Below are 71303 nucleotides of genomic sequence, written 5' to 3' on the forward strand. Positions count from 1 at the left end.
TAGCCAGCCCAAGCCAGGCCCACGCTAGAGCCCAGCAGCCTTCATCTCTCCAGGTCGTACGGACCCAGCCTCACCATTTCAGCCTCACCATTTCAGCCGTGGGTGCCCTTCTCCCAGCCGAAGTCAACACCTGCCATCCTCCTTGCCACGCACGCCACCTGTCCCAACATTCAGCATCAGCCTCATCACTTCACCAGCCCACTAACCCCCTCGGCCCAAGCCTAACCACGTGAAGCATTGAACTCCAGGCCCGCCAGCAAGCTTTCAGCCCCAAGTCTCACTGCCCCAGCCGCCTGGTGTACCTTACACCACCTCTTGAGCCCATAAATTTGCTCATTGTCCCCTTGTCTAAAATGCCACCTTTTTACCCACTTGTCTACACACTTTTACCCCAAAATCATCATCACTCCTACAATTTACCTCTATTTACCATATTATTATTAATTTAATCAATTTACTTAATTTAAATTGATTATTTTAATAATCTCATTTTTGCTATAAATAAGAGTTTTGAAGACCATTTTGGGGTGCTTAATGTTTTGGTTACCATCTTTTTCTCCCATTTTCTCTCTACCATTCTCTCTTCCATTTGGGTTTTTCAAGAGCATTTTGCAAGTATGTATGTCATTTATTTTGTAATTTCTACTCTAGTTATGTGCTTCTAATCTTTTTCATAAGATTATTAAGATCATGATGAAGCAACTTGTAACTAGGTAATATTTATGTTGTATGTTGATTTCCCTTGTAATACAACAAAGTTTATGGATTTTTCTTCTACATATATTTCTTTCATCTTAAATATCTTGTATTTTAGATTGTTAGAGCATATTTACACTTTATTCTTCATTAGTGCATAAACATAATATTATTTGTGTAAGATGTGTCATTAAATTGTACACATCCATGCTTAGAACAAAAATATTATGTTTTGCCTCATAAATAATGTTCATTGATTTATTTGTTATTTCATTAGATTGATTTACACTGAACGCTTTGAAATTATAATTTTGAAAAGTGAAGAAAAATCCTATCTTTTTATAAGAAATTTGTGCTTAAAATTATAAATATTTTTGGAAAATGATAGTTTGAATTATTTTAACTATCACTAAAACTTGGGAATCAATATACTAATAAATATTATTAAACTTACACTTTGTGGATTCTAGTATCTTAATAATATTTTCTTTTAACACTTATTTTCAACCCATTATTGCTTTATTTTTATTCTCTTAAATAGCTTTATTTTTTTTATCTTTTATTTTATGTTCATAATATTAAAACTCATCAATCTTTGGAACTAGGTTAGAATTTATTACTTTTGATTTAAAATAGTTTTCTCTTTTCAATTTTAGACAACTCCTTTGGGTTCGACATCCTTACTTACACGATCACTATTCTATATGAACGATTCGTGCGCTTGCGATTTATAAATTTTTAAACATACCCGTTTTGGGTCCATCATATATGGTTAGGCTCGATGGGGTCTATGGTTAGACTCAACAAGATCAATAGGATATCGATATAAGCTCTATAGAACATGAATTGGTTAGGCTCGATAAGCTCAATAGGAGCTCGATGGTTTTGATTAAGGCAGAGTATGATTTTTCTCAAAGTGAGCTCGAGATCTTAACAAAACCTACACCACCTGCCTATTCTCGAGCCCCTATCAAGCTCCCATTGAGCACATATCGAGAAACAACTAAACTAATAGTCAAGGGTCCAATCAAACCCCTATCGAGCACCATCGAGAAATAAATGATATACCTATCGAGCTATCATCGAGTAGCATCGAGCTCACAACTTAATCATCTTCTACGTAGTATCGAGCCCCTATCGAGTTGTTATTGAGCAAAACTGTTGCAGAAAACTTAGAAAAATACAGATCGCCATATCTCTCTAACAAACCCAAAAAATACACCAATATAGGCTCAGATCTGTTCGAAATAGCCAAAAAAAAAAAAGCAAACAGTACCCAACACAAAAAAATGAATAATCTTCTTACCCATGGTATTTCTCCTCCAAAATCCTTCAAAATGGATGTTGCCTGTGATATTTAAATATTTACAGAGACAATTGAGATGACTAATAATGATTTCAACCTAAAATTTAGAACTCACTGTGAGTTCTGGTGAGAGTTTCATGAGAGAGAGAGGGGGTTTTGGTCTTCTTGATATAATGGGAGATGTACTTTAAGTAGATGGAAAATGTTTAGCATCAAAATGACAGAGTTAATAATAGTGGTATTTTTTTGTAATAGTAGAGTGAAATTTTCCAACTAAAATGTAGCTTTTAAAAGCCAATAATAACATAAAAAAATACGCCCTCCAAACTTTCTCCCTTGTTTTGTGTACTGAGTTGGCAAATGCCAACATTTCGTGGGATTCAGCCCTACAGTTTGTAGGATTTGTTATGGGAAGGGAAATTTTACTTGAAAAAGTTCAGTTTGGCATGGTGATGAAAAAATCCCCTTTTTTTGTAAATAACGTGTACAAAATACAGTTATAGGTCGATATTATGTAAATAATATTTACAGAACTAATTTCTAGCCAGACATATTTTTGTAACTAATATTTATAGTGATTAAAAATAATTATTGTAGCTAATTAAATAATTTCGTAACTAAAAAAATACATTTATTGTAACTAGCATTTATAAGAACTAATTTGTGAATTTAGTTAAATACTTCTTGAACACTATTGTTTACAGAAACATTACCAAAAAAAAAAAACAAATACATATGTAACTGATATTCACAAAAACACCCAAATTTCAACACAAAACTCATTTTTCTTGCAGATCAAGTGTCGTGAAACAATACGCTTAAGTAGCTGAACTTTGTTCTTGTCAACGATCTTAAATTAATTGTGCAAAGAATTTGTTGTTTTGATGCCAAGGTTGGCCAGAATGAAGGTTGAAGGTGGTCGTGTCGTCAGCTTCAATCGGTCACCCATGGCAGCCGACGACTATTGAGACGACAAAACTTGTGGCTGTGGGTTTCAGCAATCAAGGCTCGGCAGCATGTGTCTATTGGTAGTGGTCGACCATAGAATTGGTTGAAGAATAAGAATAAAGAGAAGTAATTTGTAAAGGGTATGCAAAGTCCAAATATGAATAGCTAAAAAAAAGACTACTAATATGAGACAGAGTTGCCCTAAAAAATTTAAACAATTTTTTTTTGAAAAAACACCTAAAAGAGTCATTCGAGAAACTTGCTATGTCCAGAAAGTTCCCACCTGAAAAAGCACGAGCTTCCTAAAGTCTAACTTAAACTTATAGATCACCTGAAAAGACAATTAAGATTGATAACTAAAACTTACTCAAAAATAAAAATTAATATAATTAAAATTATAGACTTCCCATTTGATTTTCCGAGCAAATCAATGATGGTTGCGACCTAGCACCAGTTACAGGTTTCAGCACGGTTGCAGATTAACAATGGAAAATAACTCGAGAGGACTGCACTGCATTCATTTTGCTGAAGGATCGAGTGGCAAAAATAACCAAAACAAACCCACGCCAAAACTGATATTGTACAAAAACAAGCCAGTTCTGAGAACGGGACATAACTAGGCCATGTTACTGGCACTTAACTAGGCCAAACAAAATCTGGCATTTAAAACAAATATGATTTGGCACAGTACTAGGCCATAGAACTGGTACTTAACAAAGCCAAACAAATTCTAGCATATAATCAATCCAAGTCTGGGATTGGAATATACACTTGATAATGTGTTTAAAAACTAGTAAACTTCCATGCAATGAGGAACTTAATAGGGTTGACCTGAACATGTCACTGAGTATGAAAGCATCACAACTTTTTAAAACAAGAACAATTCTCTTGCAAAAAAACATCTCCTATATTTTATGTAATCTAATCATGAAAGGGAGAGTCGGTGAGAATAAAATCCCACAAAAGGCTGCTTATCAAACTAGGTTTAAAAACTTAGACAAAATATCCAAAAAATAATATTCAATGAACATGAATAAAAATAATAAAATCCCTCATATATTTATTTAACTTAATAAGACACAATCAGGACACTAGAAACATGAATACACACTTACCCACATGCTTCAAAAGACAACAGCGCAAGGCTTTGATGGAAAACATGTCAAGTGTAAAGATTTTGCTAAGTTTAATAGAAAAGGCAATGAAACCAATGATACAACCTCAAAAATTCTGAACCTAACCCTTTTACTTTAACCACATCCACATTAAAATATCACTTGCAGTATCGAAGAAAGGTAAGAACATACAATAGCTTGATAATACCAAAGAATGAAGAAGAAAAAGACAAGAAGAGTAATAGCTAGCATTAAAGACTAAAATATCTATGGCCCTTTGTAGAATGATTATAACTAATATATCCATGCAAAACCAAATCAAATTGAAAAATGTTGCAGAGAACTCAGCCAATATATGATCATCATCCCAAAACAACGATCTCATAACCAATGGCATAAACATAGGCCAAAACTGTTTGTGTGCATATATAAATTGAGCTCTAAAGCAAAAAGTTCTTTAGAAAATGTAATGTTCAGAAATTTCAGCAAATGTATTATCAACCTCCAAAATCTAAAATCTAAGAATTTAAAATATAAACATTGGCAAAGAATATATGCATAAATATAAATATACACACACAAGATTGAGTTCTTAAGCAAAAGAATTTGGGCAAAGAAGCTTCTAACCTTGCTCGAAGTGAAACAAAATTCTTAGCTAATTTCTTAAACTTCTGGGGCCTAAGCTAGGTTAAAAAGCACATTCCCTCAAAACAAATTACAGGCAATAATCTTAACCTTTTATCAGATCCAAAGGAGATTAACCAAAAATAAAAACAGATTCCCAAATAAACAAAAAAAGATTGTGTGGTATTAACTAAATTGCGTGGTATTAAAGCTAATAGAGACTGAGATACGATACAAAAAAAAGATTTGATAAACAAACAAGGAAAAGAATAATACAAGGCATTATAATTATTATGATATGAGTCCTTGAAAATCAATCAAGGCCATTGTCTCAAGATGCAAATGATTCAAAGTTAGGAAAGCCGTAACATGTATGAAATGAATAAAGGGGGTTCATAGTTGGGAATAGTATCACACAAAATCTACCATCCGCGGGAGCTAAGATGATGAATCGCAGGTCCAAATGCCTGGTCTACACCCTTGTTCCACATGCGCGCGAGCTCTGAGCGAGTTTCCTTTCCAAATATGGGCTCTCCCACCTGAAATTGGGAGCTTAATTGGGGTTGAGTATCTGAAATCGACCTATAAATTTTTCTTCGCTGCTCGAATACCACTATTCCCGTCAGTATGCTTCCAAGTGTGGCCCCTAGCAGCCGCTCCTGAGCGAGAACGCTAATCATGTTGGGCTGCTGAGGAACGCAATTATTCGTCTAGCTTTGGGGAGAGCCGAGGAAGAACGAACTTTATACTTATTGTGCCTTTATTTTCTTACTAGTTACTACTGTTCAATATATGAAGGAATTTTTAGAAGGTGCTGTTTGGATTTTAATGATAATGATAATGGGATGGAATAAGAATGGTTATGGTAATTGATTATGATGTTTAGTTTGTTGTTGGAATAGATATGGGAAGGGAGATTTGACTTTTTATGCTTAATAGTGTGGTGTAATATAAAATAATGCTAGGCATTTTTAACATTACAAAATAATGCCAATTCATTTTTGGATACCCAAAATACCCCTAAAAACAACTATCTCATCTCTTCCCTCCTCCTCTCTTCCTTCTTCTTGTTTCTTCCTCACTCTCACTCACCTCATCTCACCTCACACCACCACTAAGAGCACCACGGTAGAACCCCATCGAGCAAGGAACCGCCACTAAGAAAGCCATTTGTAGAGGGGATCAAGACCAAAGTAAGGGTTGAGAAATCTTTGACAAAAAATTAATGGGTAAGCAATTTTTTCTTAAATACTTGGATTAGTGATGTTTCCTTTAAACTTTTTGAGCATTTCGAATAGATCTGAGCAATATTTGTACATTTTTTTTTGTTTTTTCTGGTTTTTTGTCGATCTGCGTTTTCTAGGAATTTTCTGGGTTTGTGTTGTGCTCGATGCAGGCTCGATGGCACATCAATTTTAGGGTTGCATGTTCTGCTCGATGGGTACTCGATACCTACTCGATGGTTACTCGATGGTAATGTGCATTCTCACTATTTCATGCATGCTCGATGGATGCTCGATGCCTGCTTGATGTAGGCTCGATGGCACATCAATTTTAGGGTTGCATGTGTCTGCTCGATGGGTACTCGATACCTACTCGATGGTAATGTGCATTCTCACTATTTCATGCATGCTCGATGGATGCTCGATGCCTGCTCGATGTAGGCTCGATGGCACATCAATTTTAGGGTTGCATGTTCTGCTCGATGGGTACTCGATACCTACTCGATGAGTACTCAATGGTAATGTGCATTCTCACTATTTCATGCATGCTCGATGCCTGCTCGATGCAAGCTCGATGGCACATCATTTTTTTACGTTGCATGTTGTACTCGATGGTTACTCAATACCTACTCGATGGGTACTCGATGGTAATGTGCATTATCACTATTTCATTCATGCTCGATGGATGTTCAATGCCTGCTCGATGCAAGCTCGATGGCACATCATTTTTTACGTTGCATGTTGTGCTCGATGGTTACTCGATACCTACTCGATGCAAGCTCGATGGTAATGTGCATTCTCACTATTTCGTGCATGCTCGATGAAGGCTCGATGGTCATGTTTTTCAGCATCGTTAAAAGACCATTTCCTACCATCTATTTTTCAGCTAACTGTATTTGTGTTTTTTTATTTCAGGTTCTACTGTTTTTGTATTTGTTTCTTACAACGGTGTTTGTTTTAAGGATGCTGAAGGTGAAGTGATACCAGTAGAGAATGATGTCACTTACTTGCAACTACTTGACATACTATACGAGACATTTCAAGTGGATAGAGAGGTGTATGAATTGAAACTCGAGGTGCAATACGTATGCGGCGAGCAACCATTTGCACCGGTTCAATTGAAGAATGATCGTCAAGTTCGTCTATTCTTAGGAATAAGCTTGAAAGAACGAGTAGTCTTATGTGTGACTCCAGTTAAGAAGAATGTCATATCAGATCCTTCTCCTAGTGTGAACAAAAAAGACACGACCAATGTCGATCCATCTCCTGCAGGTAGCAGTTACAAGCATCTTAGCGAGGTGGGCACTTTTGTTCCAGTTACTGATCTGATGGCTACTATTCAGCTTGATATACCACAAGGAGGTCCCACAGGTGTGCTTGCCATCCTACTTCACATGTTGCAGCAAAAGAATCCAGGTACAAATACTGATTTTGTCACTGAAGATGGTCGTTTCCTATATTGCTTCTTTGCCCTTGGAGTTTGTAGGAGAGGATTCAGATTTTGTCGTCCTGTGATATGTGTGGATGGCACGTTCTTGAAGAATAAGTACAGTGGCCACATGCTATGTGTCGTTGCTTTGGATGCGAATAGTCATTTATATCCAATTGCGTTCGGGTTGGTGGATAGTGAGAACCACAACTCGTGGAAATATTTCATGACGAAGTTGAAGGAAGCCATTGGGGACGTTGATGACTTGGCTTTCGTGTCAGATAGGCATGCTAGTATTATTCATGCTCTAGAGGCTGTCTTTCTTGATGCCTACCACGGCGCATGCTACCATCACATCAGTATGAATGTGAAAGCCAAGTTCAAGACTGATCACTGTCACAGTGAGATGTGGGCAGCAGCCTATGCATGGAAGAAGACCGAATTTCTAAAGCATTTTGAAAATATTAAGCAAATGGATCCTCCTATAGCTGCCTATTTGGAGGGAATTGGTTTCGATAAGTGGTCTCGTCCTTTCTTTCCTGGAAAACGATACAATATAATGACAAGCAACTACGTTGAAAGCTTCAACAACAAGACCAAGGATGCAAGAACCTTTCCAGTTACAATTTTTTTAGAATTCATTCGGTTCACACTACAGTCTTGGTTTCTGAATGACGTAGTGTGACAGAGAAGACTACCACCAAATTATCCACCCTGATGGAGGCAGATGTATCGAACAATGCTGACAAAGGAAGGTTCATGAATGTCTATGCCCTTGGTCAATTCGAGTTTCATGTAACTGGTGCAGACAGCGATGCTGAGGTGAATTTGATGACGAAATCATGCTCGTGTGGGGTATTCCAGCTCATAGGCACACCTTGTCCCCATGCAGCTGCAACAGCTATAGAGCGTGGAGTGAACCTTTACTCTTTGTGTTCACCGTTTTACACCATTGAGTCATGGAGGAATTTGTACAAAGAAACCATTTACCCAACTGGGAACGAGAATGACTGGATACTTCCAGATGACATTAAGAATATGGTAGTTGGTGTACCCATAGAGAAACAACAAGTTGGTCGACCAAAAAAGACAAAGCTAGGAAGACCAAGGACAAACCATTGGCCATCTGGCGGGGAAAAACCAGTTACAATGCGTAAGTGTAGTAGATGTGGTGGTCGTGGACACAACAAGTCCTCATGCAAAGCTCGGCTTTGAGTTTATTTTTTGTTGTATTTTATTTAAACTTGAAGTTGAAGGTTATTTTTCGTTTTCTTTTTTTATTGTCGTTAATGAATTTTGGTCGTTAATTGTCTTTAATAAAAAGATGCTCGACTCAAAAAAATTTCTTAATAATCTAGATTTTAAGCAAATAAATATAACAAGAGAATGTTCAATGTCTAACATTCTAATACCATAAGTCAACTGTCCATTTGTTTCTGACACAACTCCATGTTGTCATCGCAAATCGTGTCAAGTGGTAGCCTACCCAATAAGAGTTCGATGTGCTTGATGGCGTACACACCACAATCTCCACTGTAACCAAAACATAAATTGCATTAGTAACAAAATCAACATAGAATTTAATTTAAAAAACTTGAATAAAAACTAGACTTTTGATTACCTGACTTTGGTTTGGGGTACTGAATCAACTGGCATGCGGTGCACATTGAACTCTTTGCATCTTTTAGCTCCAGGTGGAATCGTCAACCGAGGGTCGTCCTTGAAAAGTTGTGACTGCAATAACAACGATGGGAACAAAGTAGACCATGACTTCATAAATGATTGCAGTTGTTTATCACTTATCACGGTCACGTCCGAATCATAAACATTCAGAGTCCAAGTAGAAATGGAGGCTTCAACTGCAAACCAATGCGCTTGAAGGTAGTTCTGGCACCAATATACAGTGTCTACTCCCTTCCACGATGCCAGAAATTAATTGTCAATTCCCGTAATCATTGATATCACATCTGAATCCCACAAAAACCTTTTCTTATCCGCTTCCTTGGCATTCTGATATGCATCATAATGGGCCGGTACCACTTGTGAGAACATAATATTCATCACAACAACATCTTGTCGATACGCCCCGGGATAGAACTGTCGACGCCTACGTAGCATATGCTTGGCCGCATCAATATGCTGCAAAAATGATAGGAAAGCAATTAATCAGCCTATCGAAACCCCTATCGAACCCATATCGAACCCCATGAACCCAAAACATCTGCCCATATAACCCCCATCGAACCACTATCCACCTGCCTATCGAACCCCTATCACTTGCCTATCGAACCCTTATCGAACCCCAAACCACCTGCCTATCAAACACCCAAACCACCTGCCTATCGAACCCCCATCGAACCCCTATCGAACCCCTATCACCTGCCTATCGAACCCCAAACCACCTGCCTATCGAACACCCAAACCACCTGCCTATCGAACCCACTGTTTATACTAGAAACAGATTTCTTAGGTTTGCGTCTTTTCCTCTTGGTCAATTCAAACTCTACACCAGCAACATCCCCAGGTTCTATAATAGCAACACCTGGGGTCTCAGGATTTGCTGTGAGTACTATCGAGGGAGGAGTGCCTATGTCATGTGAGACAAAATCATCTGGTAGGTCAAGAGAGTCGGAATCAGAATCATTTGGAAGATCTTGTACGAATGTCAAGATCTTATTGACAGCATCCATGATGACCGCCTGGTTCTTTAGGATGGTATCCTGACGACTCTCGACTCGCTCCAATCTCTCCAACACCTCTCGTAAATCAGGTTGATCAGGACTGGGGTGTACCGATGGGGCTGGGGCCGAGGGTGTGAGGCCGATGGGGACTGGGGTATCCTCATCATTAGGGCCATCAACAAAAATATTGGCTGCCTTCGCAACCTCAGCAGCTATCTCCGCCACCTTCTCAAAATCAGTGGGAGTTTCTACCTCTTCTTCTTAGCCCAACTCGGGATACAAATGAGCATCACCCTCCGTCAGAGCGCTATAATAATCTATCTCCGAAGGCCGGGGCTTTAACATGGACAACACAATCAACTGCATCAAATACAAAGCATTAAGTTAGTTTGAAACCACCAAAGAATACTCTATTTTGACATAATATAGCAAAACTTACACTCGTCTTCTTGAACATTGGTGCAAGGTTGGCCTTTGAAATAGGACGCTCCTTATTGCTCGACCAACTCAGCATCCTCGGAAACTGGTTTCCATGGTTAATACCATACTCTCGTGCAAACTGCTGGATGGCTTCGTATGCCCAATATTGCAATGCAGGGACATAACCATATAAACTGTATTTTGCTTCTTTCTGCTTCCCTTTAACTTCCTTCTTCTTCTCATAGTTCCTCTTCTGATGATGCACGTCTTTTTTACATGAATCCATAAGCTTGTTAAAAGACACCTTCCCCCATGGGTAAGTAAAGAAGTACTCAGTGTCCTCCACCATCTTCAGCGAATCTATCCACACATTTAACTTGCCCTATCGTGCAAGTAAAACCCCCTCAACAAAGAAACATAGGCCTAACTTGTAGGCATCTTCAACTACAGTGCAGTTTTTTTAAAGCAGCCTCCAAATGCATTATCTTCACTGTTTCTTCATCATTAAAGTACTCCTTAATTAAGCGGTCACTAGTCAAGTGTTTCTTCAAATCAGTCTCAGATGGCCCGGAACTGAAGTTCAACCCTGTAACCAAAGCAAACTCGCCTCTACCAAATCTGCAAGGTCTAGATCCCAAATGTAAATGCAACTCATCCTCTTTGATGCACTGGATCTTGCGCAACATTAATTGATATATGAGAGATGCAGAGAAGTCTAACTTCTCAGCCATGAAAAATTGTTTGAAAGGGGATTCCTTCACCCTTTCTATCAACCCGAGCTCCTCAAACTTGTCCTTGATTGTTTTAAAGTAACCATTGCCCCTATATGTGACTTGTCCAGGAAAGTGATTTGTCAAGGGTAAAAGAAACTTCGGCATCTGCAAAAAATAAAGATAAAAATAATACAGTTAAACAAAGTCGCGTGAAAAATCCATAAATAAACATACATGCAACCATCGAACCCATATCGAACACCCATAGAACCCCTATCGAGTACCCATCGAACCCCTATCGAGCCCCTAGAGCATGCATCGAACCACCATCAAACCCAACATAAGACCCAATCCATTGAGCATGCATCGAACCCCCATCAAGCATGCATCTAATTTCTTAGGTTTAAACCTGGAACCCATAATGGGCGTACCCCATCGAACCAACATCGAACCCCTAAGGCTTACCCTATCAAACCAACATCGACAACCATCGAACCCAACAAATACCCAACCCATCAAGCATGCATCGAACCCTCATCGAGCATCGAACCTAAACTTGGAACCCTTAACAACTTAACCTATCGAACCCCATCGAGCATGCATCGAACCCCCATCGAGCATCGAACCTAAACTTGGAACCCTTAACGGCTTAACCTATCGAACCCCCATCGAGCATGCATCGAACCCCCGTCGAGCATGCATCGAGCCCCCATCGAGCATCGAACCTAAACTTGGAACCCTTAACGGCTTAACCTATCGAACCCCTATCGAGCATGCATCGAACCACCGTCGAACACCCGTCGAACCACCATCGAGCAACCTTACCAGACCCACAAAAATCCCAGCCTTCACTCTCAACATACCCACACTAATCCATACCCAAAACAAACCAGATTCAAACACAAGTCTACAAACACACAAACAATCCCACACTAATCCATACATACAAACAATCCTAAAATATAACACTACAAACACAAATTCAATGTAATAAGCTTACCTTTGTTTTGGGTATGGAGAAACTCGAACCGTGGGTTTTGGATGACGGACAGCGAGAGGCCGTGGGTTTTGGATGACAGACAGACGGCGAGAGGCGAGAGGCGAGAGGGGAGACGACGAGCAGCAGCGTGGGGTTTCGACGGGGGCTGCGACGAGGGGCAGCGCGGCTTCGACGGGGACTTGAACCGAGAGTTTGAGAGAGAGAGCTTGAACGGTCAGGGGAGAGCTGGTTAGTTGAATGGTATGGGGAGAGCTTGAACCGAGAGTTTGAGAGAGAGAAGGAGAATCAAAAGGGGGATTAGGGGGAATTGTGACATGGGCATTTTGGGTACTAGCAAAACTTTTGGCATTATTTTGTAATGTTAAAAATGTCTAGCATTATTTTGTATTACACCACACTATTAAGCATAAAAAGTCAAATTTCCCTATTGGAATCAAAGATAAATTGACAAAAATAAACTTATTTTACTAAATCATAAACGTATTTAATATATATTAAATATTTCATGAATATTATATATATTTATATTAAATACTTATTAATCCTAATATATAATATTTAATATTATATATTATATATTATTTAATATATAATATATATTGTATATTATTTAATGGATATTACATATTAAATATATATTATATATACTTTTTAGTAAAATTTTAATTAAAATGGCTAAATATTTTGAGAGTCACTTTTAACTAAATACCTCTAATCACACTTTTTATTATAGATATTTACTGAATAATTGAATATTTTTTGTGGAACACACTTTGTTTTCATAAATATTCCTTTTTATTAAAATAATAATTATATAGTAATAAGAGCTCTCCCAATTGAGAAGTTAAAATATCTAATTTTTTATAATATAGAATAATTTTTCAATAGGTGATGTAAAGTTATATTTTTTTTAGCTAAATGAATAATATTTATTTATATGTAGTAAAATACTATTCATCAAGCTATAAATATTTTATTATTTTTTTATAAACTTTTGTATATATATATATATATATATGAGTGTGATACTATTATATTTAATTATTTTATTTCTTAAAATAAATAAAATATTTTTAAAAAATATAATATTTAAATGATGTAGAGAAAAAATAGAGAAGTTGATGTATAGTATAATGTAAAAGTTTGAGGTAAATTATAAAAAAATATGTTTTGGTGGTGTATTTTGTAATATACTTTCTTTATAATATTTAGCTAAAACTCACAAAAACATCTTCCATCAGCTTTTTTATACATATATTTATAATAGTTATGCACAAACTGCAATTAATCAATATCTACATTTACATATCATTTATATAATATTTTAATATTATTATTTTTCTTTATAAGTTTTATCTCTCTCATTTAGTATATATATTTATTATTTCTTTTTTTTTAATTATTTTATTTTACTTTAATTAATAAAATATGTTTAAAGATATAATATTTAAATAATATAGAGAAGCTGATGTATGGTATAATGTAAAACTTAACGGTAAAATAGAAAAATGTGTGTTTTGAAGATGTATTTTAAAGGATGGAGTAGAGCATCCATTGGGAATGCTCTAATAATAATAAAATATAGTTTAGCTAGCCATGAAGTCTCTCTATATTTGGAGAGCTAAAAAGATACCAGCTAAAATGACTAAAATATTGCTAGCTACTTGGATTGATAAAAAATACAAAATAAGTTACTTTTTAGCTAGAGTAATTGGCGGTGATCTAACTTTTGCTTAGTATTACACTTTACTCAGACTAATGCACTATGGAATAAGTTGCCCCAAATATAACAAAGTTAATTAACTTTGCCCCAAAAATTTTACGGGTTAACGGTGTATGGAGTTTATGATCATTTAGTTAAGGCTAATAATTTTGGCATACATTTTCTTTACAAGATTCATCTAATATGACAAGTCCTACAAAATAAGTTTCTAGAAGATATTTTACCCCTGGAATTATAAATTGGCTAGTGTCCAAAGACAGAGTAAACAATAATGTGCTGCAGCATCTAGAGATCTGTTGATGCCGTTTTTCGTCAACTTAAAAAGGAGAGTTGTAACGCCCTAGATAACCAAGACCGTTACACTGTGTGTTTAAAATTGTGCGAGACTTGCTAACCAAGTCATTTAAGTAAAAATGTGAATCTAAAGACATTAACAAGTTAGGTTTAAAAGATTTTGGTTATAAACGAATAATAATTTTTAAAAAAATAAATGTTTGTTACATGGGATCCCAAATCAGGGTTTAAATGACATAATTACAGAATTTCCAAATGTTATAAATAATCAAGCCATTATAATAGCAAAATACACATTTTAGGTTTCCGTCCTTGTACAAACCCTCGACCGTGGCGGCCGAGCAGCTGACAATGCACACCTTGCCCCCAGATCTCTCCAACTCATGGTCACAATTCATCTAACCCTTGCCTTTACCTGCACCACGTAGCACCCGTGGGTCGAGGCCCAGCAAGAAAACATAATATCATCGCATGATCAATATCAATAACCAAATGGTACACAAAGTATAACCAAGTGATTTACAAAACATTAATCAATTATCCAGCAAGCAATAGCATTCACCTAATCAAGGATATTAGTCAATAAGTCGATCACCTAACATCCGGATACTCAGCATATCATATATATCAAGTTAACAATAGTAGACAATTCATGCAATACCTAGGGTCAATGCCCTTAGGCTGCACCCTCTGTTTAATCCACTGTCTTTGGCTCACTCAGGCCAAGCCCAGTGTTCAACCCACTGACTCCAGTCCGCTTAAACCGAGCTCAGTGATTATTAAGCTGTCCTCGGCTACCAGTAGCCGAGCCGCGCCCTGTGCGCAAATATAGATTCTGGCACCCTTAGATCGTTTATCATATGTCCCCACAGCATAATACCATCTCATGACATCATATACAAGTATAGGGAACTCTTGGCATCATCATAATGACATGGTTTATCATCATCATATAATAATGCATACAAATATAGGGAACACTTAGTCCCAACCTAACCACATAATCGGGTGCAGCTTTCTTACCTTAAATTCTGAGTGCTTTAAGAAAGACGACCCCCGAGCACGATCTTGCCCCGAGCCCAAGTGTACACCTAGTCACAACCACGATACAGGATTCCATCAATAATTGTATAAAGGTTTCCAGATAAAGTTCTAACCTCCGGGACATCGAATTCCACCAAACATGGTAGTGGGATCGATCTTGAGCACCCTAGGTTAGGTTCCTGCGCTTACAAACTCCAAAAGGCCAAAAATCCCTTTAAGGATCGCGACCCTTTAGACCCATGCCGCGGCCTGCCTCAAAATCAGAGGCTTGGCTTCCCTGAAAAACCCAACACGCGCCGCGGCGCTCTCAGGGGAGCGTCGCGGCCCGCCCCTGCCTCCGAGCCCTCCTGGCTCCTCTTTGCTCCATAGGGCCGCAGCACACCAAGAACAGGGCCGCGGCCCAGCCCTTCGAACCCAGAAAAACCACCATTTTTATGTAATGACCCAACTTATTCTAAACTTTGGACCATTAATAAGTACTATACATAGATACTAATCTTAAGAAAACATACATGTGAAACATTCATAACTTTATAAAAAAAACTGTAAGGCAAAGGTTGAAATACATAAAATTTCGGTTAGGTTTATGGGATCCTATTGTTTTGAAAATAAAACATATCTTAAATTGTAAATAAATTCGTTACAAGATCATATGCGGAAAAATACATATAAAGCATAATTGAAATGAAAAAAAAACAACTTTGTCCTCGAATCATTCATGCAGTCCACCGAATCCATTCTCCCTCAATACACAATCCCAAGCTACCAAGAATCTTTCCGCCGCCAAATCTATTTTCCTGCACATATAAAACAAAGGAATGAGCCTAATGCCCAGCAAGGAAAATCTACTACAACCATGAAACATAAATATACACGTAAACTATAAACATATATCATAATTCTAACCCATGTACATTATAATTATTAGGGTTTGCTAACTAAGCAACTATAAGCCTCATACTACAATGAGGTTTGCTAGCTAAGCAACTATAAGCCCCAATAACATAAAAGTGTTGGGGTTTGCTATTTAAGCAACTATAAGCCCCAAAACATACATATATCATAGCACATATAAAACATACTATAGCATAGTCATATAAACATATAATAACTATCCTATTTTCCTTACCGAATACCAGGATGTGGAATAAGGTCGGGATTTTGGAACACTCCTAAAAACCATTAATGAGAAGGTAAGTATTCTAAAAGAAAGAGATGAAAAGAAATGAACTAAACCACCGAGAAGGTACTTGCCAACAAGAAACCTCAAGTTCAAAGAACTTAGATGCCTAACCACGAATGAAAACAGCGAGTTAGGAATTGAGTAAAGAAAAACTATAAAAACTAATGAAACATACAGAAATGAACTAGGAATAGGAATACCTTTGAAATTACTATACCCGAACTACACCTCGATAACGAAAAACACACTATTAACCTTACTTCCCGAGTGTTTAATAAGCTTAAGATGATAAAGCTTATAACCCCAACCCAAGTGTTTAACACTCTAAAGTAAACCTAGCAACTTAAAGGCTCTGAACTCAGCTTGAAAAATGAAATAAATGGCTAGGTACTAGGTCCTATTTATAGAGTTCAAGAATGAAAAAATCTTCTTTTAGCTTGAATAAAAATAATGACTTTTAATTGAAATTTTTTTGAATAATCGTTCACCAGAGGCTCAAGACTCGGTCAAAAAAATTATGAGCTTATCAAGAGGTTATGGAATAAAATGAGCTCGGTTTCAAAACCATTCAAAAATAATTCCCTAAAGCTGATATATCGCCTGGGCTTATGTTCCCGAGGCTCGTCGAAGTGTTTGTGCGAAGTTCACGTGTTTTCGTATTCCCCGTGTGGCGATATATCGTCCCCTAGAGCTGTGATATATCGGCATATGTTGAAATATTATACACGTAATTGCACATTTTCAACCTAATTTGAATTGAGTAAACAACTTTGACCGAGTCCTATAACGATTTCAAAGTTGTTGGTAGACTCTGGGATTTCAAATATTACTCTTAATAAACTATTCCTCAAAAATACTTAATTTCTTAATAAACATGCACACGACAAGTGTCATTCTCTTATTGGGTTTATCTAAACCTTATAGTATAATAATTATCATCTTCATAATCAGTTATATTAATCATACCTTATGTTATAATTAATATTCTTAAACTATAGGTTAAACTTATAAAATCTATAAGTGTTGCTACGAGTATTTAACTAAGTCCCGACTTGAACCAAAATCCACAGTATTAAACATACTATAACTATTACTAGCTATTACTACCACTACTACTATCTAACTAGCTAAGTAAAGTTCTTGGACTCTACATTTTAACACTCAAACCTCACCCTAAACCATCCCAATGACACAATTCAATTATCACAACTCTCTAACATGCTTCCTGTAGCAAAACCCAGCAGAAATCTAGTCTAGAAACTCATCAAAACAACATTTCAATCTTTGAACCCACAAGCTCAAGAACACTCAAACTAGTCAAAGAAAACATAGAATTTAATGACCAAGAATATAATTTGAAGCTTACCTCAACCCATGGCTGATTCCTTTAGCTATCATTGAGCTAACCCCAAATCCTTAGCCTCAAATTGATCTTCAATATCAAGACCCAAAAATCCTTAGAACCCAGCAAAGGCTACAAAATTTAGTCAGCTAAACCACAATTAAATGCTTACCTAAATTCCCTTTTGAACCTCCAAATTACCACTGAGATATCCCCCAAGATTCCAGCTCAATAATTCATCCTTGATCTCAGAGTAAGCTTGAGAAATGGAAAGTCTAGAGGAAGCTGAAGTGAGAGAGAGAAAAGAGTCTGTTTACTCAAGTTCTACTATTTTCCTTAGTTTGTTTTATCCACTCTTAGTTAATTAAGTCAATCCCAAAGCTCGGGGTACCAAAAACGTCTCTGAGGGAAAAATGGTAAAATCTCTCAGTATTCCCTCCTAAGCTTCCTAACCTCAAATATATCTCAAATTATTTATTTTCATAACTCAATAACCCAGATAAATATTTATTACCCAAAATACCCATTGGCTTGCCTCGAGTTGGGTATTGGGTCCCGTTGTGACTTTCCCGCTACTTGCTCCCTAGGATCGCCTCGTGCCGAATATTGCAAATATATAAATATATCCACATAATAATGTAGTCCAAACAATTTATCACATTTATGCCCTAACGGGCCAAAATTACAATTATTCCCTTACAAGCTAAACAGGGCCCACATGCTTATCTATTACTCATAAACATGCATTTCACATAATCATGTATTTTTACCATTAATTCACATAACTTCCAATTATGCCATCCTGCCACACTAATTAAGGCCCTTAAGCCTTATTAGTAATTTTGGGTCGTTACAAGAGCAATTAAACAATAAGAATATTAGAGGAAATAAATGAAGGTGAATACAAGAGATTTTTACGTGGTTCAGCAGTTAAATCTACCTAGTCCACGAGTCTTTGTTATTAGACTTGGGAGTTTTCTGGAAACTTTTCAGAGAATAGTTGCCCAAAGTTTTCTCTCAAGAAATCATAAATCGATCCCCTACAAATGAAGCTTCCTTCTCTATTTATAGAGAAGGTTGCATAATTCATTCCCAAATATCTCGGGAATATATTCTGTGAATCAATTAATATAATGCTATTTAATGCATTATTTCCTACATACACAGAAACGTCCCATAAAATGTGGGATCGGATAACAGATTAAATAATATCCCTTAAACATTGGGATTGTACAACAATAAATATGTTCTCATATAACTGATTAATCAGACACGAGATTCGTCAAATCTCCGAAACTAGGACTCGCCAAGAAAATCACTCGATCATGAGCTCGTCGCCTAACTTTGCCTATGCTCAAAACAAATAGACATTGATGATGTTGCCACATTCGAACTCACACATTCTGAGCTCAAACCAGTCTGGAAGGCAGGAGATGGTTTAGGGATATATACAAGTGTCACACCATGCTGTTTGCGAGCTTGGAGAATTTTCGAGGCTACATACCCCTTTGCACCTTCGAGGTCACCGTTTACAGAAATAGTTAAACGCGTGACAACCGCGTCCATTTCAAGCTTACACCTAACGAGCCTAGATTTCAGGATTATAATCTCATGCTCGAAATCTGCTCGAAATCTGGGTGTAACAAGATCAAAAGACAAAGAAAACAATTATTGGTAAGTAAAGTTACCTATATTGAAGTTTATGTCATAAATTTTCTTTTTTTTCTTCGTTTAACTTTTATGTTTGTCATTGTATGCCACAAAATAGTTGAATTGTATTTTCAACTATTGTAAATACTTGAAACATATACAAAAGTGTGATTGTTTTGTTTTTTGCTCTAAAATATATTTTCTTATTTAGTTAATGTGGTTTTAAAAATTAATAGGTACTATGTTGAATCAATCTGACCATGAAAGTGATGAGAGTGAATATATGGATATGAGTGATGGTGAGAATTAATATATGCAATGAGGAGATTTATTCTTCAGATCAATATGATGAATTAGCTAAAGATTTGGTTGGAGAAGATATTGAAAGTAAAATTGTAGAAATTTGTACAGAGAGAATGGTGAACAAGATGAAAGACAAAGGACAATTATTATAGAGTTGTCAATGTTAGATTGAAGGAAAATCATAAAAAAAAAAAAAGCTCCAAACTTTGTAGTATTTAACACGGAAATAGATATGAGAGATCAAACTTTTTGGGTTGGGTTGGTGTTTGAAACTATTGCAATATTCAAGAAATCCATTAGAGTATAGTATAAAAAATGGGAAATATCTCAACTTCACACGAAATGAAAAGGGTTGAGTTATAGTTAAGTGCAAAGAAAAATGTCTTTCAGAGATTTATGCTTCACAGTTTGAAAAAGATAATTCTACAATAATGGTGAAAATTTATAACAATAAACACGCATGTCCACATGTTTCCAAGAACAAGCATGCAAACTTTAGTTGCAAACAAAGAGATACTCAGATAATTTAAAACCTGGAAAGGCTTTTTCTGTGGGTGAATTCATGGCCAAAGTTAGAAAAGATTATGTGGTGCAAGCAAGCAAGGCTCAAATCTATAGAGCCAAACAAAAATGCATCTATATTGATCAAGGTACCTTAAGAGAGCAGTATGGAAAATTACGAGACTATGCTGAAGAGTTAAGAAGAACTAATTCAAGTTCCACGGTGATAATTGAAAATGATATGAGTGAGGATGAAACACCAATATTTAAGATGATTTATGTTTGTTTAGCTGCTTGTAAAAGACGATGGAAATCAAGTTGTAGAAATATTTCAGGACTTGATAGATGCCACATAAAAGGCATGCATAAGGCACAACTACTACTGCCTATTGGAATTGATGTAAATAATTCTTAATACTGAGTGGCATATGCTATAGTTGAAAAAGAATGTTATAAAACTTGGAAGTGGTTTTTGGAGTTTCTTCAAGTTGATCTAGAGTTGAACAATGGTTATGGCATAAATTTTATGATGATTAAACAAAAGGGAATGGAGATGGTCATTGGAGGAATTTGGGAGGATGTTGAGCATAGGAATTGTGTGAGGCATATCTATGCTAATTTTCAGAAAAAGTTCAAGGGTGATCTACTTAAATTTATGTTGGGGGAGAGTGAGATTACACCACTACTGTAACACCCCACGTTACTATGGCTGCTTCCTGGAATGACAATTGACCCTGCAAATCAATACGAGTCTTTCCAACGTGCTTTGTCCTCACTCGCACGCTTCTTGGGAAAACTTCCCATGAAGTCACCCAACATGAGACTATTCCAGGTCAAGCACGCTTAACTTTGGAGCTCTCAAGTGATGAGCTACCGAAAAAAAGATGCATCTTGTTGGCATAGGTAGCACCCATCAATCCATTTAAGCCTTATTCAATTGCGTAGTCCCATACCTACACAGTCTTAAAATCATCACACTTGACCTTCCCCAGGCGATGTGGGATTACATATCTTTTACCCGGTCTTTCCCCCTACGGATCACAGGATTCTGACTGTCACAACCACAATAAGTTGATTCTACACAAAATTATGATTAACATAGACCAAATAAATATTGAGAAAGATGATGCAAACCCTAGTGTTGGAACACAATTCTTCAACTGTGGATGCTTCAAAACCCCTGTTAAATCCACTACCTTGAACTTCTTCTTCTTCCGTGGAAAATACAACTAAAGGCTTATACATGATTTGTATCGATGTCCTAATTCTCTATTTCCTAGCCCAACATAGATGCTTGAGACTTTTTCTAAGAAGAAATGGGAATTGGGATTGAACAAGCATTAAACTCACAAAGTCAAGCACTTTCTTTATAAGTTTTTGGGAGAAAACTTGAGATTCTTGAAAGGTAGAGAGAGAGATTTGAGAGAGTGATCAAGTATAATTCTATTGGTTAAACATAATGACGGTGCCTACTCTATATAAGGGTCAAAAATAGTGTTTTGGGATACTTGATCACTCTCTCCAATCTCTCTCCACCCTCTCTCTCTAGCTCCAAGAATCTCTAAGTTTTCTCCAAGAACTCTCTAAGAAAGTGCTTGATTTTGAGAGTTGAAGGCTTGTTCAATCTCAATCCTCATTTCCTTAAGAGAAGGCCTTAAGCATCAATGGTGGCTGGGAAATAAAGTATTAAGAAAGCGTTTTGCAACGTGTATAAGCCTTGGCTTGTGTTTGGTTTGCTCAAGGATTGACTCAAAGTGGTGGTCTTGTCTTGGATTTTGAAGCTTCATCAAAGTTGAAGAACACTATTATTTTTCTTGGGTTTGCATATTCTTTCTCAATCTTTTTAAGTCTCTGTCAATCCAATTTTCGTGTAGATTCTATATCTTGTGGTGGTGTTATCTCACTTTCCCCCAACACATGCATCAGGTTCAATTGGAGATCTATGGACTTCTTGTCAAGTACTAGCTTTAGCCTTGAATTTGAAGCATACACCATGGAAGCTTTCTCATATGGTTGAGAAGTGTTTTAAGTTGTTTTTGTTTGAATCTGTATCGATCCAATGGATTTATAGTCTAATGGTAGTGCTAATAGTGGATTTCCAAGTGGGATAGAAATGAAACCAAGTTTAGGCAGATGTCACTTTAGGAGCTACCTCCAGTGTTGCTGGTAGGATTTGTTCTAATCTTTAATTAAATCATATATATTTTCCTTCAACAAAAAAAAATTCTAGGCGTCAATTATGTGGTTTACCACAACAATATATGCTATATATCTTTTACTCATGCTATAATGTCTAATATAATTGTAATTCCTTACCAACATTTTACTATTATAATTCGAGCATAATTGTCACATACATATGTACTGCATGTAATGGTGCTTTCAAAATTTGACACATATGTTAATAAAAATATAAGCATCTTATTTTTTTATTACATAAGGAAATTAGTATAATTTATTTTCAGTATATGTTTGGTATATTATAAGTTTATTTTTTATATACCTTAAACCACCACGTGTTACTCGAGTTGTAGCTCATCATCATGATTTATCTTCTCGAACTAGATTTTTATTACGTGTATATATTGAGTTGATTTTTTGTTTTAAATTTAATTAAACTGTATTTTTAATTAATCTATGTAATATTAGTAGTATATTGTTGCATGTTAAATAACACAATTATGAAAATTTATAATCTAAACAATTGTTAGTTCTAAGTAGTAGATTTATGTATAATTGTTTTCATGTTGTTTTTTAGTTGTTTAAGTTTATATATAGTTGTTTTGTTGGTGTTTAATTATTGTTTACTTGTGTTTCAGATATATTTTGATTTAAAAAAAAAACATGCTAGTATGCAATGGATTGACTTCTAGTTGTTGTCAAATTGTTGTTTTTTAATACATTAATATGTAGTGAGTTTATGTTTAGTTGTTTTCCTATTGTTGTTGTTGTTGTTTTTTTTTATAGTTTATTTTGGATAAATGTTTAGTTGTTTTGAGAAATATTTTGAGTTTATTTTTGACACATTTAAAAATGCAGGGAAAATTGTTTTGAGGTTGTTTTGTTATTTTTTAGTTTATTTCGAGTTAATACAATGAATTGATGTCTAATTATTTTTTCAACACTGTATTGTTGTGAGATTGTTATTATGTTGTATTTAAGTTACTTTTTTGATATTGTATTGTAGTGTGTTGCTCTTTTAAAATGTAAGAATGAATTTTTTGATGTTATTTTTGTGTTGTTTTTTGTAGTTGCAATAGGTTACACTGTGTTGTGGTGAGGTTGTTGTCGCGTTGCTTTCTTATTGTTTTTTTAACGTTATGTTTTGTGTAAATTGTATTTTTATAATTTTACAACATTAAAATTATATTTTTGAAAACTTGAGTTAGTAAAAAATGTAAAAAAAAAAAAAGACAGTAAAAATGTAAAAAAATCATAAAAAGTGGGCATTTATGAAATAAACCCAAAAAAGGGGAATTTGCATATAAACTGCAAGTTAACAAAAAAAATCTAAATATACGACAAGTGAAACTAATTACAAATATACGGCACCCAATTATAATGCCAACCAATGAATGATATATGGTTAAATATAGCACCTAAGCCCACATGGCAACACACTCTTTTCTTTTGTTAACATGTTTGTAACAATGATTTACATAATTAATTTTATAGCTAAAATATTCAATTTTTGTAACTAAAATTTACAAAAAATGCTAGATGTTAGAACAACTAAATTTTTAACAAATGCTATAGTTACAAAGTAAAAATATAAGTTACAAGATTGTAACAGGTAGTAACAAAACTATTACAATCAATAGCAAAATTGTTACCGACAGTAACTAAAAATCATTCAAAAGTAAAAAAATGAGTTACAAAATTGTGAATAGTAGTAACAAAACTATTACAATAAGTAAACAACTTTTACAAATTTGTAAACAACATTTACAAATAAATTCGTATAAAAAATTGATTTTTGTAACAAAAATTTACCTAACTAATTTACAAATAAAAATATATTTGTGTAACTAGTATTTGCATAAATAATTTATAAATTTAATTAACATAATTATAATAAAAATGTACCGAACTAGTTTTATAATTTTAATAGTTATTTATCCTTCCATTAGTATTTTTGGAACAATATTACTAATTTGTAACAACTTATTATTATTTTAATAATTATTTGTCTTTTAGTATTATTTAAAGAGTCTAATTTTAATCTCTATAGACTATATCTAGCTATATATTCACTCACAAATGGGTAAGTATATATTCATGTACTATAGTATGTGGTATGCATATTTAAATTACATACATGTCTTAAAACATCCCATATCAAAAGTAAACCGTATATTTGACATGCACCGTATATTTTTTAAATATACGGTGATGTGTTTAATTTTTCAAAAAAAAAGGGACATGGTGCAAAATGACTCTTAATGTTGTGTGAAAGTAAGTAAATGCCCATGTTTTTAATTTTGTATTAAATAGCATAATCATCTATTTAATATCACATATTACCAAATACACCATTTAACAAATTACTATTTTATTCTAAATATTTTAATATTATGGTATATGTATATTAGTTTTGTTTAATTAGTTTTTATTTTAAAGTTATTTTGATATTTTTTCATTTTTTATGGGTTGTTGAATGATATACCATATCACAAAATATATCTACTGAGTTGAAAAATAATATACCATCAAAACTTACAAAATTATTACACAAAAATGTATATACTATGCTAACAAAGTTATATACTACCATTAAAATGTATATACCATGATACAAAATTATATACTACAATTATATATAATAAAATAGAAATTAAATATCACAAAAAAAATTATATACCATAACACAGAAAACATATACACTAATTGGAAAATAATATACCAACAACCTATAAAAAACTTAAAAAATCAATATAACTTTAAAATAAAAACTAATTAAACAAAACTAATATACATATACCACTATATTAAAGTCATACAGTCTTAAATAAATAAATAAATTATAAAAAAGAACAATTTAGGTAATTAACAATGTAAAATAGTCATTTATCTACAATTTTAAAAATGAGGACATTAGCTTCTTGATGGCTTTATTTTGAGCAATTTTTTTATAATTTCTAAAAAAAAAAGAGGAATTTACATGAAATATGGGAAAATTTAATAAAATTTGATATATATGGCTTTTTTTTGTGTGTGCATTTTTTATGACTTTTTTTGTTGTTTTCCTTTTTTATGGGTTTTGTTTTCCCATATTTATCAAAATATTTGTTTTGTATCCCATATTTTTTTGTATAAGTTTATTTATTCTATATGGGCATTTTTGTGAGGGAATTTCTGTCTTTTTTCTTATTATTATTATTTTTATTATTTTGGTAAACATTTTTGTAAGAAAATTTTAATTCAGTAGTTTTTTATTATGCATTTATGTGAATTTTTGTGAGGGCTTTTCAGTCATTTTACGTATTATTATTATTATTATTATTTTTTTTGATATTTTTTTTTGTAAGAAAATCAATTCCCAGTATGCATGCAGGTACTTGAGTACATATACTCTCTATCACATTTTTATCTGCATCACGTTTTAATTAAACTTAAAGCCTAAAATGAAAATCAATTTGTGATTCCTTTTCCACGTTTCTTTCTTGTACGCCTTTTCCTCCTCTTCTTCTTCTTCTTTTTCTTCTTCTTGCATCGTCAATATTGCAGCAAGCTCCAAGGCAGATGTCGATCTCCGTCGCTCAGGCATGGTCATGGTATCGTGATGCTCGCGATGCAAAAATCTGGGGAGGTTGGCGAAGGGCAAGGCTAGATCTGGGGCTGGAGCTTATCATATACCCAGAAAGAAGAACTTCACTGAGTACTGGAGACATCTTCAGCTACTGGTTTTGGTTGTTAGTAACATCTAGCTAAGATTAGATTAAATCTATCTGTGGAAAAAATATATGTATATATATGTATATATTGAACTGAGTAAAAAGAAAGGAATTTTAATGGAGGTTTTGTGAAGAGGATGGGGGATGAATTAAACTACTGAAGAATGAGGAGAAGAAAAAATGGCTGAGAGGCTCAAAGCTTAGTAGGAAGATATGGTAACTGGTTACAGCGAGGTTTGAAAAAAAAAATCAAATCTAAAAAAAAACCAATTGCTATGGTACCTGGTTACTTAGTAAAGTGTAAAAACAAAATCAAATCTAAACAAAAGAATCTAAATTAATCGTTATCGTAATTTGTTACTCATAGGTCTAAAAAAAAATAGATATGAATAAAATGAATCAGGCGTCATGGTACCTGGTTACTTAAACAGATTTGGAAAAAAAAAAGCTGATATGAAAAAAAATAAACTAAATTGATCTTGAAGGTAACTGGTTACAACTAGGTCTGAAAAAAAAAATAGAGACAGTTGCAATGGTAAACGATTACTTAGCCAGTCTTGGAAAAAATATAAGATTCAAACAAAAAATCTAAACTAATCATAATCGTAACTAGTTACAGCGAGGTTTGAAAAAAAAATCAAATCTAAAAAAAATAACCAATTGCTATGGTACCTGGTTACTTAGTTAGGTGTGAAAACAAAATCAAATCTAAACAAAAAAATCTAAATTAATCGCTACTGTAACTGGTTACACCTAGGTCTAAAAAAAATCTGATATGAATAAAATGATTCAGGCGTCATGGTACCTGGTTACTTAAACAGATTTGGAAAAAAAAAACCCAGAAAAATCAAAAGTTTTGTTTGCTTGTTTTTTTATTTCTTGTACTTGTATTCTGAATAAATTTTGTAAACCTATCGATACATTTTTTGAGCAAACGTTCTAGTTCTATTTCTTTAAATAATCAATAAACACATAAATATTTATGTTATAACCTTATTTGATGAATGTTTGGCTGCTAAACCTATTGATCTAAACATCACAGAGAAGAACCTTTTGACAACTTTTGCCCTTTTCAACCAAAAAAACTAATGAGCTAACCTAAGCTTTCATATGTTAAAAGTACCCTAAAATATTCAACTACCTAGCTTCTTATACTACCCTAGTCTACACTAAATAATAGCAGTCAACTTTTCTTAAGTACATTTCTTAAATCAAATCAAATATGAAGTCAAGTACCTGGTTACTTAAAAAGATTTAGAAAAAAAAACCCAGAAAAATCAAATATGAAGTCAAGTACCTGGTTACTTAAACAGGTTTAGAAAAAAAAAACCTAGAAAAATCAAATATGAAGTCAAGTACCTGGTTACTTAAACAGGTTTAGAAAAAAAAAACCCAGAAAAATCAATTATGAAGTTCAAAATCAGATGTGAAAAAGAAGAAAACTAGATTTGAAGAAAGAAAAAGAAGAATAAGAAAGACCAAATAAGAAGAAGAATAAGAAGAAGAAAGAAAGAAGACGAAGAAAAAGAAGAAAGAAAGAAAGAAGAAGAAGAAGAAGAAAATCAGTTCTTCGTCGTCGTCGTCGGAGGTGGCAGTGGAGGTAGCAACGCCAGAAGAAATCTGAGATGACCATTGAATTGAGGAAGAGAAAGAAAGAAATGAGAAGAGAGAGAGAGATCGTGAGGAGAGAAGAGAAGAAAAAATAAGAAAATTAAGTTTATGGTAATTTATTTACCATATTTAAAATTTTTTTTCCAAAACTTACCATATTTTGTACAATTATTTTTTTTCCCATAAATTTAAAAACTTTATATAATTTTCCCATATTTACTTAAACTTCTAAAATAAAAAAAACATCTCTAATTGGTTTCACTGGGTACTGACCAGTGAGCCCAACAGAACAGAACCTGTGGGCTGGTCCAATTCAGCTAATTTCTTCTTTTCTTCTTTCCTTTCTATCCGAAAACCCAAAACTTTACTTGTCTTATTATTTTTAAAAGAAAATACACAATCGCGGCAAACACACTCAACTGAACTCTGTACGAAAAAGTTATTTTCTTCAGTGAAGAGAAAGAGTGTTAAACTTAAACCCACCACCCTCTCTAATTTCCTCGATTCATTCATTTTCCACTCTTTCTGTTCTCCTTTCCCTCTCTCTCTCTCCCTCCCTCCATTTTCTTTCTTTTTCAAACTCAATTTCTCTCATTTCTTTGCACTTCGATTCGACTAAACCCTAGATTTTCCCCCAGAAAATGCCGAGGGAGATTATCACTTTGCAGGTCGGACAATGCGGGAACCAGATTGGGATGGAATTCTGGAAGCAGCTTTGCCTTGAGCATGGGATCAACAAAGATGGCATTCTCGAAGATTTTGCCACTCAGGTCTCTACACGACCTATCTTTCTTTAGTACCTACTAATTTGCCTTTTTCGGTTCGAACTTGTTGTTTGAATTTGAAGTGTAAAATTGTGAATCTCTCTTGGTTTATCTATCTACGTTTACGCCTGTTTTTTTATTTATTTCTAAGGCTAGGGAGGTTTTGACTTGAATTGAAAAGCGACTTTAAGTTTTGAGGCTACGATTTATAGATTTGTTTTGCTCTCTTGTGCAGGGAGGAGATCGAAAAGACGTGTTCTTTTATCAAGCTGATGATCAACACTACATACCTCGAGCTTTGCTGATTGACTTGGAGCCCCGAGTCATTAATGGCATTCAAAATAGTGAGTACAGGAATCTGTATAATCACGAGAATATCTTTGTTTCAGACCATGGAGGTGGTGCTGGCAACAATTGGGCTAGTGGTTACCATCAGGTTCGTTGCTTGGATTTACTTCCGTTAGGTGTTTGGACATTCTCGGTAGTTACTATTTATAGTAACGTTATTTATGATCATAAAGTGTAATGATTAATGATGAAATTCATTTGATAAAAAAATAACTTCGAGTTTCTTTGTACTGATACTTGGAAATACTGACATTTTTTTATGGTAACGTAAGATTAATGTACTACTGAGCAACAAATCTAAAGTAATAATTATAGTTTGTCAAGAATCAGCTATATGAGTGGAATTTTATGAAAAAGCGATTGCAGTCTTTTCAATTATAACTGTACCGTGTTTTGAATGTTAACTTCGCAGGTTGACCGTACAGTACATAAAATTCTTATCATTCTATGAATTAAAATGGTAAACACATTATCAATGATGAAATCCTCTATATTATTCCCGACCAAGAATGTTGCATGACGTGTTCACTAGAAAGAACACCAAATGCGACACTTTGATACTCTTGCTTATAACTAATACAATGCTTTAGAAGGCATTGATAAGCTGACCTCACACATTATGTAAAATTTATTGTTCTATGGTTATGCCATGTGTGTTTTGGGTGTTGATTACCAGCTATTTACTTGTGGAAAATGATAGTCTTAAATTTCTGATCAGGGAAAAGGTGTTGAAGAGGATATAATGGACATGATTGATAGAGAAGCAGATGGAAGTGATAGTCTTGAAGGTTTTGTTTTGTGCCATTCGATTGCTGGAGGAACTGGCTCAGGTTTCTTCACCTCACTACAATTCAGTCATTACTATTTTTTCCTTTTTTAATTTTGTTCTGGATTTAATATAATGAAGCATTTCTGCATTTGTTTTAGATACCCTGTTTAAATACTGCATTCTCAACCTAATCGAGTAAAGTATGCCATTCTGTGTTTCCTCTATTTTGGAACAAGATCAAATTGAATTCATCATTTGATTTTATGGTACGATTAAGATTGATCCCTGTTAATCTTGCCCCTTTAGAATGAGATTCCTCTTAAAAATATTAATCAATCTGAATGAAAGCTTAGCTTTAGTGCTATGGTGTGCTTATAAACATTATTTGGCATTGCTTAAAAAGCTCAGCTTTAGTGTTATGGTGTTCTTATAAACATTATTCTGCATTGCTTACACTTGTTGGCTCTACTATGATGCAGGTATGGGTTCATATCTGTTGGAGACTCTGAATGATCGCTACAGCAAAAAACTGGTTCAGACATACAGTGTGTTCCCTAATCAGATGGAAACAAGTGATGTGGTGGTCCAGCCATATAACTCACTTTTGACACTTAAGCGATTAACACTTAATGCTGACTGTGTTGTTGTCCTTGATAACACTGCATTAAATAGGATAGCTGTTGAGCGCCTTCATCTATCAAATCCCACCTTTGCTCAAACGAATTCTTTAGTTTCTACTGTTATGTCAGCCAGTACAACTACTCTGAGATATCCCGGATACATGAACAATGACTTGGTTGGACTTCTTGCATCTTTAATTCCAACACCGAGATGCCATTTTCTAATGACCGGATATACACCTCTTACAGTGGAGCGTCAGGTAAGTTTATGCTTTATGTTCATAATTATATGTATTAAATATATGTCTATTTATATAAGGGCGAAGGCTGAAGAGTGAATTGGAAATGACCTTTTGGAATCACTTTGCTTTGTTTTAAGAGAATACTGACTGTTTAATGTGGATGTGTCTTTTCTGCAGGCAAATGTCATTCGTAAAACTACTGTATTGGACGTTATGAGACGACTTCTGCAGGCAAGAAAATTTTCTTTTAGGTTCTTATGGTAGAGTTACCACCAGTTAGGTATACAACTGATGAATCTTTTTTTTTTTTAGACAAAAAACATCATGGTTTCCTCTTATGCTAGAAATAAAGAAGCTAGTCAAGCAAAGTACATATCAATATTGAACATTATTCAAGGAGAAGTGGATCCTACTCAGGTATGACAATAGTTATAGAGTTGCAAGACTGATATAAATCTTTGTGATAAAATCATTGGGTTGTGTTGCTCTTTAATTTCAAATACGGCTTAATCCCAACATTTTAATTTTTTGCAAAATGTTTGGGAGTATTTTTTATATTCATTTTTTTCCAAATCAGGTTCATGAAAGCTTGCAGAGGATTCGGGAAAGGAAGCTTGTGAACTTCATTGAGTGGGGCCCTGCTAGCATTCAGGTTTTTCTTATCTGTAAAACTAATTTCTAAATTCACTCTTTGTTTTTATCTTTTTATCTAGAGTCATGCGATCTTTGTTTTTTGCTGTTTCAAGGTTGCATTGTCAAGAAAATCTCCATATGTTCAAACTGCACATAGGGTAAGTACTTGTTCCTTTGTTTGTCATAATTTTTTATTTTCTATTTATTGAATTGCTAAAGATTCATGGACATGTTATTGAGGATCTAGATCAAATCATAACTTCATTTAAAATTAGGAAGGAATGATGGAAACATTAGTAAAAGGAGCTATCTTTGTGTTACTCAAATGCGAAAAGATTATATGGAAACAGCACAGGAAAAAATGATATTAATATTAATAATTTGGTGGGAGAGTTTTGGGTTGACATTGATCTTCCATGTTTTGTTATTGAAGAGATTGCCAGTAAACTGAAATTATAGTGGGAACTGGGAATCGGGGAAAAATAAAAGAGTGCACTAAAGCATTTCCTTCTTGTTGTATCTTTTAGGTCAGTGGTCTTATGCTGGCAAGTCATACTAGTATCCGGCATCTTTTCAGCAAGTGTTTAAGCCAATACGAGAAGCTGAGAAAGAAGCAAGCTTTTCTTGACAACTACAGGAAGTTCCCAATGTTCGCTGTAAGTTGCCAGACAAAGAATTATTAAGAGTTTCAATTGAAATATATTTTGCCTATTGTTTGCCATGGCCAGTATGACAGATTCTCTTTTTACTCTAAACAGTTGGAATGATTGCTGAATTTTTTTGTTTTATTTTTATTTTATCCATGCTTGCTTGATTTTCAAGTTCTAATTAGTGAGGACAATTGGTGATGAATAAACCCTTCCAACGTAGTGGCCATAGTCTGTGTTATGTATTGTTTGCAACTTAGAGACTGATTTCATTGTATAATATACATGGACAGGACAATGACCTTTCAGAATTCGACGAATCAAGAGACATAATTGAGAGTTTAGTTGATGAATACAAGGCCTGTGAGTCCCCAGACTACATCAAATGGGGAATGGAGGTGATTGCTTAGCTTGTGTTTGCATGTATTTGTACATTTTCAACATTCAAATAGCTCATAAATGAATTTTATTTCTTTCTGCAGGATCCGAACCATGCTCTAACTGGGGAAGGCAATGCTTCTGGAACAGTTGACCCAAAATTAGCAGGGTAAACGAAAGTCAGTTACGATGAAGTGCTGCTAAGAAATAAAGGTTACAATGATGTACATACAGACATAAACATGCATGCTGATGATGAATCCATTGAATATAAAATCCTGGGTTGCAGGTTCAAACAGAGGTTCCAAAAGTAGGTTATATGAAGAAAATCTTTAGCAGTTGATTGCGTTGTGAGTTTTGGGTTTGGTGTTTTGGTGGAATATTCATTGGTTTGTGGTGTGATTCTGTAGTTGATCTTCCAACTTGTTAATTATCGTTGCTGTAATTAACTCTAGGGAATACAGAATCTCACTGTATCTTTTTTTTTGTCCGTTTGATCTTGCTTGTGGAGAATTTAGGGAATGTAGTCCACACATTTGAATTGCAGCTGGGTTATCAGATTCTCGGCCGGCCTACCTTGATGCCGAATAGTTTTTGCTTTGTTTTTTAATCAAGCACTCGGGAATGTGTGGTACCGGCCCATGTGATGGCCATAATTTCTAACACCATGTGATGCATATTGTGGCATGGTTAGAAGGATTGGCCCAATTTGTGTTGATTTCTAATGTTGGTACATAGTGATTATTATCTTTCTGCTTACCTTTTTATGGTCTCTGACTAAAGTGGTATAAGAGGAGTTCATTTAAATTATTTTTTATACTCAATTTAATAAATATTATAAGTTATTAGTGGAATACACATGCCAAAATAGTATTTTTGCTCACTGTTTTTTTTCCTATCAACTAATTAAAATAACTTAAATAAAATGCAATAAAAAGACACATATTTTGCGATTTATTAAATTTAGTCTATGAGTCTATTGTATTAAGATTTGGGGAAGCTTGAAGGTTTCAAGCTTTTGTGGGGTTCATGTAGCTTGTTGGGAGGGCTTTGAATACAAAAGTTAAGGATCATTTAAAATGAGTGTTCTAGTTCTATATATAATGGTTGGGGTTAATTAATTCTCTTAGCGGGGATTTATCACTAACATTTCCTATTAATTCGGGTCTAAATGCTAGTTAATACAATGTTGTAATAGAAACGGTGGTGGGCTTGTGTGTATCATACGAGACCCATTTATGAGGTTGCAGTCACAAACTTTTGGGGAGACGCCCCTGACAGTGTCAGTGGGTTGCTACACGTTTTTCCACGTTAGGTAACATATTGGAATATGTTGTTTGCTGTCTGTATGGACTTGGCACTGCAACTTGAAGGAACAATAACTTTGTAAGACGGTTGCTTGTGGACCAGGGTCGTTGTGCATCACACTTGACACTTCTCTCCAAGCCATGAGGACAATCCGTTCAGGCCAGGAGGACTAGAGGAACATGAGATCAGGATCTAATTACTGTCACTTGTTAATTGGTGAAAAGACGGACAACTTTAAAAAAAGAAATTATAATTATGAAACTTTGTTGTTGAAGTTGTATTCTTGCTATAATTAAAATTATTAAAGAAAAAAACCCTCTCTTATTGTGGGTTGTCTTAGACTGATTTTTGTAGTTTAAAAAGTCTTTAAAAGTCAATAATTTCAAAGTTGTTGAAAGGCTCATATATAAATAATGAGCCACCTATTATTAAAAATATCTATATCCATTAATAACTAATTTTTGGTCTGCTGTCTTGTCTATTGACATGGTCTGCTGTCTTTTTGTCTCAATTGGAGTGAATTTTTTTGATCTGATTACTGGAAGGGAGAGGATCGATTTCTTTAATGGCTTCATCAAGTGCTACCATAGAAGATTTGGACGCAAGATGGGGAGATTTTTCTATTGCAGAGGAAGATGGACATGGGGTAATCCTTGAGGGCGATACAGAAACAATAGAAGATGATCTCTTTGATGCGAGATGGTGCCTCGTAGGCAAACTGCTGGGAGGAAGAGTTGCCGATTTTGATGCTCTTAGAAACGTCCTGGCTTCATTATGGCGGCCTGTGAAGGGGATGTTTGTGAAACAGTTGGAGCCAAACAGGTTTTTATTTCAATTTTGCCACGAAATTGATATCAATAGGGTGTTAGAGGGGTCTCCTTGGACCTTCAATCGTTCTCCTCTTATACTGGAAAGGCTGAAAATGGGGGATGATCCTAGATTGATTCCTCTGAATACAATGGATATCTGGGTTCAAGTCTACAATCTTAAAGCGGGTTTTATGTCTGACCGAGTTCTCAAAGCATGTGGAGGCTTTATCGGTACATTTATCTCATCTTGCCCTAAGAACTATACTGGTGTTTGGAGGGAATTCTTGAGGGTGCGGGTCAGAATCAACATTGAACAACCACTGAAGAGGAGGATGAAGATACAAAACTCAAAGGGAGAGGCGTTATGGGCAGAGTTCAAATATGAGAGGTTACCCACGTTTTGTTTCATTTGTGGTATCCTTGGGCATTCAGAGAAGTTCTGTATAAAGTTGTTTGAAGCAGAAACAGAGCACTTACCCAAACCATATGGCTTGTTCATGAGAGCTCCTGACCGAAGGCAAGGGAAGCAGATCGGTGCTCCATGGCTCCTTGAGAACATAGCCCGACCAGCCTCATCGCATCAGGATGGGAGTTCGCCGCCGACGAACATGGAGGCCGACCGTTCTATGGCTCGGGGTGGACGAGATTCTCAGGTACATGCGGCGGGAATGGAGGGAGTCGGAGTTAATGCAATGGCTAGAAATCTGGGGGAGAGGCGCGGTTTCAGCAGGGAATCAGATCTCATGAATGGTGCCGTTGCAATGGGAGGAAATCGTGGAATAGCGGTTTCTATGGGGAATAAAGGAGGTAGCAATCAAGCTGGTGCAATTATGGGAGATTCTGACTTAAATGTTGGCGTTGATATGCTGAATGAACGGGATGGAGGCTGTCAAAATAATGAGGGATTTTTACTTGTTGACCCTAAGAGAAGAAGGGTTCAAATGGGCCAAATGGAGGGGATGGATTTGGGCCGTACTAATGCTATGGATCTGGGCCGAGAAGATGTGGGGGAAGAGGCAACTCGGGCTGGGCTTTTATCTAATAATGAGGGTATAGGTCCAACTTTAAATGCTGGTTTGGATACACAAGATGCTAATAGAGGTGAAAACTCTGAAGGTGGCATTTTTCCAAAAAATGTGTTGGAGGCGGGTACCAACTCTTGGGCCCGCCAAGAATTATGAGTGTATTAAGCTGGAATTGTCGGGGGCTTGGGAACCCACGGGCTCTTCAATTCCTTAAGGAAATTATTTTCCAAAAGAAACCCAATGTAGTCTTTTTATGTGAAACTTTTATTAATAAAGAAAGAGTGAGTTTTATTAAGTGGCAATTGGGATTTGAGGGTGTTTTTGTGGTAGATGCGCATGGTCATAGCGGAGGTTTAATTATGTTTTGGCGGAAAGCGGAAGAGGGTAGGCTTTTGAGCTATAGTTTCAACCATATTGATATTGCGTTGAAATTAGAAAATCATCCTGAATTTCGCTTAACTGGTTTTTATGGTGAACCGCAACGCAACTTACGCCACAATACTTGGAGGAAAATTAAACAGCTAGCAGGAGATTCAGAGTTGCCTTGGTGTCTTATTGGTGATCTCAATAATGTGCTATATCAATGGGAAAAAAGAGGTGGTCGCGCTTATCCCTGTAGTTTAATTAATGGCTTCCAGGAGACTCTGAACGATTGTGGGTTGAGCGATATGGAGATGATGGGCCATCCTTTTACTTGGGAAAGAGGGCGAGGTACGCCAAATTGGATTGAGGTGAGACTTGATTGTGCTCTCATCTCACATCCTTGGAGGTCATTATTTTTTGCAGCTAAACTGGTCAACCTTGAGACTTCTGTTTCTGATCATTCTCCCATTTGGTTGGATCTTGCTTACCAAGTGCGACATCCAGTCATAAGGAGGTTTCGATTTGAGAATGCTTGGGCTCGGGAGCCTATGTGCCGCCAAATTGTATCTGATCAATGGAGAGCGCTTAGTGCTGATTCTTTCCAGGAAAAAATAAAGTGTTGCAGTACTGCTCTCGCGGAATGGGGGAAGGACATTACAGGTAAATTTAAGGAGCGTATAAGTCAATGTAATTGTTTATTGAAGCAGTTGAAAGGCCAGAGAGATGAGGAGTCTATTCGTCGGTACCAGGAGATTCACAGCTGTCTCTTCGAGGTACTCACACAGAAAGAGATATTTTGGCGCCAAAGATCGAAGCAGTTGTGGTTACAAGCTGGTGACCAAAACACAAAATTTTTCCATGCATGTGCAAGTACCAAGAAAAGAATTAACCAGATTTCTTCCCTCAAGGATGATCATGGCACATGGGTGGATTGGGAGCATGGTTTGGGCGAGGTAATTGTTGATTATTTCAGAAGCATCTTTGCAGCCTCTACTACCTCTTGGGAAAGAGTTACTGAGTGTGTCCCAGAGAGCATAACAGAGGAAATAAATATGGAGCTACTTCTACCAGTGGATGACAGCGAAGTCAAGGCAGCCCTGTTTCAAATGCACCCAGACAAATCGCCAGGACCAGATGGGTTCAATCCTGGGTTTTACCAGAAATTTTGGGACATTGTGGGTCCTGATGTGGTACGTTTGGTTCAACATTTTTTTATGTTTGCTGAGTTTCCTGATCACCTAAATCAAACCCATATTATTCTTATCCCTAAGAAGTCTAAACCTGAGTCCATGAGTGACCTTAGGCCCATTGCTTTATGCAATGTGATTTATAAAATTGCTTCCAAAGTTGTGGCCAACAGATTGAAAAAGGTACTCCATAACATTATTTCTGAGACCCAAAGTGCTTTTATTCCTGGTAGGCTCATAACAGATAACATTATGGCTTCTTTTGAGGTTATGCATTATCTCAAGAGGAAATCAACAGGAAAGGATGGATTCATGGCTCTCAAACTGGATATGAGTAAGGCATATGACAGGGTTGAATGGGGTTTTCTGCATGCAATGTTAAAAAAGATGGGTTTCAGCGACCATTGGATAAAGATTGTGATGCGGTGTGTGAGCTCTGTTTCCTATAAGATTATCTCGGGGTGCCATGAACTGGGTCCAATAATACCGAGCAGAGGATTGAGACAAGGTGATCCCTTATCCCCTTATCTCTTTATTATTTGTGCAGAAGGATTCTCAGCCTTAATCACAGACTATGTAAGGAGAGGCAAGGTACAGGCGTGTAAAGTGGCTAGGGGGGCTCCTAAGGTCTCTCATATGTTCTTCGCAGATGATAGTTATCTATATTGCAAAGCTACAGAGAGTGCAGCGAACAATGTGATGGAACTTCTTGGCTACTTTCAATTGGCCTCGGGGCAACAGGTGAATCTAAGTAAATCTTCGGTCTTCTTTAGTACCAATACAAGAGCTGATGTTAGAAATAAGATCTGTGATATGCTGAAGGTGAGTGAAGCAGGGGAGTCTTGTACATACTTGGGACTTCCGAATATTTTGGGCAGAAATAAGAACTCCATTCTTGGTTTTTTGAAGGAGAAGATGAGGAAAAAGATCCAAAGCTGGGAGGGGAAGTTCCTCTCGAAAGCGGGTAAGGAAATATTAATCAAGACAGTGGCTCAATCCCTACCGAGTTACGCTATGAATGTTTTCTTGTTACCATTGGGGATGTGTCAGGAAATGGAACAACTTATGTGCAGCTACTGGTGGAAGTCTTCCTCAAGAAACAACCAAGGTATACATTGGAAGAGTTGGGAGAAGTTGTCAATTCATAAGTCTAAAGGCGGGATGGGCTTTCGAAATTTACACGATTTCAACCTGGCCCTGCTTAGTAAACAAGGATGGCGTCTACTATGTCAACCTAACACTCTGGTTACCAGGATTTACACAGCAAGATATTTTGGGGGTGGGAATTTTTTGACTGCAGAATTAGGAAGTAACCCTAGCTTTATTTGGCGAAGTATATTTGAGTCTAAGGAGATTGTGAGTGCCGGGGCAAGGAGAAGAATTGGTAATGGGTCTCAGACGATTATTACTCGTGATCCTTGGTTACCTTGCGTAGTGAATCCGAGAATTAGTACTACCCACCCAACCTTAGCCGAGGAAAAGGTAGAAGCTCTGATGATCACTGGGAGAGTTGCCTGGGATGACGACTTGGTTCGTGATTTGTTCAATCAAAGGGATGCTAATCTTATTTTAGGCATTCCTTTACACTCTAGTCGTCAGGTAGATGCGTGGTTTTGGGCTTTTGAGTCCTCAGGTCGACATACTGTGAAGAGCGCATATCGATATTTGCAGCAGATCAAGGATGATGGGTCTCGGATCGACAGATCGAGTTTTTGGAACAATCTATGGAAGCTTCGGGTACCCCCAAAAGTTAAAGATTTGCTGTGGAGAGCATCTTCTAATTGTCTGCCCACTAAGGTTCATCTTCGTCTTAAACATGTGGATATCGACCCTACATGTCCGGTGTGCCAGGTTAGTAGGGAATCTATCAACCATTGCTTAGTGGAATGCCCCTTTGCGCGAGCCAGTTGGGCTCGTACAGGCATCGGTGTGTGCACTAGTGTGGAAGGGACTTTCTCTGCTTGGTTGGAGTCTTTATTCTACACCTTGGATGATGAGCAGAGGAAAATTGTAGCTATGACATGTTGGGCCCTTTGGAGGGTGAGAAATGATTGTGTGTGGAACGGAAAAGTTGCTAGGGTGGCAACTGTGACAAATTTGGCTAAAAACACACTATATCAATGGACTAAAGCTCAAGATAAATTTGAGGTGCCAACTGTAGCATTTTTGACTGAGGAAGATGGAGCTGCTATTTGGAGTAGGCCGGCTGCTGGTACTATCAAGATTAATGTTGATGCAGCGCTGTTTTCTGAATCATCATCATATAGTTTTGCTTGTGTGGCTAGGAATGATCAGGGACATACCCTGGAAGCTATATCTTGTTGTTGGAACGGGGTGGTGTCTCCTGAATTAGTAGAAGCTATGGGGATGCGTGAGGCCTTAAGCTGGATAAAGAAGAAAGCTTGGGATAAGGTGACTATTGAGACTGATTGCCTCACGGTTGTTCAGGCCCTTCGTAGTTCAATTTCTATGGACTCTTATTTTGGGAGTCTAATTACTGAGTGTAAGGGTTTGTGGAATGATGTAAAGAATATAAAAATTTTATTTGTTAAGCGGTCTGCGAACAGTGTTGCTCATGTTCTTGCTAGAGCTTCCTGTCATATTGCTGACTGTACTTTTAGGGGAGGTGATTTCCCTCCTGCTATTCTTGATGTTATTTTGAAGGACAGTTGCTAATAAAATTCCTTCTTTTTTCAAAAAAATAATAATAATAATGAGCCACCTTGGGTTGATTAGGCAATTAGAATTTGAAATTAAAAAACCCTGCGTGGGGGCCAAAAGAAGATGAATAGGACGTGTAAATCAATAACGGTTAAGAGACAACTGTGCAACATATGATGTTGTCTCTCCCAACGAATTCAAACCATAGTTTTTGTACATAAAATCTTCTTTGCCTTGGGGAATGCATGTCCTGTCCTGATGTCTTGTCATCATCTGTTATTGTTGTTTCTTTTCTTCGACTTTAAACGTAAGATTCTATCCAAATTAAATGATATACAAAAGTAACGAGTGCATTATCAATAAAAGCCATCAATTTGTTTATTCTTTTTTTTTTTTGGACAAAAGAAGCAGTTTGTTTGTTCTTCGAAACAATATAATATTGCAAATGATTTTTTAGGCCAGTATTCTAATGGCTAAAGAAATAACAATTCATTCAAAGAAACGATTTATTTATTTATTTATTTTTGTTATAATATAAATTGGAATGTGAAATTGGAGTGGTTGAATATTTTGGAAGCTGTAGAAAGAAGCAACGACAACTAAAATAAGAGCCGTTTAACCCGTTGAAAAAAATATGAGTTGTGTTGTGTGATATATACTGATAATTATGTATATATATTTTCAGAAAAGCCAAAAGAAAATTTAAAAATTAAAAAAAGAAAAGGCATAGTGACAATGTGACAGGGTGGCACACCAAAAGAAGATGTAAAAAATAGAGAAACACAGCAAAAACCACCACATGGCTCTTGTAATCAACATGGGCCCACACCACACAAGACCGACCCAACACAACGTATTATAATTTTGACTCCAACTTCCCAAATTACCCCTCGCCGATTCCTTGTATATAAGCCCAAACTCGTCTCCAACTTGGCCGCAGCACATCTCATTCTTTCTATCACCTTCTCTTTCCATTTCTCCATTTCCGTTTTTAAGTTTTTGGAGAAAAAGAGAAAAAACAACAATGGCAGCTTCTGGTCTTTGCTCCACGGCCTTGGTCGGCGTTTTGGCCTTCTTCGCTCTCGCTTTCGCCATTGCTCACGCCGAGTCCTCGGCTCCGGCTCCTGCTCCTACCAGTGATGGTAAATCTTTATAAAGATTCTGGATCTGATTACATATTTCTTTTCTGCCACATTTAAAATAAATAAATAATATTTCTTTTGAGCGTATTGAGATCTAGTTTGTTTGTTTGGTGTAATGATATCAGGGACCTCGATTGACCAAGGAATTGCATATGTGCTGATGCTTCTGGCGTTGGTGCTTACATATCTCATCCACCCCTTGGACGCTTATTCTTCCTACTTCTAGATTAGTTTCAATTTTAGGTTTTCAGATGGGTTGTAGCGATTCTTTTATATTTGCATATATTATTATTAAAATTATTAGTTTTGGGTTATTGTGTTACTATTGATTTTGATGGGGTTGTGTATATTTTTTTGTTGGTGTTGTTGAGAAATTCATTCAATGGTATTGCTTGGCTTCTATTTCCCTCTTCCAATATTTTTTTTAGCTCCCGTCCAGTTTATTGGGATTAAGAAAAGAAACATGTTCTTAAATTTGGCTTCCAACAAAAAAAAATGGTGAATTTCAGGTACCAAAGAAAAAAAAATAGGAAAACTGTAATTGCAAAATCCTAAGCGCTTCATAGTCATTTTCCTCTCACCATTTATAATATATAAAGATTTCATGTTCAAATAACGTTAACATTCAATTTTACCACAAATTTACAACTTTTGTTGTTTACAAATATATACTCATCTCTAACTGAACGCATAACTTAATATCTTAACGTGGGTCGCATTCGTATATGTATATTTTTAAGAAGAAAAAACAATTACAAAAAAAAAAAAACCAAGTAAAATCACAAAATGGCATGGACAAAACAAAAATATCATTACTATATTAGGAAGGCAAATCTGGCATTCCCAGGCCGGCTTAGACATGCAAAATCAAAAAGTCTACTTACAGAGTGCTCCAGAAAAGCACTTTCTCTTCAGAAAAGAAAAAAAAGAAAGAATGGTTCGCTCATAAAGGCGTTCTTTTTTTGTTCGTGTTGTATATTTGTTTGATTCTTTTTGGGTCCTAAATCGAATGTTTTCCCTCTACTTTGGATTGCTTTTGAGTCTTCTCTGATTTATAGTGTACTTGACCACTTCATAGCAAGATACAACTATTCCAACCGAAGGACCAGCACGGCCAACTCGTGGACCTACTCCTGTGAACAGCCCCTTCATTCCTCCATCCCTGTTTCAAGTTTCACATGTTTACTTAAACCATGAATTAATGGTATTGAAAACTTGGAAAGAAGCCTTAATTTTAATTTTCTTTCCAATCGTGTTCTTACCTCCATATTTCTACTAAAGTCTTTCTTGTGGTCATCTTCAACACTCTCGAAGGATCATTCTGACATACAAACAGAAATGATTTGTAAAACAGTTTGCTCAAGTTATTCACTGATGTTGTAATAGTATTGAGTTATGTAAATTAAAAGCATTGTTCGAAGAAATTTTACCTCAATCTGTCGTCGTGTTCGTGCCACATCTAATGGACATGTAGCAGCTGCTGCAAGGCTTCCTGCTACGAAGCCAGCTGAAAAATTTGCCCCGAGAACGCTGGCCACACTGGCTTCATCGCCCATCAGACCAAGAAGTCTTTTCCGGATCTGCACAGCAAAACCAAAAGATGAATTAGGATGGAGTTGAGGGCTTTTTAGTTTTGGAAAACAGAAATAATTGGCATCAAGCTGAAAGCTTTTAAGAGAATGATGACCCACTGGCTCAAGGGTTGACCAACAGATTGCAGAAAATGGAACATCTCGGGCAAGTTGTGCTCCAAGGCCAGTCCACAAGACGCGATATCTTTGTACGGCTGCATAATCAAGATGTGAACACAAAATTAGAAAGTACAGCAAAGGAAATAAAAGTTCAGTGTTATAAATATATATATACTTCCTTTTCTCATCCCTGTCACATGCAATATATTACCATATACTAATAACTCGTTCAAAATATGAAGTTTGAATTCAGCTTACGGTTTTGAAGAGAGCTTGTGCTCTTTGCAGGGTTGACGACCTCATGCAGCGTTTTCCAAACTCCTGCAGGCTTCACACCAGCTTCGCTTTCTTTGAATGCCTATGAAAGCAAGAAGAAAAGACCAAATTAAGCATAACCAATAAACGTTCTCCATAAAATATAGAGTTATGGGAAAGGTATCAGAGAATCATGTAACCAAGTATGAAATATCTATGGTATGATCCTTGATATGTTCCTACAATTGAATGGGAAAACTTTTTCTTTCCCTGAAAGAAAAGACAAAGGAGATAATACTACTCATAAAGAGGAAAACCTTGTATTAAGTATATTTGGCACATTACTTAATATTATCCCAAAAACACTACAGTATCAGAGAGTATTTCAATATAAAATTACCAACTAAAGCCAAAAATTAACAAGGTATGACATAGTAAAAATGTTAGACAACATTAACACCTGCATGCGAGTCCTTGCCAATTCAACAGGGTAGCAAGTAACACAAGCTAATGAACGTGCAACCGATCCTGCCACTAATGGGACATATGGTGTCAAACTTGGAGAATGTTGAGTCGTGAAACCTTCCATATAATTACGAAAGACATCATAACAAGGCAAGTATATCCCCACCTGTTATACATTGAAAAACAATGTATTAACAAAGTGACATCTGAAGAATCTACATAACATTTTGAGTCAGCCTGTTGACAGGGTTGAACCACAAAAGGGAGATGGCTGAACTAGGAAACTTTTGCTAAGAAAGAGACTTACGGTTGGTATAGCCAATGCTAAGCTAGCATTTGTGCCTCTCCACAGTCTTGTAAATCCTTCCTGCAAAATCCACTCCTTTGAGACCTCTTATACGCACAAATTTCTTACCAAACTTATGATGATGGGAGAATACAATTAAACCAACAAGCTTGTAATCAGAAGATATTAGGTAACTACTATGAAAATAGTATCTTAACAGCGCAATTGTTTAATAAAGATCCATGCGTGTGTTGTTGCTATAAGAATAAACATCGTTTTGTTGCAATTTACATGTGATCTCCATTCTGAAATCCACAGTGTAATGGATTGAAACACGTGTCCAACAAATTCCAAGGTGTAGGCATACTAACCTGACGTATAATTTTATATAGGACATCCAGTGTTCCTTTATACTGGCCACATTCCGGAGGACACACGGGTTCACACGATGTAGAATATTTTGGAGCTGGAAATACCTAGCATCAATCAAAGACACAAAATAAATGGAAGTTTATCTCAAAAATTGTAAATAACTTAATGTACACAGTACACAAATAATAAGAAAAAGGCAATATACATACCGTGGCTGTTTCAAAACATGTACTACCGCACAACCCCTGATAAGGAACTCCAGCAGCTTGTGCTTGCAACCGAGTCTAGAGGTAAAGGCAACAAAATTGCATAAGACCCTTTTAAATCTTCATCATAATAACAACAATATTGAATCAAAATAGTCACTAAATCCACAAATCTTTTAAACTCAAACAATGGCTTGACATTGCATTTCCATAGCAATCTAATAAAATTATACAAATAAGGTTTACTCAAATTGGTCTCCAACAATATTGGCACAAATGAAAAGAAAAAAAAAACTGAAGCTTATTACTCTGACATACCCAAATCAATAGTTTTTCCAAATAATCAAAGAAAATTGGAAAATGGGCATTGCAATTGAGATGCATACAAAAACAAGAAAAAAGGACAAAAGTATGTAAAAACCTTGGCGATATCAAGAGGGTTAACTAAGATAGCGGAGAGAACAGCAGCACCGGCAGCAGACAAAGCCCTCTCTCCAAAACCCAAATTGGCATCAGAAAGTTCCACCGCCGCAGAAGAAGGTTGTTTTCTACCATCCTTGAACATGGTTTCGGCGCCTCCTTCGAAATCAACCCTGGTGGCTGCCGCCGCGGTTAACCACGAAGGTATGCCCTGCCTCGACCCGACCATTCCTCTACTTCTCACAACCCGGAGAAATTGTAACAAGGTGCCTTTCTTTGGTCTTCGTGAATGTTCAATGAAATATAACAAGAAATTTGGGAGAGGCTTTTTTGGCTTGTCAACGTCGGTTACGTACGTGCGTGCGTATACACATATATGTGTATTATATATATATATATATTATTTTGATTGAATTGTTACTGAAATTTAGTGGGAAATGAGAGGGAGAAAGCATGGTTATGGCATTGGATTCGTGGCGTCCATTGGAGGCGCCAAATTATTGGGAACCTTCTCTTAGATCGCCACCTATGAGGCTCTCTCCCCCACACAGAAACCCTATTTTGTGGGCCTTGGGTTGATTGCTCACGAGAGTTATGTCGATTGTGTTAAGTGCTGTTTGGCTAGGGATGATATAAATAGTAGAATATGAACAATGATAACATTGATGCAACAATTTTGATCTTTCTATTTCGGAAGGTACCTAGTATCTAATAGGCGTGAGCATCGGTCGGTTTGGGCGGTTTTTTCATAACATAAAATCCAGAATTCGGTTTTCGGTCCGGATTGGTGCAATCCAAAAACCGACCCACCAAACCAGTTAAAAGAAAAAACCGACCGTTTTGGACCGCGGTTTGGTTGGTTAAACCGACTAAACCGAATTTATTATTATTTTTTAATTTTAAAAAAAAAAATTGAAAGTTTTAGTTAAAAAACTAAAATTTTTGAATTGTTGGAATCCATTTTTGTGCATTTTTAAAATATAAATATATAGAACATAATTTTATATTTTTTATATTTTTATTTAATAATTTTAATAATTAATAATTATATAATATTATATTATTATATATTATATTGTTCGGTCGGTTTCGGTTCTGCCGGTCGGTCCACACAAGATTTTCAAACCGACTGAACAGTGGCGGTTTGCGCTGTTGGCGGTTTTTTCGGTGCACAGTTTAATTGGTTTTGGTTTTTTTCGGTGTTCGGAAGGTCGGTGTACACGGTTTTTTCGGTTTTTCGGATTTTATACTCAGCCCTAGTATCTAACAGTTTTCTTCGATTTTCTCCGGTGACACAGAAGACTTTGATGATCGTTGGATCGTCTGGTGTACCTACAAAAAAAGCATTTTAATGCTTAAGTCAGCCTCATTTGTACAAATCAAAAAAGTGTTATTTATTAAAAAATATATATATATACTGGAAAAGTAGTTATACAATTCACTCCCTGATTGGCTACTGATGTAATAGAATTTCCCGCCAAAATGTCTTCTTGTATATTCAATCTGTAGAAGACAGAAGGAAAATTTTCCCCCTACCCGTGGCCTCTACCGACTTTTTTTCTGTTTTAACCAGAACGTTCTATTTTACTTATTCCCAAAATAGCAAAATATTTGGACCCAACAAATAATAATCAAAATGAGAATGGAACATAATAAAAGTTAATATTACTAAAAAAATTAAAAAATTAGAATAGTCTTTACTCTTATGTTTGGTAGGAATATTCATTCTAACAAAATAGTGGAAATTGGAAAAGTTGTAATGGTGTTCTAGGCTACTTTTGGAAAATCATCATACAATGGAAATTATGTGCAATTCCATGTTATTATTAAATTTTGCATATTTTTAACTAATTAATTACATACTAATTGTAATTAAAGTGTCTCAATTATACTCTTTCTAATTCTTATGACCTCATAAAAATTGAGTATAATTACTATTAATTTTAAATCATAATTATTACATAATATTTTTATTGTGTAACTACTAACTGTATTGTCAACAGTGATAATAGAATTTCATATGTAATTAGCATTTGACATCTAAATTCATTTTATATTTAGATAGTAGCATTTTAAAATATATATTTATTTAGAAAGTAGGATGGTATACAATTAGATAATTTTCAAAATAGTTATATTTACACTCCAAAAAAAATATTTAAAAAAAAACCTATTTTTTAAAATATCTTTTTATTATATTTTTTTAAAACAGTGATCTTTTTATTATACATTGTTGACGCGGTTCTTTGGCAACAGATAATTATATGAATAAGGAGAAAGATTAGTGCTAAATGATGAACCGTAATAGATGAATGATCTTGAAGGAAGATTATAACTCGAATACTTTTTTAGGTGGTTCGAAGGTTAAAATTTTTCTAGTCCACCAGTCAATATTATTGATATATCTCTGATATTCCTTACAGGGTATTTCTTTACAAATTAGAAGTCAACCCTTTGCAACTCCCAGGGTCTCCATATTTATAGGGAGAGGACACCTGGGTGTTGGCAAAGGAGGTCATCCCGTGACCTTCTTACCCATTATGTCACTTCTGTGACGTTCATGATTAATTCCTAAAACCTGACACTGAAGTGTGGTCTAATCAATAGGAAATGGGGATAATGGGCCACATGGCCCAAACCAGTCGTGGGGTGCCTAAACACGCACGTTTATGTTGCGTGTCCGAGAATTCAGGAATGGGGTAGACACGTGATGTCTGATATATGCATGTTTACATTGCGTGGTTGACTTTATAAAGGGTCGGAAGTGTCAACTCAAGCTCGTACCCCAAGCTTGATGTAGTCTCAGCTCGTGATGTCCACACTGCTGATCCGATGCCTTAGTAATCTCACTAAATATTTGGCTATCTCGAGCTAAAGAGGTAGAGACTTGTAACAACAGCTCCGGGTAGGTGGCTTCCACGTGGCTGATAGAATTATGCCATTTTCCAGCTCGCTAATAACCCGTGGATATTTAGGGCGTACATTTGCCCCTCAAGCCCCTGCTCGTGGCATATGACGTGACTTGTGGCCACAGTGGGGGCTTTTAGGCTTCCTTGTGGACTCTTCATATCTCGCCCATTATGCTGGTATCGGATACGTGGAGCATCGTGGTTGGTTACGGTCCGTCTTCCGAGAACTGCATTAAATGGCCTAGCCTATCTTCGGCCGTCGTTTCGTCTTTCGAGTTGTGATCCTCGTATCCCACATCAAGACAATCGAACGGCCCTCATCCTTTGGCCTTTTACGTATATATAAGGCTGGCCACCTTTCGCATGCGCCACCCTTTTATTTGAAATTTTTCTCCTCTTCTTTCTTCTCAGTCACAAAACCCTTTCTTTCTTCCGGTCACTATTCCCGACGTTCCTGAGCTTCAGACACGAGGGCTCTTTCGTGACTCCGGTACCAGCGATTCCAACGGGACTTCAACCCAGACGCTCCTTTCAGTCTTTACGCAACAAAAAATTTCTGTAAGTCCTCCATTTGTTGCATGCTTTAAATGTTTTCCATTTTCCTTGCTTAGGTAAACTTTCTTCTTAGTCGCATGCAGTAGGTTGCTTGTCTTTTGTTTTTCTTTGCTGGTATTTTGTGTGTAGGTTTTTATCCTAGGGGTATCGACTGTAGGAAAGATAATTGTAACGACCCACATTCACTAATAAGGCTTAAGGGCCTTGATTAGTGTGCCTGGAGGGCATATTGGGAATTATGTGTGGTTTTAATGATTAAGATGCATGATTATGATTTAAAGCATATTATATGACCATTTGAATATTGAGATGCATGACTATGTGTATTAGTATGCATGTAGGCCCTGATTATGCTAGAAAGGCATAATTGTAATTTTGGCCATTATGGGCATAATTGTATTGATATATGTGATAATTGTCGAGACCACATTATTATGTGGATATATCTGTGATCTGTGACTCGAGACGATCCTAGTGAGCAAAGTAGCGGTCATGGATGGGATTTATACCCGGCTCGGGGTGAGCTTAGGGGTATAAATGGGAATTTAGCGAATATACTGGGGTCTACTTGGACATTGAGGAACATTATTGGTGGTTAATTAGGTATCGGGAATTAAGCGGGAAATATTAGAGACACTCGAGGAGTTAGCGGGAATTGGGTAAAATGACTAAAATGCCCCTAAGTGGATTAAAGGGTTTAGAATTAATAGGGAGGGCATTAAGTTCATTTGGCTTTTAAAGATGGGTATTACTGAGGCTTTATGTTAGTGGGATTTGTAGAATATTACAGAAGTCTGAAAAGAAAGAAAAAGGAAAGGAAAAGAAAGGAAGGAAAACATAGTGGTTCTCCTTGAGTCGGTTTGTGGTTCTCTTACCACTTTTCTCCATTCTTCTTGAAGCAAAATTCAAAGGAGAGCTAGTTCAATTAAGCCACAAGGTTACTGAGCTAAGATTGAGGATTTGACAAGGGTTTAGCAAGGTTAGGCCATTACTTGAGGTAAGGTTCTGCAATTTCTTCAGTTGCTGGTTTGGTTTCTGAACTATGGTGTATAAGTTGAGTTTGATGGGGAACTTTGGGGAAACTCAGGGCAAAGGTTAAGGAAAAGCAAGCCAAGGAGGTCTAGAGACAGCTTGTGGTCGAAATCCTATCAAAGGTATAAAGTCTAAACTCTAACTTTGTTGTTCAATTGGTTTCTACTGAGTTTTAGTGTTTAGGAGTGGCTATGGTGAATTCTGAGTTTGTGGATGCATGTGCTTGAGTTCTAGGTATTTGGGGTGCTTGGGATGAATGGAGTATGGTCATAAGGTTGTTTTTGAGGTTGGGGAAGATTTGGAAGAGTTTTGGTTGGAGTTGGTTCGAGAAAATTGTAGAAGAGAAAAGTTGGTGTTAGTCTGTCTGTGACTAGCGCTATAGCGCTAGCCTTTGGGTGCTGTAGCGCTAGGCCAAGATGCTGAGGGGATTTTGGCTTCTGTTTGTAGTGCTGTAGCACCCTCCCATGAGCGCTGTAGCGCTACCCTGCCTTCTGAAGGGGATTTTAGGGTTGTTTGCAAGGGCTTTTGACCTAGGGTTTGGGGTTTGGTTCCACCACCTTGTTTGGTGGAACTAGGACTTCTCGGGGGCTCGGGATTGGCCCCGAGGCTAGGTTTTGAACTTGAGGATTGATTATTACTTTGGCCCATGATTGTGATTAGGTGAGCGCTAGGGCTCGAGGGGGATCGTGCTCAAGGAGTCGAGGGATCAAAGCTAATGAATTGAAAGGTAAGAAAACTGCACCTGGTTATATGTTTGTGATGGGACTAAGTGCTTCCGATACTTGTATCGTGTCAATGATGGTATTATGCCATGGGACATGTAAAAGCGGCCTAAGGGTGCCGTACAAAGTATTTGCGCACAGGGCGCGGCTTGGCCACTGGTAGCCGAGAATATTCACTGAGCTCGGTTTAAGCGGGCCGGATTCAGTGGGATAACGGAGGGAGCAGCCTGAGGGCGCTAGCCCTAGTTATCATTTGTGCAGTGATATATGATATGAATTGATATGTTTAACATGTTGGATACTTGATTATGTTGAATGACTATATGGCTGAGATCATGTGATGCAATGTGAGATATTGATTTGTCCGTTGATTGCTTATGCTCTGTTGTTGTGTTTTCTTGCTGGGCCTTGGCTCACGGGTGCTACGTGGTGCAGGTAAATGCAAGGACAAGCTGGACCAACCCTGAGATGGAGGGCCGCAGGGTGGAATGTACATAGCCAGCTGTTCGATCGCCATGATCGAGGAGTGGATCAGGACAGGGATTACCTAATTACCTGCTTTGCCTTAATATGGCCTGATATTGTATATAAACCTTGCGTCTTTTGTAAACGATCTCTAAACTTGTATTTTTGGGATCCCGTGTAAACAAATAATATTTCTTAATGAAAATGCGGCTTTTGAGACCAAAACATTTTAAACCCTAGTTCCTTAATAGTCTCAGTAACACGATTTTGTTTAATTGACTTGGTTAGCAAGTCTGGCACTTTATAAACACACAGTGTAACGGTCTTGGCTATCCAGGGCGTTACAATAATACAACTCTGGGGTGATTTTCTAGGTAAAAGTTTTTTATGCCTGTTTGGAACAACAAGTTTCTAGGGTGCAAAAACCGAGTAGCTTAGGGGACACGCTTCACATGCGGTTTTTCCTTTCGAAACTTTCCTTCCAAGGCAAACTTTATCCTGACCCTCCTGACACACGGATCCCGAGCAATCGGGGACCCGTTGGGAGCACAGGCGCGTGTTCATAGTACCGCGTGGTCTCACTCGCCGCGGACTGAGATTACCTTAGCCCGTGTAAAGGAAACCCTTCTTCGCGCTAAATTCTTTCTTATGCTTAGGTCGCCTTTTCTAAACTGTCTTCTTTGTTCGTTAGGCGACCAGAAGGGACCCAAGAAGAGCGCATCCAAGAAGAGTGCAGGCAGCTCATCTTCCCAGCAAGCCAGCAAAGGGAAAGAGGTGGCAACAGACTCCCCGATTCCCCACTTTGGTCCCACCGTGGAGAAGGAGGTCGAGGTGGGGCCCGACGCCTTTTTTGAGGCCGAGAGGATTGCCTCGAAGGTCACCACCTAGGGGAAAGTTAACAAGATAATGCTTTCCCACAATATAGAGATAGGGAAGGGTGCCCTGGATGGCCGACCTCCCCTTGAGGGGGAGCGGAGCTGCACGCCGCTCGACGAGGAGTTCGCAGCCTGGAGCGACGAACATCTCAAGGCTGGGGCATTTCTTCCCCTGGACTAGTATTTCGTGGACTTCTTAAATTTCGTGAAGCTGGCCCCCTTCCAACTCCCTCCTAACTCCTACCGTTTGTTAGTAGGTTTGAAGTATTTGTTCCTGAAGCAGGAATGGAAGGTCCCCACGCCGGCGCACATCCTTTACTTCTTTTGCCTCAAAGCCAGCCCGGAGCAATGGGGGCGAGGTGACGGGTTCTACTACCTGACCCGTTTTCCCAATTCGGCTGTGATCATCGAGCTGCCCAGCCACCCCAATGACTTCAAGGATCAATTCTTCATGTCAAAGGGGTTTTGCAACTACGAATACCATTACTTCAACCGTCCTCGTAAGTTCCTTCTAACTTTAGCTCGCAAGCTGGCCGCTGATTAGTCTCTTTTCATTCATTGCTGACTTGAAAACTATCGTGCAGTTATTTTCGCGAGGACGGCTAAGTCGGTGACCCTTGGGGGTCAGTATGAAACCTTGGCGGGGCTTCCCCCAAGTGAAAAAGACTACCGCCAGCTCGTGTCTGATGAGACGATGCTGGCGTGTAAGTTAATTTCCCTGGGCCAAACTCTGGCCTTGAGGAGGCCGCGGACCATCCCTGCTGCTCGTGAGATGGCGCCCATCCCCGAGGAAGAGGTCGCGGATGAGGACGAGGAGGATGAGGTGCCCCTCGTGCGCCGGAAGTGGGCTTTGGAGGTCGCCCAAGAGGTCAATGTAGAGAGGACCCAGTCCGGGGCAGCAGCCGACCCCTCCGGCCAAGGTAACCCTTACTTATTTAGGGACTTAGACAGGGCCGCCGCAGACCTACGACTTGCTAGGTTTAACCCCAGCCAACTCGTTCACCGCCACCAAAACGACCCAGTTCGCAACATCACTCTACTCCAGTGTATTGACCAGCTCGTGTTACGTCATGACATGGGCCGCCTTAGGGGTAATGTAGTAGTAGATAATACCCTGGCCTTTAGGTCGGCCTTTTTTGAGGAGTACGAGACCAATCTTAGGTCGTGGCCCTCCCTTCTGGAGGGTGTAGTAGCTCCGGGTCTTAGGCAGTATGTAGAGGAGTCTAGTCCTGAGGCGGATCCAGACCCAGAGCCTCTTCTCACTTGCGAATTCATTATCTTAGACTCCCCCGTAGAAGCCCCGGGGCCGAAGGTCGTGACAATAGATTCCTCCTCTAGCTCGGAGGGTAGGACCTTTTTCGATACATACTTTAGCTTTTTTGTTATCAAAGTATTTTTACATGCATATTAATGCTTTGCTGTCTTTATTTCAGACAAGGAGATGTCGCAGCCCGGGGACAATGTTCTGCGGTCTATGTTCCAGGGGGGAAACCCCTCCTCCAGGTCCTCTGGGCCCTTGGTGAAGAAGCTCCAGGTGACCAAGAAAACTCCTCCCCTCGGGATCAGCTCCAAGTCTCCTGCCAAGGGGAAAAACCAGGGTCCTCCTGCCATAGGGAAGGTGCCTCCACCCCCTCCTGCAGTGGAGAAGATGGCTCCACCTCCCCCGCAACCTCCTGTCCCTAATCGGGAACAGGAGGTACCAACCAGGACCTTGTCAGCCCCGACTCCCGACGTGCGCGTCCCGGTCAATCCTCAGGCCTTGGAGAAATTCCCCGAGGTCTTTAGGGGGACGGTTTACGAAACCGCGACCTACATGGTGGACCATTGTTACAACGCCACCTCAAGGGACTTGCGGGAGATCGAGACGAGGAGCCCTGAGCATGTGATGGAGTCTTCACTGGGGATGACCCTCACGGTAAGCTTGCTTTACCACTGGTTCTTTATGTTGTTTTCTTATTCCTAAGGCACTTGCCTTATTATCGTTTTGTCTTGCAGGCGGCTTTGGCTCTCCACCGGAGCATATCTCGGTCCAGGGCCAGGATCGAAGAGATCAGGGGCGAACACCAGGCTGCTCAGGTCACCCTTGCGTCCGCTCAACAACAAGAGCAGGATGCCAAGGCGGCCTTGGCGACTGCCCGAGAAAACGAGAGGGTCGCGCATGCCACTTCGGTTGCTACGCAGACCAAGCTGGAGGCATCTCGGGCCAAGCTGCTGAAGGTCGAGGCTACCAAGGTCGCCCTAGACATTGCGAAGGTCGAGCTCGAGGAGGCCAAGGCCGCTCTGGTGGCGGAGAGGGCAGCTTCTAGCTCCTCCATGGAGGCCATGTTGTACCACTGCTAGGCCTTCAACCAAGATGGTGACTTTTCCTTCTTGGGGCTGGACGTGTAGGGGTCCTTTTTGGAGAAGTTTAAAGCTTGCTTTCAACAAGAGGCGCCCTCCGAGACCGGGGAGACTTCCACTGCCACCGAGCAGGATGGCGAGGGGGTGACTTCATCAGAGCGGCCTGGCGGGGCTTAGGATTTTTCTCATTTTCTTTTGTTATTTACCTTTTTTTTTATTTGTAACTTTTCATTACGAGGTTTTTATCCTCGAAACAATTGGTATCCCTAAATTTATTTCACTCTATTTACATATTTTGCCTCGACCTTACTGTTACTTCTCTTTAATGCATTTGGTGAGAACTTAGTTTCTGTTGGTGTTGTGATTGACATCTTATGCTTTTTAGGAAAAAACATATGTTAATCAATTTGAACCAACTTCTAAGATTTAGGACCTGGTTGTATCCAGGATATTAATTTGAAAACTTAGTTCGCGTCAATCCTTTATCAATATCTTGTGCTTTTTAAGAAAAACATCGATCAATCAATTTTAACTAACTTCTAAGTTTTTGGACCTGGTTATATCCAGGATATTAATTTGAAAACTTAGTTCGCGTCAATCCTTTATCGATATCTCGTACTTTTTAAGAAAAACATCGATCAATCAATTTGAACCAACTTCTAAGTTTTTGGACCTGGTTATATCCAGGATATTAATTTGAAAACTTAGTTCGCGTTAATCATTTATCGATATCTCGTGCTTTTTAAGAAAAACATCGATCAATCAATTTGAACTAACTTCTAAGTTTTTGGACCTGGTTATATCCAGGATATTAATTTGAAAACTTAGTTCGCGTTAATCCTTTATCGATATCTCGTGCTTTTTAAGAAAAACATCGATCAATCAATTTGAACTAACTTCTAAGTTTTTGGACTTGGTTATATTAAGGATATATGCCCCCCAAGTAATCAGGAAAGGGTCTTTCATGGTTACTTGAGTTTACACCTAAAAACATATGCAATAATGTAAAAGATTAGCTGTTATTACTTAATAAACAAAAGATGGACTTTCCAATTAAGCATTTCAAAGATATTATTGATAATATTTCTTCAGGTGGATAGAGTTCCAAGTCCGTGGGACTGCTTCTCCATTAAGTCGAGCTAGCTTGTAGGTTCCTTCTTTCACGACCTCGGTTATTTGGTAGGGCCCTTCCCAGTTTGGTCCCAACACTCCATCCTTGGGATCTTTACTAGCTAGGAAGACTCTTCTGAGTACCAGGTCGCCAACGCTAAAGACGCGTTTCTTGACCTTTGAGTTGAAATAACGAGTGACCTTTTGTTGATAATGCGCGAGCTGCAGCTGTGAATCTTCTCGTTTTTCGTCAATCAGGTCGAGGGATGCACAGAGCAATCCATCATTCCGGTCTTGGTCAAATGCCTGGACTCTATGCGAGGCTACCTTTACTTCGATAGGAAGGACTGCCTCACTCCCGAAAGCCAGGGAGAAAGGAGTATGACCCATCAGCGTTCGATGTGAGGTCCGGTATGCCCACAGTACCTGGGGGAGCTGTTCTGGCCAAACTCCCTTGGCTTTGCCCAGTCTTTAATTAAGGCTTGCCTTTAGCATCTTATTGACGGGCTCGACCTGCCTGGGGATAGGCCACAGAGGAGAAGCTTTTAACAATGTCGTGCCTCTCACAGAATTCGGTGAAGAGATCGCTATCGAATTGCGTTCCATTATCTGACACGATCTTCTTTGGCAGCTCGAATCGGCAGATAATGCTCTTGACCACGAAATCGAGGACTCTTTTTGAAGTGATCGTTGCCAGGGGCTCTGCTTCTGCTCACTTGGTGAAGTAGTTGATAGCCACCACTGCGTAATGAACTCCTCCCTTTCTAGTAGGGAGGGCACCAACCAAGTCAATCCCCCAGATCGCGAACGGCCACAGGGACGAGATCATCTTCAGCTCGACTGGGGGAGCTCGGGCAACTGTAGCAAATCGCTGGCACTTGTCACATTTTTTGACGTTGGAGATCGAGTCCTTCGACAGAGTGGGCCAGTAATACCCTTGCTTTAATATCTTCAAGGCAAGGTTTTGCCCCCCAGTGTGATCTCCGCAAAAACCCTCATGCACTTCCTGTAAGATGGTCTTCGCCTCGCCTGGAAGAACACACCGTAGGAGAGGTAAAGAGTGTCCACGCCGATATAATGCCCCATCTATCACTATATACCTTGAAGCCTGGTAAAGTACCCTCCTTGCGTCATTTCGCTCCTCGGGTAACTTTCCTGCTGTGAGATACTCGAGGATGGGAGTCATCCAAGTCAGTCTGGCGTCAATCATCTTGATCTCCGCCCCGACTTCCTTTATGCTGGGCCGTTCCAAGAACTCTACCGGAACCAACCCCAAAGTCTCCGCCTCCCCAGAGGTAGCGAGCTTCGCGAGGCCGTCCGCGTTGGCATTCTGCTCCCAAGGTATCTGCTCGATTGAGCCACGCTCAAATGCGGATAGCTCGCTCTTTACCTTGGCCAAGTAAGCAGCCATCTTGGTTCCCCGTGCTTGGTATTCCCCTAACACTTGGTTTACCACGAGCTGGGAATCACTGTAACACTGGACGAAGCTGGCCTTCAGCTCCTGGGCCACCCTTAGCCAAGCCAGTAGAGCTTCGTATTTAGCCTTGTTGTTGGAGCTTTGAATCTGAGTCGCAACGCCGAGTGGAATCAATGTCCTTCCAGGGATATCAATATGATTCCAGCCCCGGAGCCACTCTCGTTAGACGAGCCATCTACGAAGACCTTCCACGAGGCCTGGGTTAAGGAAGCCTGGATTGACTCTTCTACAGGGTCTTCTCGGAATCCTGTGCACTCTGCCACAAAATCAGCCAGGGCCTGGCTTTTTATTGTAGTTCGCGGTATGTACAATATCTCAAATTGGCTGAGTTCAACAGCCCACTTCAATAGGCGTCCCGATGCTTCAGGTTTTTGCTAAACTTGCCTTAAAGGCTGATCGGTTATGACGTGTATTGAGTGGGATTGGAAATACGGCCTGAGCTTTCGGGAGGTCGTAATGAGACAGAAAGCCATATTTTCCATCAATGGATACCGGGATTCAGCTCCGAGAAGCCTCTTGCTGATGTAATAAACTGGCTTTTGAGATCGGTCTTCTTCTCGGACTAATACGGCGCTAGCTGCATCTTCCATGACAGCTAGGTAAAGGAAAATAGGCTCTCTTACCGTTGGTTTGGATAATACGGGCAACTCGGCTAAATGTGCTTTCAGGTCGAGGAAGGCACGTTCACATTCCTCGGTCCACTCGAATTTCTTATTCCCCCGGAGCAGGTTGTAGAATGGCAGACACTTGTCAATAGATTTAGAAATAAACCGATTAATGGCCGCCACCCTTCCTGTAAGACTTTGAACGTCCTTTCACGACCGGGGTGAGGGCATCTCGAGTAGCGACCTGATCTTATCGGGGTTTTCTTCTATTCCTCTAGTATTGACAATGAAACCCATGAATTTTCCTGACGCGACCCCGAAAGTACATTTTTGGGGGTTAAGCCTCATGCCGTATTCTCTTAATATCTTAAAGCATTCCTCAAGATTGGAAACATGGTTATCGACAGTTTTTGACTTGACCAGTATGTCGTCAACATACACTTCCATATTCTTCCCGATCTGGTTAGTAAACATCCTATTTACCAACATCTGGTATGTAGCTCAACGTTCTTCAGCCTGAAGGGCATGACCTTGTAACAATAAACGTTAGTTGGGGTCATGAAGCTAGTGTGTTCCTGGTCTGTTGGATTCATGGTGATCTGATTATAGCCCGAGTATGCATCCATAAAAGACATGAGCTCGTGCCCTGCCGTGGCGTCTACCAATTGGTCGATCCTTGGCAAGGGGAATCAATCTTTGGGGCAGGCTTTGTTCAGATCGGAGAAGTTGATGCAGGTCCGCCATTTCCCGTTGGGCTTCGGGACCAACACAGGATTGGCGACCTAGATCGGGAACTTTGCCTCACGGATAAAGCCGCACTTTAAGAGCCAGGCTACTTCCTCTTCTAGGGCCTCAGCTCGGGTTGTTCCTAGGCGCCTTTGTTTCTGGGATTTTGCAGGCACACTTTTATCCAAGTGGAGGGTGTGCATGATGATGCTCGGACTGATCCCTACCATGTCTTCATGAGACCAGGCGAACACATCTAGATTCTTCTGCAGAAACTTAATCAGCTCCGCCTTCCTTTCGCTACATAGGTTTTTCCTGAGCTTTACCACCTTCGAGGGACCTTGTGGATCGATGCTTACCTTCTCGAGCTCTTTGATGGCTTGGAGCTCGGATCTATCCTCGCCTATTCTGGGGTCGATATCATTATTTAAGATGATATTCTCCCCTTTGGCACTCTGAGGTTTTTCAATCTCAGGACTAGGCACAAGTTTCTGAGATTCCTCATTCCTGCCCTGGATGGTCATCGTTAACTGCCCGGGTTTTGATTTTCCCTTCATAGAAATACTGTAGCATTCCCTAGCAGCGAGCTGATCACCTCGGACCGTGCATATCCCCGAGGAAGAGGGGAATTTTAGCGTGAGGTGGCGGATGGAGGTTATGGCTTCAAACGCTATCAATGTAGGTCGGCCCAAAATAACATTATACGCGGCGGGACAATCGATGACCACAAACTCGAGGAGTTTCGAGACAGTCCGGGGTCCCTCTCTCAGGGTGATCACCAGCTCGATTGTTCCTCTTGCTGTCGCCCCTTCTACAGAGAATCCTTATAGCATCATGGAGGTGGCCTTCAACTCGGTGACAAATAAACCCATCTTTTCCAGCGTAGACCGGAACAGCAGGTTCACCAAGCTCCCATTATCGACCAGTATTCTCCAAACTCTTCGGTTAGCGAGCTGAGCGGCTACGACCAGAGGGTCGTCATGAGGGAAATGGACGTGACTGACATCTTCCCGATGAATATGATTGGTTGCCTCTCCAATCGTTGTTGTTTGGGTAGATGCTGCCCAGGGACGAACTCCACTCCATTATGAGCCTTAAGTTCGTTGACATATCTCTTCTGGGCACCTCTGCTCGTGCCAGCCAGATGGGGGCCTCCAGAGATCGTGGAGATCTCTCCTCCTATCACAGGAGGAGGGACGTCCTGATCTATCCGAGACCCGGGCTGACTTATCGGAACTTCCGGAGCTGGTTGGCCGGCGAGAACTCTATTCCGTGCATACTGAGCCAAGGGTCCAGCTTTGATAAGAGTCTCGATCTCATCCTTCAGGTGCCTACAATCATCAGTGTTGTGTCCAATGTCGTTGTGGAACCGACAAAACTTGGAGGGGTCTCGCTTACCCTTCTGGTGCTTCAACGGTTCCAGCTTCTTCCGAGGGAGGCGAGCAGAGTTTGCTAGGAAAATGTTCTCCCTAGTGTGTGTGAGCTCGGTATAAGTCGCGTAGACTGGCTTAAATTTTCCACGGACTTGTTCTTCTTCGGGCTGTGCTGGCTGCCCTCGCTGCTTCCTTTTCTCTTGCCTCCACCAAACTGGTTATTCTGTGTAACGGTTTGTGTCGCTGTCACGACATTCGTTCCTACTCCAGCGGGCTGTTCAGGGGCTTGGTTGGTTCCTGCGGCTGATGCTCGCGCCTCCTCCAGGTTGATCCATCCCTGGGCCCTATTTAGGAATTTGTTTACGGTGCTGACACCCTTTCTCTGTATCTCTTCCCAGAGTCTGCCTCCGACAAGGATCCCAGTCCTCAAGGCCATGAGCTTGGAGCTGTCGTCTGCGTCCCTGGCTCAAGCAGCAACGTTTGTGAATTTGCTCAGGTAAGCTTTCAAAGGTTCGTCGGGCTGCTGTCTTACGTTCGCCAGGGTGTCGGCTTTGACGCGGGCAGCCTGAGAAGCTCGGAATGCCCTCTTAAAGTCGGCAGAAAAGGTTTTCCACAAGCTGATGGACTACTTTTTACTCTGCTTGAACCATTGTCTGGTCGGCCCAGTCAAGGTGGAAGGAAATATCAAACATCTCAGCTCGAGACCAATGTTGTGGGCCATCATCAGGGTGTTGAACATACCCAGATGATCTGACGGGTCCTCGTCCCCATTGAACTTGGACAAGTGAGGCAAACGGAAACCAGGTGGATACGCCGCATCTGCTATGCTGGGGGCGAAGAGCTCGAGCTCGTCCCATGAGTCGTACTCATCTTTTTATTTTTTTGATAAGAGCTTCCTCATCAACTCCTCCATCTGAGCCAGACGCTCAAGGGTTTGGTCCTGACTTCCTTGGTTGTTCCGGGGCTGTTCAACAATTCCAGTTCCATGGTACGCGTTAGGCGGGTTATTGTCCCTCCTATCTTGAGATAGGTTATATGGGACATTCCCGCTGTCACGTACTTCAGATAGGCCTTCCCCTTGGCGAGCACGACTGCCATTTCCAACTGGGTCTCTTTGAGAGTTTAGACGATCTCGGAGGTCACCCCTCGGGGCGACCTGAGGGCTTTGCGCTGAGCTCAAGCGATGGCGCAGGTCTCCGCCGGAGATGTCACTTCGACGACTCTCGGTCCAGTAACTTCCATTTGAAAAGCTCGGAGCCCGCCGCTGAGGGTGAGGGTCCAGGGCTTCCCTGTGCGCCCGGCTACGATGGGAGGGTCCGACGAAAGGAGGATTTCTCCTGCTGCTCCCATGAACCGGAATGTCTCGGACTGGACGGGGAGGAGATGGGTATCTTATTAGTGAAGGAGGATGCCTGACTGGGGACGCGATCCTAGTCCTGTTAGGGCGGATTAAGCTAGGTTGCGGCCGCTCCGCTCTACCATCCTCCGCGTCCTGTGGTCGGCAATCTGAGCGGGGTGCAGGACGGCTGGCCGGGGCGGGCTGTCGTCGCGAGCCCTCCCCGGATCTCCTTCGCGAGCTTCCTCGAGCCCTCCTGGGTGCACTCGAGGGCGGAAGTGAGCTAGGAGTTGAGGTCTGGACCGATCGGCTGAATTGCTGCTCGGCCCTAGGAAGTTCCTCAAATGCAGTTTCCCGGTGGTGCGACGTGGGAGTAGAATTTGATGTTGAGGGTCTGACTGGGCCTGGACCGGTTACCCCGACGGGACTTATGAGTCTCACCATGCCTTTTTCCGACGTTAGTGTCGGTTGTAAGAGGGGGTAGTCGGGCCAAAACTTCTTGAATCTGCTTGTTTGCTTTCGCCAGCTGACTCTTCAACTGTGCATTCTCCATTTCTACCGCCGTGTAGAAATCCGGGTTCGGATTGGGCAGCTGGGGAGCCGAACTTCTGGTGTCATCTTGGTCCATTGGCTGCTTCCCCGGTCGCTGCTGAACCTTAGGGTTTTGCTCATCGGACATGGCAGTATGGTGGGCCTCCTGCCCATCACGTTGGTCCGCCTCGTTACCATGTCTTGAGCGAGCAACTACCATGGTTGGGTATTTGCGATAGCACCAATCTAAAAGCTCTCAATGAAAGCACCAAACCGTTGACGCGGTTCTTCTACAACAGATAATTATATGAATAAGGAGAAGGATTAGTGCTAAATGATGAACCGTAATAGATGAATGATCCCGAAGGAAGATTATAACTCGAGTACTTTTTTAGGTGGTTCGAAGGTTAAAATCTTTCTAGTCCACCAGTCAATATTATTGATATATCTCTAATATTCCTTACAGGGTATTTCTTTACAAATTAGAAGCCAACCCTTTACAACTCCCAGGGTCTCCATATTTATAGGAAGAGGACACCTGGTTGTTGGCAAAGGAGGTCATCTCGTGACCTTCTTACCCACCATGTCACTTCTGTGACATTCATGATTAATTCCTAAAACCTGACACTGAAGTGTGGTCTAATCAATAGGAAAGGGGGATAATGGGCCGCATGGCCCAAACCAGTCATGGGGTGCCTGAACACGCACGTTTATGCTGCGTGTCTGAGAATTCAGGAATGGGGTATACACGTGATGTCTGATATATGCACGTTTACATTGCGTGGTTGACTTTATAAAGGGTTGGAAGTGTCAGCTCAAGCTCGTACCTCGAGCTTGATGGAGTCTCAGCTCGTTATGTCCACACTGCTGATCCGATGCCTTAGTAATCTCACTAAATCTTTGGCTATCTCGAGCTAAAGAGGTAGAGACTTGTAACAGCAGCTCCGGGTAGGTGGCTTCCACGTGGTTGATAGAATTATGTCATTTTCCAGCTCGCTAATAACCCGTGGATATTTAAGGCATACATACATAAAAAAATAATACTTTCTCATTAAAAAAAATTACTTTCTCTTTATTTTAAGGGAGAATATATTTTGGCGGGAGCCACTTATAATTTTTTCTCATATTCTATTCACTCCCAAACAATGTCAAAATTGGATTTCAATCCACTTTCTCTTCTCAATTTGATTTTCTCTCATTTTTCTCCTCTACCAATCATGAATAAATATATATTTTTTCAATTTTTTAAAATGAGAAATATTTAATTTGGGGTATATATATAAATTTATGGGGTATAAATATTTCCTAATTTTTATTATGTAAATTTATTACGAAAATATGATATAATTAAGAAAAAAAAAATATAATTTGAGTCTAACTTTATAATGAAAAAGTTGCAATATTGTGGTTTAGGCTTTTGTCGGAGCTACTTGACTTCTCTGAATATGAGATCGTTTCCTTTCCGCTACTTCTTCTGTCAATCTTCAATGTCGTTTATCTCTAATGTCGTCGTTTATTATTATTGCCTTTTGCTAATTGCTATAGATGGATTCCTTTCGTGTTTTAAGTTACCTTTCCTACTGGCCACTGGGGCCGGACGATATGTTTACTTAAACGGCCTGCGTTTCGATCATAGACGGTTGTTGTCGTTTTTCACAAGTGTTGTCGTTTTTCAATTCTCGTATTATGGTGATTGATCAGCACCATTGCAAAGGCATTCCTTCCAACCGGAAAAAAAAAAAAAAAAAAAACTGATGAAAAATAAAATTACATTCCTTATAATTCATTCGACGAATTCGATTCATTCTTCCTATTTAAAAAGAAAAAAGAAAAAAATTGTTTCAGGGAGCAATATTTCTAGAAAAAACTAAACAGTACTCAACCCCTGGCATGGAAGACATTCAAAGGAGCCAGAGGAGTTTTGGTCCTGGACACTTGAGCTTGTGTTGAACCCAAAAATGAAGGAATTTTTGATCTGGAACTGCTATTGTGATTAAAACGAATCATATATGATATGGTAGCCGAGAACATCAAACACTTCATCGCAAAACCAAAAGGTTTGGGCCAGTAGTGCTTCCACCATTTCTTGTTGGGTTCACAATCTTTAAAGCTGTGAAGAACTACAACATCTTCATCACTAAAACATACATTTAATTCTCTCAACACATCTGGTGCCTTCGCTTCATAACTCCTCACCAACTCCATTAAAGCTGTTCTGCTTTCTTTCAAACGAATTACAGCTTCATTTTTCTCTCTCTCTTGCCAACACAGCAGCTTCTGCGCACCACAACATTTATCATTATAATCTACCATATATATATATATAATGTAAAAATAGAATATTTTATGAATCTTATTACCTGTTGAAACAAAAGGATGTTCTCAACTTGCTTCAACGAATCTCTTATGGCAATCAAGCTCTGCCTCTCCTCAACTGGGATCTGATCTGCAACATCGCACAAACGACCATGCTCTGAGCAAAACTTGCAGAGCTTAATACTCTGCTCGATTTCACAGTCGAACTTACCATTTATAGCCCAAGCTCTCTCAATCAGACATTTCAGGTCTTTATTCAACTCCATCAGTGGCCTTAAAAATGAACAATATTGCTCATTCATCTATAATAAATAAGTATAGCCACACCCTTTATAGCTTTCTGTTGCTATTTTATTCTTTGTCTCAACTTTTCTCAGATTTTCCCAGCTTTTCTTTTCTGTTTTGCTTGCGTGTGGTTGAATGGTCAAGACATTAAGAATATAATGGAACAAATCATTCTAGCCACTTTTTCTCTTTTTAAAAGAGAGAAGAGTTGTTTGTTTAGCTAGAAAAATGAGGGTTAACATGTAAATAATTCATCATCAACAGACGTGTGTGCTTGTGTTTGTATATTATATTAAGAAAGGATTTTATGAGGATTAGTTTAATACTTATAAATCTCAAACATATACAAATTCAAATAAAAGGGAAAGTAAGAGTAAATGGAAAGAACACACCCAGCAGTTTATTTATCCTTAGTCGAATTGGATACTCCATCTTATCTTACTACAACAAAACAAGAATCTTAATCAGTACAAAAAGTAGTGTATAGTATCTTGTCTAATGAAACAAACAATTTGAAAACCTTATACAAATCTATAATAAATCTTATATATATATAGTCGAGTTGGGGATTGTTAGTTACTACTAGTCTGGTAAAAGTTACGGTTCATATTTACCTAACTTTTAGCTAGTTGTCAAAGTAATTAAAATGTTTTAATTAACCATTAATTAAAGACGCAAATATCATCAGCTCCGATTAATACGTTACCGGTGAAACTATATCTATATGTAATACAAACTAGAGTCTACCATGAATTAGTTACTTGCATTGTATCTAATACACAAATAGATATGTCGTAACAATTAACCATTAATCATATTAATATGTTCGAACATAGATTTGACTAGGTTTGGTCATTTTCGTAACATTGTAAAAATAAACCAAAAGTTTACTTTATCTTATATATTTACACTCAAAGTTTTAAAATTTATTAAAAATTATTAAAAATATGTTGTGAAAATAGCTCAAGAACAATCGGAGTGAACAGCCAATCTCAAAAATTTATCACATAACACAGATTTTTTTTTTTAGAAAAAAAAAAAAGATGAAAGCCTCAACACATAAATACATGGTTCGGTTATAAAATTCACACATCATAAGAGCAGCAAAAAGTCACTAGTCATTATTATGTAGAAATTAGATCCGGTAGCTACTTTTAGGTTAACTTTTCTTTTTTATCTACAATTTTTAAGTTTTAGTATAATACCCACTATTTCAATCAATATACCTATTATACCCCTATAATCTATGAATACTGTTTTTAGAAGAGAACCATGTGGTGAAGGGTATTTTTGGAATTATCTGTGATAAAAATGGGTAGAACTAAACTAAAAATATTTATGAGGTAATTTTAGGTAAGAACTCATTAAACTAGCTAATTTTCAACTTATCCCCATTATTATTAATGAACAAGATGAATCAATAGTACAAATAAAAAATTTGTACACTCTCAAAATTCTATTCTCGCAAAACTTGAATTTGGATCACCTTTCTTTCTTCCTCTCGAAGTGTGTACAATGCTCCCAATGAACCATTTTATAATCTCTACAAGTGCCATGATTTTCTATACTATATATTGGCAAAATTATGGCTCATGTTGTGTTTGAAAATTTTTCAATAGAAGCGTTCGCGGTGCGGGCAGTGTGGCTCTTTGCTAATTTATTGGACCATACCACATATGTGGTTTAAGCAATTTTTTAGACCACAACCTGCATTGCATAGACCTCAAAAATACGATGCGGTGTGGGCGGTTTATACCTATCGCTAGGGACAAAGGCAGAAAACCCAAGTAAGGGGGGCCTAATAGAAAGAAAATATTTAGAGGGGGCAATATATAAATTTTAAAGAAAAATAAGAAGAAATATTAAAAATACTAAAAAAAAGTTTTAAAAAATAAAGCTTGAGGGCGACCAAGACCGCAATTTGTATACTAGTGGTTTCGTTCATTCCCATCGCCAAATAATTTAACAATTAAACATTATAATTAATAAAGATTCATAATAAAATTTATAACTAAAAAGTATTCAACAAAACAATAAACTTTTAGCAAAACAATAAAAATACATCAAACTAATAGCAAAGAAAAAATGTGATATAGAAATAAAGATTTTGATTAAGGATGAATATTTTTAGGTTAAAGTAAAATATGTGTTAGCATCTTATGAAACATAATAAATTTTTTAGATTTTGTGTATATTATACTATATAAAATATAGGGAAATTCTATAGTAGGGGTATTAGTTTAGCCTCTACCGGTAGGGACATCTCTGTTTTCGGCACATAGAGAAATTATAACTCAAACTTTTTTATATGACGGTTGTTGACACGGTTCTTCGCCAACATGTAATTAAGAAAATAAGAGGAAGGGATTAGTGCTTATGTTGAACCGAAATAGATGAATGATCTTTTGAAAATGGGCGGGTGACACAATTACATTTTTAGGTGGTTCAAAGGTTAAAATCCTTCTACTCCACCAGTCAATATTATTGCTATATGCTTGGTATTCTTTTACAGGGTATTTCTTACACAATAGAATCCAACCCTTTGTAACTCCCATGGTCTCCATATTTATAGGAGAGGGCACCTGGGAGTTGGTAAGAAGGTCATCCCGTGACCTTCTTACCTATCATGTCAACTCTGTAACATTCATGATTAATTCCTAAAACCTGACACATGAAGTCTGGTCTAATCAATAGGTAAGGGGATAATGGGCCGCACGGCCCAACCCAGTCGTGAGTGTCTAAATACGCACGTTCATGCTGCGTGTCCGAGAAGTCAGGGATATATCAGACACGTGATGTCTGATATATGCACGTTTACCTTGCGTGGTTGACTTTATAAAAGGTCACAACCTCCAACTCTAGCTCGTACCACGAGCTGGATGCTTCCCTCGACCTGTGGCCTTCAAAGTCCAAACTCAGTCTAACCTTGGGGAACCCTTAGGTTACCTCGAGCTGAGGGGGTAGGATCTTTCGATGGCAGCTCCGGTCTTGGGGGATGTCCACGTGGTAGACATGATTAGGTCGTATCTCAGCTTGCTAACAGCCCGTGGGAAAACCAGGGCGTACATTTTCCCCCCAAGCCCCTGCTCGTGGTACACGACGTCGCATAGGGCCACAGTAGGGGCTTTTAGGCTTCCTCATGAACTCTTCATATTCCACATTCTACGCAGGCGCCGAATACGTGGAACATCGTGGTTGGTGACGGTACGTCTTCCGAGAACTGCATTAAATGGCCTAGCCTATACTCAGCTGTCGTTTCGTCTTTCGAGTGGAGAGCCTTGGATCCCACATCAGGGCAATCCAACGGCCCTCCTCACGTGGCCTTTCACGAATATAAAAGGGGTGGCCACCTTACGCATGGGCCACCCGCTCATTTGAAATTTTAAAAAAAATTTCTTCTTCTTCTCTCTTCATTTTCAAAAGAAAAAACCCTCTTCTTTCCGGCTGCCATTCCCAGCACTTAAGAAGTTCATGTGTAAGGGCTCCTTTGAAGCTTTGGAATTAACTACTCCGACGAAGTCCCAACCCAGGCAATCCCTTCATCCTCTTCTCAACCAGAACATTCTGTAAGTCTCCTGACTGTGCATGTTTTGAAATTATTTTTCACTGTAACTTAGGTAAATATTTACTGTAGCCACATGCAAGGTTTTGTTGGTTTTTTGTGGGCATGAAGGGTAAAAGCCTTTTAGGTTAGGGTATCGTTTGCAGTAGAAAACCATTTAGGAGCATTGTTTATAGGGTGCGTCTTCTGGGGAAATTTTATGGGTAGGATTTTAGGTATGCTGGTTTAAAGTACCCAGTATTTTGGGTGCAAAACCGGGTAGCTTAGGGGACACGCTTCACAGGCGGTTTTTCCTTTCTCGCCTACTGAAACTTTCCTTCCAAGGCAAATTCTATCCTGACCCTCCTGACACACGAATTCCGAGTAATCGGGGATCTGTTGGGAGCACAGGTGCGTGTTCATAGAACCGCGTGGTCTCACTCTCCACGGGCTGGGCTTACCTCAGCTCGTGTCAAGGAAACACATTCAAAATTTTCTCCATTTTTAGGTCGCCTTTTTCTAAAATTTCTTTTTTTTGTTCGCTAGGCGACCAGATGGGACCCAAGAAGAACGCTCCCAAGAAGTCCGTAGGCAGCTCGTCCTCCCAACAAAACAAGGGAAAGGAGGTGATGGTTGAATCCCCAATTCCCAACTTCAGGCCAACAGTGGAACGGGAGCTCGAGGTGGCCCCCGACGCATTCTTTGAGGCGGAGAGGATCGTCTCGAAGATCACTGACTAGGCGAGGGTAAACAAAATATTCCTCTCCCATAACATCGAGTTGGGGAGAGGAACCGTGAGCTCCCGACCTCCCTTAGATGGCGAGCAGAGCTGCGCGCCGCTTGATGAGGTGTTCTCGGCCTGGAGTGACGAACATTTCAAGGCGGGGGCCTTCCTCCCGTTGGACCAGTACTTTTCCGATTTCCTCAACTACGTGAGGTTGTCCCTCTTCCAGCTCCCCCCCAACTCTTACCGTTTGTTGGCGGGGTTAAGATACTTGTTCTTGAAACATGAGTGGGAGGTCCCCACTCCTGCAGACATTCTGTATTTCTTCTGCCTCAAGGCCAGCCCGGAGCAGCAGAGGCGAGGTGACGGGTTCTATTACTTAACCCGGTTCCCCAACACGGCTGCGGTCATCGAGCTGCCCAGCCACCCCAACGACTTCAAAGATCAATTCTTTATGCAAACGGGGTTCCAAAACTGCGAGCTGCACTACTTCAACCGTCCTTGTAAGTGCCTTTCAACCTTAGCTCGTAAGTTAAGTATCGGTTAGCTCCCCCTATATCCATTTCTGACTTAGAATAATTCTGCAGCTATCTTCGCGAGGACAGAGAAGTCTGTGATCCTCGGGAGCCAGTACGAGACACTGGCAGGCTTGCCCCCCAGTGAAAAGGACTATCGTCAGCTCGTGACGGACGAGACGATGCTGGCCTGTAAGCTGATCTCCCCAGGCCAGACTCTGAACCTGAGGAGACCTCGGGTGCTTCCCCCAGCTCGCGATACGAGGCCTATCATCATGGAGGAGGTCACGGGGGATGAGGATGAGGAGGACGAGGTGCCCCTCGTGAGGACGAGGAAGTGGGCGTTGGAGGTCGCCCAAAGAACGGACAAGGAGAGGATCCGGTCCAGAGCAGCTGCAGGTCCCTCCAGCCAAGGTAACCCTTACATGTTTAGGACCTAGAGAAGATACCATATGTCTTTCGGGGGACGGTGTATGAGACGACGAACTACGCCGTCAGCCACTTCTACCGCTTCAACGAGAGGGAGCTGCGGGCCATCGAAATAAGGAGCCCGGTGGGCGTACTGGAATCTTCATTGGGCATGGCCCTAACGGTAAGTTGACCTTACCCTTTTATGGTTTTTGATTATGATGCCTTGCCCTGTTTTTCCTTTCTCCCCCCCTTTTTTTTTTCTTAAGGCAGTTGCCTCTCCGTTTTTGTAGAGCGCCTTGGTCTTTCACAGGAGCATAGCCCAGACCAAGGCCCAGCTCGAGGATATGAGGGGCGAGCATCAGCGGTTGTGGCCACCCACCAGACTTCCTTGCAGGCGGCTAAGGATGCCCTGGCGGCCGCGCAGGCCGAGCTGGAAAAAGCCCGTCCCAAGCTTCAAGAGGTCGAGGCAACCAAAGCCGCCGTCGCCGCTGCGCGGGCAGAGCTAGACACTGTGAAGGCTGGGGCTGAGGAGGCCAAGGCCGCCCTGGAAGCCGAGAAGGCAGCCTCCAGCACCGCCATGGAGGACATGCTCTACCACTGCTGGGTCTACAACTCGGACGGTGATTTCTCCTTCTTGGGAGCGGACGTCTGGGATCCCTTGCTGGAGGGGTTTAAAGCTCGCCTCGAGAAAGAAGCACCTTCCGAGACCGGGGAAGTCTCCGGCGCAGCTAAGCAGGAGGGTGAGACGGCGACCTCCATGGGGCCGACTGGTGGAGCCTAGGGCGTTTCCATTTTGCATAAACTCTTTTATTATTCTTATTTTTTTGTTGTAACTTTGCATGAGGTTTTTCACCTCGAGACATCTAACTATCAATTTTATTTTTAATCGATTTATTTCCTTTTGCCTTTACGTACTTTAGTTACTATTTTGAAAAACTTAGTTCACGTTCATTTTTATCAATATCTCGTGCTTTTTAAGAAAAACAACGATCAATCGATTTAAATTAACTTCTAAGTTTTATGACCTGATTATGTCCAGGAACTTAATTTGAAAACTTAGTTCGTGTTAATTTTATCAATATCTCGTGCTCTTTAAGAAAAACAACGATCAATCGATTTACATTAACTTCCAAGTTTTATGACCTGGTTATATCCAGGAACTTAATTTGAAAACTTAGTTCGTGTTAACTTTTATCAATATCTCGTGCTCTTTAAGAAAAACAACGATCAATCGATTTAAATTAACTTCTAAATTTTATGACCTGGTTACATCCAGGGACTTAATTTGAACACTTAGTTCGTGTTAACTTTTATCAATATCTCGTGCTCTTTAAGAAAAACATCGATCAATCGATTTAAATTAACTTCTAAGTTTTATGACCTGGTTACATCCAGGGTAGAGCTTAGTTCGCGTTAATCCCTCATCAATATCTCGCGTATTTTAAGAAAAACAACGCTCAATTGATTTGAATTAACTTCTAAGTCTTTAAGGCGACCTGGTTATATCCAGGTACCATATGCCCCCCAAGTAACTGGGAAAGGGTCTTTCGTGGTTACTTTAGATTACACTTGTAAATATGTACAATCATAAACGAAAAAGTTAATTCTCATTGCGTAATACATAAAAAATGGCCTTTTAGGCCTTACAAGGGAATCATTGATAATATCTCTTCAAATGGATGGCGTTCCAAGTCCGTGGGACTGCCCCTCCATTAAGCCGAGCTAATTTGTAAGTTCCTTCTTTAATGACCTCGATGATTTGATATGGCCCTTCCCAGTTCGGTCCCAATACTCCATCTTTGGGATCCTTACCGGCTAAGAAAACCCTCCTGAGGACCAGGTCGCCCATGCTAAAGGCGCGCTTTTTGACTTTTGAGTTGAAATAGCAAGTTATTTTTTGCTGGTAATGTGCGAGCTGGAGTTGCGAATCTTCTCGTCTTTCATCAACCAAGTCGAGGGAAGTGCAAAGTAGTTCGTGGTTGCGGTCCTGGTCATATGCCTGGAGCCTATGCGAAAGTACCTTAATCTCCACAGGGAGGACTGCCTCACTCCCAAAGGTCAGGGAGAAAAGAGTATGACCCGTAGGAGTCCGATGCGAGGTCTGGTATGCCCATAGAACCTGAGGGAGCTGTTCTGGCCAGACCCCCTTCGCTTTGTCTAGTTTCTTCTTGAGGCTCGAGTTTAACGTCTTATTGACGGCCTCGACCTGGCCATTCACCTGAGGATAGGCCACGGAGGAGAAACTTTTCACAATTCCGTACCTTTCACAAAATTCGGTGCAGAGGTCGCTGTCGAACTGAGTTCCATTTTCGGAAATGATTTTCTTGGGCAGCCCGAATCAGCAGATAATGTTCTTAACCACGAAGTCGAGGACTTTTTTGGAAGTTATCATTGCCAAAGGTTCTGCCTCAGCCCACTTCGTAAAGTAGTCGATGGCCACCATGGTGTAACAAACCCCGCCTTTTCCAGTAGGGAGGGTGCCAACCAAGTCGAACCCCCAAACTGCAAACGGCCATGGGGACGAGATCATCTTCAGCTCGACCGGGGGAGCTCGGGCAACGGTGGCGAATCGCTGGCACTTGTTGCACTTCTTAACATACGAGATCGAATCCTTGGACAAAGTGGGCCAGTAATATCCTTGCCTTAGGACCTTTAGGGCCAAGCTTTGCCCCCCAGTGTGATCTTCGCAAAAACCCTCATGTACTTCCTGCAGGATGGCCTTTGCTTCGCCTGGAAGAACACATCCTAGGAGAGGTAGGGAGTGCCCACGTCGGTATAGCACCCCGTCCACCATCGTATACCTTGGGGCCTGGTACAGTACTCGTCGCGCATCATTACGCCCTTCAGGTAGCTTCCCCTCGGTGAGATACTCAAGGATGGGGGTCATCCAGGTCGGCCTAGCGTCGATCATCTCGACCTCCGCCCTGGCTTCTTCTATACATGATTTTTCCAAGAACTCTACCGGAACTATCCCCAGAGCCTCCGTCTCCCCGGAGGTGGCGAGCTTGGCAAGAGTGTCTGCGTTAGCGTTCTGTTCCAGAGGTATCTGCTCGATTGAGCCTCGCCCAAACGCGGACAGTTCAACTTTTACCTTTACTAGGTAGGCAGCCATCTTGGGTACTCGTGCCTGATATTCGCCCAGAACCTAGTTTACCACGAGCTGG

The 71303-nt window shown here is 39.1% G+C and overlaps 6 protein-coding genes across 7 annotated transcripts; 3 read left to right on the forward strand and 3 right to left on the reverse strand.

Annotated features, from left to right (window-relative positions):
* Nucleotides 1–4916: 4916 nt before the first annotated feature.
* On the reverse strand, nt 4917–5468 carry LOC133797540 (uncharacterized). The gene has a single exon (XM_062235467.1). The coding sequence runs from the start codon at nt 5367–5369 to the stop codon at nt 5112–5114; it is 258 nt and encodes an 85-aa protein (XP_062091451.1). The 5' UTR covers nt 5370–5468; the 3' UTR covers nt 4917–5111.
* A 22632-nt stretch (nt 5469–28100) lies between these two features.
* On the forward strand, nt 28101–32819 carry LOC133797541 (tubulin gamma-1 chain). Its single transcript, XM_062235468.1, has 11 exons — nt 28101–28470; nt 28700–28900; nt 29531–29642; nt 30061–30461; nt 30621–30674; nt 30756–30860; nt 31021–31095; nt 31190–31234; nt 31604–31732; nt 32017–32121; nt 32206–32819. Exons 1-11 carry the CDS (start codon nt 28342–28344, stop codon nt 32272–32274), a joined length of 1425 nt encoding a protein of 474 aa, XP_062091452.1. The 5' UTR covers nt 28101–28341; the 3' UTR covers nt 32275–32819.
* A 1155-nt stretch (nt 32820–33974) lies between these two features.
* Nucleotides 33975–39469, forward strand: LOC133795511 (uncharacterized). Its single transcript, XM_062232961.1, has 2 exons — nt 33975–35367; nt 35520–39469. The coding sequence occupies exons 1-2, from the start codon at nt 33975–33977 to the stop codon at nt 39467–39469; spliced, it is 5343 nt and encodes a 1780-aa protein (XP_062088945.1).
* Nucleotides 39470–40382: 913 nt separating this feature from the next.
* Nucleotides 40383–40998, forward strand: LOC133797543 (arabinogalactan protein 41-like). Its single transcript, XM_062235470.1, has 2 exons — nt 40383–40596; nt 40722–40998. Exons 1-2 carry the CDS (start codon nt 40479–40481, stop codon nt 40820–40822), a joined length of 219 nt encoding a protein of 72 aa, XP_062091454.1. The 5' UTR covers nt 40383–40478; the 3' UTR covers nt 40823–40998.
* A 390-nt stretch (nt 40999–41388) lies between these two features.
* On the reverse strand, nt 41389–44879 carry LOC133797542 (mitochondrial carrier protein MTM1-like). The gene is made up of 10 exons (XM_062235469.1): nt 44293–44879; nt 43875–43949; nt 43665–43769; nt 43315–43374; nt 43003–43173; nt 42546–42645; nt 42288–42382; nt 42027–42176; nt 41859–41917; nt 41389–41758 (listed from the first exon to the last, which is right to left on the reverse strand). Exons 1-10 carry the CDS (start codon nt 44518–44520, stop codon nt 41617–41619), a joined length of 1185 nt encoding a protein of 394 aa, XP_062091453.1. The 5' UTR covers nt 44521–44879; the 3' UTR covers nt 41389–41616.
* A 17220-nt stretch (nt 44880–62099) lies between these two features.
* On the reverse strand, nt 62100–63477 carry LOC133797544 (uncharacterized). Of its 2 annotated transcripts, XM_062235472.1 has the most exons (3): nt 62875–63477; nt 62708–62793; nt 62100–62624 (listed from the first exon to the last, which is right to left on the reverse strand). In XM_062235472.1, the coding sequence occupies exons 1-3, from the start codon at nt 62963–62965 to the stop codon at nt 62226–62228; spliced, it is 576 nt and encodes a 191-aa protein (XP_062091456.1). In that variant the 5' UTR covers nt 62966–63477; the 3' UTR covers nt 62100–62225. The 2 variants fall into 2 exon arrangements, with proteins under 2 accessions (XP_062091456.1, XP_062091455.1); XM_062235471.1 differs by having other exon boundaries at nt 62708–63477.
* Between the last annotated feature and the right edge of the window lie 7826 nt (nt 63478–71303).

This window comes from Humulus lupulus, chromosome 8 (assembly GCF_963169125.1).
Source record: "Humulus lupulus chromosome 8, drHumLupu1.1, whole genome shotgun sequence".
NCBI classification, from domain to species: domain Eukaryota; kingdom Viridiplantae; phylum Streptophyta; class Magnoliopsida; order Rosales; family Cannabaceae; genus Humulus; species Humulus lupulus.

Coding starts and splice junctions, on each gene's coding strand:
- LOC133797543 (XM_062235470.1), top strand. CDS start 40,479: ATGGCAGCTTCTGGTCTTTGCTCCACGGCCTTGGTCGGCGTTTTGGCC. Junction 40,597..40,721: donor TCCTGCTCCTACCAGTGATG/GTAAATCTTTAT, acceptor TAATGATATCAG/GGACCTCGATTGACCAAGGA.
- LOC133797542 (XM_062235469.1), bottom strand. CDS start 44,520: ATGGTCGGGTCGAGGCAGGGCATACCTTCGTGGTTAACCGCGGCGGCA. Junction 43,770..43,874: donor CATGTTTTGAAACAGCCACG/GTATGTATATTG, acceptor GATTGATGCTAG/GTATTTCCAGCTCCAAAATA. Junction 41,918..42,026: donor GAACACGACGACAGATTGAG/GTAAAATTTCTT, acceptor TTTGTATGTCAG/AATGATCCTTCGAGAGTGTT.
- LOC133797544 (XM_062235471.1), bottom strand. CDS start 62,965: ATGAATGAGCAATATTGTTCATTTTTAAGGCCACTGATGGAGTTGAAT. Junction 62,625..62,707: donor ACATCCTTTTGTTTCAACAG/GTAATAAGATTC, acceptor TGTGGTGCGCAG/AAGCTGCTGTGTTGGCAAGA.
- LOC133797541 (XM_062235468.1), top strand. CDS start 28,342: ATGCCGAGGGAGATTATCACTTTGCAGGTCGGACAATGCGGGAACCAG. Junction 30,462..30,620: donor CTCTTACAGTGGAGCGTCAG/GTAAGTTTATGC, acceptor TCTTTTCTGCAG/GCAAATGTCATTCGTAAAAC. Junction 30,861..31,020: donor GAGAAGTGGATCCTACTCAG/GTATGACAATAG, acceptor TTTCCAAATCAG/GTTCATGAAAGCTTGCAGAG.
- LOC133797540 (XM_062235467.1), bottom strand. CDS start 5,369: ATGATTAGCGTTCTCGCTCAGGAGCGGCTGCTAGGGGCCACACTTGGA.
- LOC133795511 (XM_062232961.1), top strand. CDS start 33,975: ATGGCTTCATCAAGTGCTACCATAGAAGATTTGGACGCAAGATGGGGA. Junction 35,368..35,519: donor AAAAAATGTGTTGGAGGCGG/GTACCAACTCTT, acceptor TTATTAATAAAG/AAAGAGTGAGTTTTATTAAG.